The sequence below is a fragment of the Carya illinoinensis genome, chromosome 10, assembly GCF_018687715.1.
Source record: "Carya illinoinensis cultivar Pawnee chromosome 10, C.illinoinensisPawnee_v1, whole genome shotgun sequence".
NCBI classification, from domain to species: Eukaryota; Viridiplantae; Streptophyta; class Magnoliopsida; order Fagales; family Juglandaceae; genus Carya; species Carya illinoinensis.
In genome coordinates, this window is record NC_056761.1 from 27,834,411 (window position 1) to 27,906,499 (window position 72,089).

The 72,089-nt window shown below is 38.9% G+C and overlaps 2 protein-coding genes across 9 annotated transcripts in view; both read right to left on the bottom strand.

The window, feature by feature from the left end:
• Positions 1-3,617: 3,617 nt before the first annotated feature.
• On the bottom strand, positions 3,618-30,782 carry LOC122279793 (protein EMBRYO SAC DEVELOPMENT ARREST 30). Of its 7 annotated transcripts, XM_043090629.1 has the most exons (11): positions 30,573-30,761; positions 30,032-30,284; positions 29,771-29,855; positions 26,613-26,683; positions 26,449-26,537; positions 26,094-26,331; positions 7,606-7,718; positions 7,197-7,287; positions 6,784-6,912; positions 5,522-6,075; positions 3,618-4,551 (listed from the first exon to the last, which is right to left on the bottom strand). In XM_043090629.1, the coding sequence occupies exons 2-11, from the start codon at positions 30,197-30,199 to the stop codon at positions 4,104-4,106; spliced, it is 1,986 nt and encodes a 661-aa protein (XP_042946563.1). In that variant the 5' UTR covers positions 30,200-30,284; positions 30,573-30,761; the 3' UTR covers positions 3,618-4,103. The 7 variants fall into 7 exon arrangements, with proteins under 7 accessions (XP_042946563.1, XP_042946558.1, XP_042946560.1 ...); XM_043090624.1 differs by lacking the exons at positions 3,618-4,551; positions 5,522-6,075; positions 6,784-6,912; positions 7,197-7,287; positions 7,606-7,718 and adding an exon at positions 17,387-20,319 and having other exon boundaries at positions 30,573-30,782; XM_043090626.1 differs by lacking the exons at positions 3,618-4,551; positions 5,522-6,075; positions 6,784-6,912; ... (1 more) ...; positions 7,606-7,718; positions 30,573-30,761 and adding exons at positions 17,387-20,319; positions 30,378-30,511 and having other exon boundaries at positions 26,639-26,683.
• Positions 30,783-68,608: 37,826 nt separating this feature from the next.
• The window catches only part of LOC122279331 (probable glycosyltransferase At5g03795), a 15,002-nt gene continuing 11,521 nt past the window's right edge, over positions 68,609-72,089 (bottom strand). For both annotated transcript variants that reach the window (XM_043089909.1, XM_043089910.1), the window contains exon 5: positions 68,609-69,360. In XM_043089909.1, coding sequence (XP_042945843.1) covers positions 68,880-69,360 — 481 coding nt within the window. In that variant the 3' untranslated portion in view covers positions 68,609-68,879. The remainder of the gene's footprint in view (positions 69,361-72,089) is intronic.

Consider the following 72,089-nt stretch of genomic DNA (forward strand, 5'->3'; position numbering starts at 1 on the left):
TGCCTCCTCCATGTGCCACCTTGGCACCACCATAAGGCCACCACTCTAGGACCACAACCAAACCTTTCCTTGCTCAGATCCACACCCATAGCCATCTCTACTAGCATAAATAGCCACTTTATGCGGTTTAACCGCCACGTACGACTCTTTCGAAGCCTTTGACCATGAAGGGCAATGATCGACGCACGGGTTATCCGTCGATGGTATAACCTTCTATCCCTTGTTATTTATATTAAATGTTAGTTGATGGGTTGTGGACTGTGTTGTTAGTATTGTGGAGTTCGCTGCGTAGTTGTGAAGTGAAGTGTGGCGGTGTAGTAAAGTGTTGGGCATAATTTTATAGTTGTGATGCAGCGTAGTGTTGCAAAGGGAGTACATGTGGCGTGTGCTCCATGTCATGTTGCAACACACCATGTGGTGTGCGTCGTGGTAGTATGTGATGTAGCGAAGGGAGTACACTTGGTGCGTACTCCGTGTTGTGTAGCGAGACACCGTATGGCGTGTCACGAAAAAAATGATGGTTGCGTGGTAGAGGAGCATAGAGCGTGTTTATCTAGTGTCGGGGAACTGTGTAATAGTGCCCCGAAATAACTGTGATGTGGCCTGTAGTTCAAGATGATAGGTGTCGCCTTGTAGTTGACTTATGGCTTAGAGTATGTGTGAAGTGATGGGGTAGTATAAAGTAGCATAGCGGAAGCATGATTGGGGTCATGATGTAACTTGGAATTTGTCTTGAGCTACGTGACATGACGGAGATGTAGTGGTGGATGGAGCCCTGTCGTGTCAAGTGTTGGAATGAACTTGTAAAGGTCGGGAAGTAGGATGGTCCTACTGACCGGGTTTGAATAGAAGTTGGTATCGAAGTATGGAGCTTGTTTATAAGAGCAGGTGTTCATCGAACAATAAGTTGATCTTAGGTGATAAAGGGTAAGGTACATGTGCATCTAGTGAGACATGTGTACCAGACGGATTTACCATATATAATAGGTAATCTGTCCTAAGCATGGTTGCAAGATATTTAAGTCTCAGAGTTGGCTTAAAGTCATGTGGCATGTATGGTTGGGAATGAGGATTTAGTATGGATTAGGATACATGACGGTAGTAATGGGTTAGTTGTCTAAGATCAGGATGCGTGACTAAGTTGGTCTGAGTCATGCATCAGAATGTGGTTAATAGAAGAGTAAGACGAAAGTCTTAGTGTCTTAACTCTAAGGTGAATCATGGAAGTTCACTTTAAAGGATTGAAATGAATGAAAGGACCAAATGCTTTAATATATGAAAATACGTAACGGCCACGTGAATGAATAGATAATGGTACCGACGAACTAGATTGGGTAGATTGCAATGCAGGGTAAGTAGTACTGGTAGTGCACCCAATGCTGCACCCTAACAGAATGGGTTCCTAACCCGTGGCCACGAGCAGAATTATGTCCAAGAGACTGCTAAGCCTCACACATAGAATGTAATAGTGTGCAACGGCCAATGAAAGCGATAAGAAATAATGTATGCATGATAAGACTCTTTAAGAAATGAAGGCAGCAAGGTGTGGGAAAATGTTTTACGAGAAGAAAACCCTTTTAAAGAAAAACCTCACCTCGCAACATTTTAAAAATGAAATGAATGTCTATGTATGATATGTATAACTGAAAACCTATGTTATTGTATTTTAACTGTATGAAATAATGCTTACGAGGTCTCGGCTCATTTTAGCTTTTATGTGTGCCCTTCCAGGGACAAGATGTGCATGACGCCTCAGGATGGACACAGTCCAAGGAAGAGCACGGAAGCCTAGGCATGATATTTTACGTGAATGAATGGATAATGGTACCGACGGACTAGACTGGGTAGATTGCAATGCAGGGTAAGTAGTACTGATAGTGCACCCAATGCTGCACCCTAACAGAATGGGTTCCTAACCCGTGGCCACGAGCGGAATTAGGTCCAAGAGACTGCTAAGCCTCACACACAGAACGTAACAGTGTGCAACGGCCAATGAAAGCGATAAGAAATAATGTATGCATGATAAGACTCTTTAAGAAATGAAGGCAGCAAGGTGTGGGAAACTGTTTTACGAGAAGAAAACCCTTTTAAAGAAAAACCTCACCTCGCAACTTTTTAAAAATGAAATGAATGTCTATGTATGATATGTATAACTGAAAACCTATGTTATTGTATTTTAATTGTATGAAATAATGCTTACGAGTCTCGGCTCATTTTAGTTTTTATGTGTGCCCTTCCAGGGACAAGATGTGCATGACGCCTCAGGATGGACACAGTCCAAAGAAGAGCACGGAAACCTAGGCATGATATTTTACGTGAATGAATGGATAATGGTACCGACGGACTAGACTGGGTAGATTGCAATGCAAGGTAAGTAGTACTGGTAGTACACCCAATGCTGCACCCTAACAGAATGGGTTCCTAACCCGTGGCCACGAGCGGAATTAGGTCCAAGAGACTGCTAAGCCTCACACACAGAATGTAACAATGTGCAACGACCAATGAAAGCGATAAGAAATAATGTATGCATGATAAGACTCTTTAAGAAATGAAAACAGTAAGGCGTGGGAAATTGTTTTACGAGAAGAAAACTCTTTTAGAGAAAAACCTCACCTCGCAACATTTTAAAAATGAAATGAATGTCTATTTATGATATGTATAATTGAAAACCTATGTTATTGTATTTTAATTGTATGAAATAATGCTTACGAGTCTCGGCTCATTTTAGCTTTTATGTGTGCCCTTCCAGGGACAAGATGTGCATGACGCCTCAGGATGGACACAGTCCAAAGAAGAGCACGGAAGCCTAGGCATGATATTTTTTATGAGAGACTTTAATTATAAAATTTAATATTTTTTGTTGTAACCTTTTAAATTAAGAAACATGTTTTATTTATAAATATGGAGTCTTTTATATCCTAGCATGGAAGAAAAAGAAATTTGAAAAAAAAAAACTGTAATTCTCATCTCTTTTCATAAAATCATTTTCTAAAGAACCCACTACAACGATGGGTGTTACAATCCCAAAACCCTTTTTTTACAAAGAGTTTGTGCAAAATTTGTGTATTTCAAACTTGTGTATAGCAGTATTCTTATCAAATATATCGTTGCAACATGCTCATATTAAAGCTTGTAATAGTCATTGATCTTGGATTGATCAGGGCATTGTTGTTATATGACGGACCCAGCCCAAGCATACTTAGAAAAATTAATTAGGATGGCTTTCATCAAATCATAGTGATTTATGTGCCCCCAACCAATAAATATTCATTATACGATTAAGCTATCGTTGCATTCTTATATTTTTATGGTTTTGGGTTCATATTACCTTGCTTCTAATGGTAGGGTTGTAATCGGGTTGAGTTCAAGCAAGTTATGACTAGTCAAACTCAACCTCATTATGACTATAATGTATTTGCACACTTTATAACTGTATGTAACATTACTCTTTTACCAAAACCAAATCAAACTTGTGTTTTTTGAACAAGTTCCAATTGAGTAAAACTTTTACTAGTTCAAACTCAAACTTTAGATTCGACCACGACTTTTGCTGAATGCTAATCGAGTACTAGGTTTCACTAATTATATTATAATATATATATATTTATGACATTGTATCAATTAAAAACTTTTTTTAATATCTCAACAAAGACTGGGAATAAAAATTTCAGCATGTACTTTTCTTTGTTTGTATGCTCTGTAAGTATAACAAAATTACAGAAATGATCCCAAAACTCTGAAAATTCGGTGTGCAGTTTTCCTCGTAGGTTCTGTACTTAAAAAATTACATGACTGACTCTCGAGCCTTTTAAGTTGACCAATGGCGAAAGATCAACAGGTAATATTGTTATCAGCTTCCCTTGACCGCATCAATCTTTCCCCCAGTCATACATTTGGAAAGTTTTGAAGCATGAACGGGAGGATCCACCAACCTTAAACAAAGAATGAATTTGAATGCCGATTTCCTCTGGAAGGGTTAGTAGAAGCCGCTGAATGATAAAAACAGTTTTTTTTTTAACCAATACCGCCGTGACGTTACTCCAGTAAGAAATTGTTGAATATCAAATACCGCTGCCAATAGTAAGTAATCTGCACATCCTATTCTAGTCATTTGGGTCCATTTCCTCATCCTGGTCCCAGACCAGAGTAACATTAGATTTACCACCACTGTTAAAAGATTCTGGCAATTCAACTATGTCAATTTCATACTCCGATTCATTGTCAAAGTTGCCCCCTTCTTTCCCAGCTGACTCTGAAGCAACAGCTTTGTCACCATGTTCCATCCATTTGGGGCAATCATCTTCCCCTCCATACAGAATCCTGCCGTCGTTGCCTTTTACATCAGTTGGAATGTCAGGAGAAGATATTCTACAAGTGCATTCAGGGAGTGGATGTGAGAGGAATGAAGCTGGTTTTGATAAGAGGGACTGCCTTGTGAGTCCTTCCTCAGCCAAGCTTTTGTTAAGATGTTCCCTCACTAAGAGTGTCCAATTGTACTTGGTATGGTACATATTGTCACGAGTAATGTTGAAAAGTTCAGCGAGAACTTTCCTGTTTAAAAAACCAGATAATGTCAGAAAATAAAAAGAACGATACAAAAACAAAAACCATTCCAAGTAAAAGTTTCATGAAGATTTTTTATAAGAATAGTAGCAACCAAAAATTGGTCAAAGAGCAACAAAACTGTTTAATATCCATAGAAAGTTAAGGTTTCAACTGGTAAACGTTTTTCTTAAAGAAGATACCTAGTACTTCAGCCCAGAAAGGAATAAAAATTAAAAAGAAAATACAGCAGACAGAATCAAACACTAGGTGAAATAGCAAAATTACATTTACAAGCCGGTGTGGAGGGCATTCTCCACATTGCTGACATGACAATATTTGATTTGCAAGAGGATTTAAAATCTTAAACTTCTCTACAAATCAAATCTTGCCAATTCAGCAGACACCCTCCATAACAGCTTGCAAGTAGAACTCCATTAAATAAATATAATCATTACAATAGTGATGCCAATATCCGATGAGTGGTGATGCTAAAAAAGACCTTCAGTCCATGTCTATGCACTCAAGCATCTGTAGATCTAGATGCAATGCAAAATACTACAAATGAAAGCACTGCTTTAGCAATAACATTATTCTCGCGCAATAAAAAGTATAGATTGAAGGCTTCCATGTATGCAAACAGATAAAATTCAACCAAATTATATTTGTTACATGATTCCACTGAAACACCCCTTATAACTTAAACAAATAGATTTCGTTCAATTAGCTTTTGATTCTTTTGTGGGGTTTGGGCGGATGCACTAACAAAGGCATTTTAAAAATTCAAAATTGTGAAAAGGAAAGTTATTCTCACGCAATAAATGTTAATGTTGTTTCAGCACACATTTTCAAATGCAATTTAGAAAACAATCTATTCACTGATTTAATTCCCGTGGATCATCTTATCAACCCATAACCACTTTTTGTTTTGGGCCAACCTCTTAACCACTTAATGATATGAGTTTCACGCACATCTTACCTGTCTGGTCTGTATGTTCTAGAAGAACCAGTCTCATACAATCGCTGTCCCATGACCAAATTTGAGAAATCTGGCCATCCACTGCCATCGTTGTTAAAACCAGGAAAGAATGCGTCGGCTTCCACAGAGACGATATAATCAAGAGCATCCCATAGTAACCTGTGCGCTTGCATCCTCAGATCCATGGGCGAAGGGTCTGGTTCTTTTTCAATCTCTGTAATCCAACCATACCAGCCTTCCTTTTCATGTTGATAGATAGGTCTATCAGGAGGTGGAGGCAGAGGCCGAGGCCGAGGACCAGCCTTTTTCCATTCTTCTTTAAGTTCTTCCTCGCTTTTGGCAGGAGGCATTTGGAAAAGATCTAAAGGAAGTGGGGTTTCAGGTCCAACCAAGTCATACAACTCTTTCTTGCTGCAAAGGGAAGTGCGATCTACTAAGTTGGTAAACATGGCACGAAGAGGGATCAGAACACGTTGACCACCAAAAGTTTCAGAACCAGCCAGGTATATTATTGTCTTAGGAGGATAGCCCATTGCTCGAAGGAGAATTCCAACCTGCAGAGGTTTTGCATAAGCAAAATGATGCACTGCAAAATAACCATACTAAAAATTATGTGGTGCATGTTTTTTTATAACATTGGGGCATCTGTTTCACCAATACTCAATTATTTTCAAAAAAGTGAAAATCAATGAAAGTTGCAATGCAGAAGAGAGATCCTTTGTTAGTTCAAAATAGGCAGGAAGTTAGGACTTGCTTAAAATTCCCCTAAACTTGCAAGCACTAACATGGACATTGCAATATACTCTCGTCAAGTCTCTAATGACTAAGAGTGATTGAGACCCGTGTAAATTACACTTCATGCTATTTAAACAATAAAAAGTGCTCCCCAGGAATGCCGAATGGTATTTCAGTGTAGAAAAAAAACACAAATTAATGGTAACTCCATTAAACTATTTGTTGTTATTTTTTACACATGATTAAGCCATCTTGCAAGCCTTTTTAAGTTGCAAAATACCACCTGCAATTCAGATACCTGAGTCATCAGCCTTGACCACCAATTGTGCTTTTTGACCTGTCCTATTTACAATCATTTTACTGATAGCATAAAGAATTGTGTTTAGATGTAGTATAACAGTTGGCTTAACTATATTATACTAAACACGACATAATTAGCCAAATATAGTGTGCTTATAATCTGGAACACCAGACAGAAGTCAGGACTACATGTAGTATAGCATTTATGATAATATAACCAAGTATACCTCTTCAGGCATGAGGGGACATGAACCATTTTCTCTACGCAAGTGAGAATTCATGCTTAGCTCCTCATTAACAATTCCTCGCTTGATCATCTGTGCCCTCCGATACTGTATAAGTTCAGTATGAACATCCTACAAAAGTAACGAGTAACAAGATAAAGAAAGCTAGAGATTGAATGAAACCTTTCTCAGTCATGATTGAGGTAGAAACATATGGGAAATGTGAAAATATCTTTTTTACTTTTAAGTCTAAAAACTGAATTAGTTATCAAATATAGAAGCACAAGAACATTCAAACAATAATTGATACTATTTAGAGTAACGAACAGTAAAATGGACACTTTGATTCTTGAGAATGATACATTGGAGAAAACTTAAACATCCAATACAGAAGAGACCAGGCTCCAACAGCTGACCTGAAAGAGTTCTGCACAACCATGATATGCCAAAGTGTCTCTCAATAAGCCAGGATGAAAAGCTAAAAAAGGTTGGCCCCATCCTCGTAACCTGAGGAAAAGCACAAACCAAATGCTCATGAAGGGCAGGCAAATAATTTCTAATATTTAGGAGTCATAGGCGGACAATTTCTGACTTTGGTGTTACATATGCATAATTACAATGACGCATTTTTCCTCTAGAAAAACCCATTTATTTATTTTCTTTGGTTAGAAAACTTTCGTTGAAATCCCTCTATTTGCAAGCTAAGGCAATTTCGACACTTGGACCATTATCATGGTATTCCCCATGAGAACAAAGACAACTACAAATTTAATGCATCAGGAATTATAGTTCTCTACACATCAATATTTGTTCCAAGATTCATACCTCTCCAGCATTCGGCGCCCAAGAATCTGAATATCTGTACGGAATTGCAGTGCATGGAAGGCAACTCTGCATCTAAGCCTCTGAAACTCAGCCATGCTAGGTGGAAGGATGGACTGAAAGAAGATGAAAATTGCTTGAAATAGATCCTTACGGTTTAATAGAGAATAAATTTAAATAACTGACAGCATAGCAATGTAACTCAATAAGTATGCAGTTAGCAACCAATTCTTCTGTTTTTTCTTTTTATCAGTAAACAAGAATTTTATCAATGATAATAATCCACTTAACTATTGACTTCTCTTGCACATTACTTTTATGCATTAACAAATATGTTTCTTTTTCAGCCAATGCTGTATATGAGAGAAAGTAGACTGTATACAGGCTCGTTCTCACAATGCATACCATGCTAAGAGAAGAGGGAGAGAGATGAGAAAACTCAAAATTACAATAATCAATTCCATCCCAAACAATTAAAAACTTTTATCAACCGCCGAGTTGAGGATATAAAGAGCTAAAAGAACTTTTCTACAAAATACTGTTGTAAAAGCAAGAGGAAGAGAACCTCCAAAAATGGTTGTTCGGTTCACACCTTTTTTGCTTTAATGATTTAAGTAAAATTTTATTCGAATCCATCAAAAGGTGCAAGCCATGTACACCGGAAGTGCAAAACCCAGGTCTTAAAATCCTTAAGATTGAGGTGGATTTGACATTAGGCCCATGGGAACCATGATTTATGTAGAAACTCGAAAATATTTTTACCTGATAATTTTATTTGGGTTCCCATTTATTTTGAAATGATATTTTGTGAGTTCATAGACATTTAAAACAACCTTTTTTAAAATTATAAATTTTTCCTCTTCTTAAAAAATAAATAAATAAATTTATCCATCATTGAAACTTAGCTAAAACAATGGTTTTACTTCAGCAAAATCTCAATAGTCCGCTTTAGTCTCAAAATTCGTTTTTAACAATGGCAACCCTCCTTTCCTATTATAAAAATGCCTCACGCTAGAGCCTTCTCTTTATCTCCCTTAGTTAACCATCATCGAGCCCCCCCTTGTTTCAACTGTAAGCTCTTTCTCTCCCTCTCACGGTTATCTATCTAACACCGTTACCCAAAACACAAGCCTCCTCAGATGGCCGAGGACCACCGTAAACCCAGGTTCCCACGACTCTCTGCATTGCCAAAACAGAAACCCAATTCACGTTGTCTCTCTGTGTTCTCTACAGTAAGCCACTGCTTTCTTCCTTGCGTTCTCACTCAGATTCATTCTGGAAGCCATTGAAGCCCAGCTCTGCCTCACCGGAAGCAAGCTCACCGTTTATCGTCTTTACACCACCCTAAACCAAGCTTATCTCACACAACCAGGTGAATTTCTCCTCTCTGTTCTCTCCTGTACTCCATTCTCTCTTTACATGACTTCTCTCTGTCTTACATTCTCCAGTCATTACTGTGTCGCCGGAAAGCATAGGAGATCATCACAGCGCCACTGCCAACACATGCTGAAGCTGTCAATGTCGCCCAGCAATTCCAGCACCTACATAACATCTGACCAGGCATCTTCCACCATTGGACACGGTACTCAGCCACTGCACCTTCAGCCACCCTTCTCTCCTACCTCTCTCTCTTTTCCTGCCTTTCTTGGCTTCACAACAGATTAGGTTTCCAAATTTTAGTACATGTTATGAGCATGACGGATTGATGTAAAAAGCTATTGGAAAATGTTGGTTTGATTAACATGGGTAAGATGCAATGAATCATGGGTTTCCTAAGGTTTGATAGTTATCAAATGGAAAATTTGATCACTATGGGTGAAATATGTGTTATGGCCAGCTTATATGATATGTTTAAGTTGAATTTATAATTATGGGTTTCTAGAAGATGAAGTATCATGGGTTGATGATTATAACAGGAAAGAATATAAGTATGAGTTACGGGCATTGTGATTCTAAGGAAGATATGTTTTGGACAGTATGGTAAATTAGAAATTGACGGAATATTACAAGTGATGATATAGATGATTATCGACATAGTAATTGTTGCTCACAGTTACAAGGTAAGTGTATGATCACACCCTTCATCACAATATTTTCTAAGTTATGTGAGTATATATGATCATGTCTTTCAAAATGCAATCATGAATATGTTTTATAAATGAAAAAATCATTACTCAAACTGCATTTTAAAGTATTATTATAAGTGAAGCCTATTCATTGATAACCCCCTTTATTTACCCTATATTATGAAAATGTGAATGTAAATAAATTCGACCGCATGAATGATATGAATGTTAATATCATTATTCTTACTATTATTATTGTATAAATGAAAAGAAAGAAAATGAAAAGGAACTGAATGATTAATTGATGATAGATAAATCGTGACGGATTATGGTACCAAAGGTTAAGGGGCAAATGGCAACACCATGAGTGGCTTATTAGTGATGCACCTGATGATAAACATCTCTTCCAATGGTTTAACAGCATCATACTCGAGGCCCACAAGTGGGATCACGATAATTGAGATCGCCAACCCTTGCACATGGGGCATAATTGTGTGTGATGACTGATGAGGAATATGACAGTTATGAAGGATAATGTGATAAATGTAAAGTTGTGTTAATGAATGAATGATGAGATTATTATACAATGTAAATGCCTATTTCCTTGATAGCCCCATTGATGTGCCTTCCAATAATAAACCATGTGAATGCAAATAAATTTTAAGAATATTTCTGCCATGCCTTAATATTATAAATGCATAAACTGCTGAAAGATAAGAAAGGACGAGATAATGATCAAAGCAAAAGATAAATAATTGTGTCATGAATGACAAATGATGGTTTATGGATACGGTTGACAGATGACGGGGCGGATGGCATGTACCACCCCAATGGAAGGCTCAAACCACTTGGCCTATACTCCAAAAGGACTAGTCAAAGATACAATTGGAGCTTCATTGGAACCTTATAAAAAGCAAAAACTTCTCATTTCCAAACAATGTGCGATCTCATTCACCACCTACCCTTATCCTTATCATGTGAAGTATCACAATCTCTTCCTCTTAAATTCCCAACATCCTTGTCAAGCTAATCCATCATAGATGGCATGGCTCAAGTCCCACATTTATAGTTAGGATAGGATACGATACCATTTGTAACACCCCAATGAAAAAAATGTGGAATCTCATACACTACCTACTCTTATCCTTATCATATGGTGTATATTACATGGCAACGCCATGATGGTGGTTCGCTAGATGTGCACCTAGTGATGTCCATTTCCCTTTTTTAAGGGATTTCACTCCAGACTTCGAGTGAAATCATGATCATCACCAACCCATGCGCATAGGGGCTAATATATGAATCTAATGGTATGTATGTAATGTATATTACAATAGATGTCCAAATTATGCATGATGATTGCAAGAAAATGCTTATTAAGTCTGCTTATATTTATTGTACAATGTCTTATGTACTGAGTATTCAACTTATTGTTTTGTGTTTATGTTTCAACTATCCAACGTAAAGCGCCATATGATGATGAGTTCGCAGGTCAGTAATAGCCAATGATGAACATCCCAAGACCAGATTTTATTAATGATATATGATTTTACTTTACTGAAACTCTTCTGTGAAACACAAAAACTTTGATTTTTTATAAGTGCACACCTTCATGACCTTTTGAATAAATGATGTATTCTTTTTAATTTCTTTAATGCTACGGATCTTTTATACTTGGCACCTAAGCAATTTTAAAAGTTGGTAGCATTCTGTACCTCATAAGGAAGTGGGTATTACAGGCAGAATACAAAAAATACACCTAAGCAGTAAACAGAAAAAGGATAAAATCTTGAAAACTAGGCACAGAAACAGAAGTATGTGATACCATCCAAAGATAGAAAGGATTTTAAGGGGATGCTTGGGGAATGAGTGAGATGAGAATTTTGTGAATAGTGGTAAGATGGTTTGTGAATAGTGGTGAGATAGTTTGAGTTAAGTATTTATTGGGTTTTGGGAAAGGAGAAAGAAAAAAGTTGAATAAAAAATATTATAAAGTTAAAATATTGTTAGAATATAATTTTTTTAATATTATTTTTGTTTTGGAATTTGAAAAAGTTGAATTGTTTTTTGTTTGGAAATTTGGGAAAGTTGTAATGATTAGTTTGAAAAAGTTGTAATAATTAGTTTGAAAGTGTTTGTGTTTGAATGATGTTTGGAAAGGAAATGAGATGGGATAAAATGGAAATTGTTTCCAAACATCCCCTAAGAACAAGAGCTTTAAGCTCAATCACTGTTTCCTCACTGTCTTTGAAGCTGATCATTTCTCTCTCCAGAAAGACCACATTCAGCAAACGGAGTCAATTTCCACAAAACTTCACAAGGATAGCTACCAAACTACCCTTCCCAATAAACATGGACAGGAATACGGAGTCAAGTACCCAATTTTCACCAAAAGACTGAATTTATAATTCCACAAAGCCCTAGCTAACTCACATTGAAGTAATATATGGTCAACTGATTCTCCACTAATTCGCACATACAATACCAATCAACCACCAACACTTGCCTCTTTCTCAAGTTATCCATGGTAATAATCTTTCAGAGCAGGCATCCAAACACATAGAGCCACTCTCCACAGTGCCTTAGTCCTCCAAATACTTTTCCAATAAAACAAAGCATTAGTATGGGAATATATAGCTTCATAGAAAGATCAACTTCAGCAACTCCAAAATTGGAAAAACCCCACCAATCTTGCCTCAACAATCCCTCCACTAACTTGTGAGTAGATGGCCATTTAAAAAAATGAAAATATTGACATCCCAATCTCATGCGAACCAGATGAAAGAGGCATTTGTATTGTTGAGAATCATTAAAGAGTTGTAAATTATCTGCCAAAGAAGCTTCCTAAAATAGGCTATGAAGAATAACTCTAAAAACATTCCTTAAGAAACATTCCTTAAGTGGCTGATCTCCACACCATATTTCATGCCAAAAATGAATTGTAGTATCGCCTTCTATTTCGAAACTAAAGCAAGAAACTTCCTTCCACACCCTCCTTCTCTACTTACAAAGGCCAGATCCAAACGAACCATTCACCTCATTAGAAGACCGCCCACCCATGAACTACCATAATCCACAAACCTTCTCTCTCATTGCAGAGTGTCAAACATTTCACCAACAAAACTCAAATGAACAAAAGTAACTTTAGGACCCCAACAAGGAGCAATTCAGGCTTGGCCAAATTAATCTTCATACTTGACACTGCCTCTAGACATAAAAGACAGCATTGCAATGAATTGAATAACCCGATCTAATGTTTTTTTTTTATAAGTAATAACCCAATCTAATGTTATAATGGATTGAATAAAGATAATTTTATTGGGCCTAAATTATATTTAATAAGCCATATTGGGTAAGCCCAAGAGCTATTATTCATGGGTAAGCCCATGAGCATGATCCAACACATTTACAAGACCCATGACCCGACTACCTTCTATATATATAGACCCATCTATCAATTGAGCCCTATACTACACATAAATCATACCATCGTCTTCCCCAAACTAGGGTAGCCACTAGTCACTATTGAAGTTCCTTCCACAGCACCCTCAAACCACCCTACATCGCCAACCATCATGCAAAACCGAGAGGAAGCCACATGCTAGCCCTCCACACGTGGCAGACCAGAAGACCATACACGGCAATAATATCCTGCGTCCACTACACCATCTCTTTCTTCCTTCACCGCAGGCTCCTCAAGTCCACACCAAGCTTCTCCACTCACGGACCGACTGCCTCCGTCTCTTGTTCTAGCCCCTATGTTACAATGTGGAAACCAGTCCAACGGAAATCGAGAGTAGCCCTCTCATGCAACAGCCTCATGCCCACGTCCAGCACACAGCAAAGCTCCCACTACCACCACCAACCCACAGCAGCAACCACTAGCACCCAGCAGAGGACCATCGTTGCACAGAGCAAGCAAGCGGGCATGTCTCTGTTTTACACTCACGACACTCAGAGAATAGAGCATCCTCATGGCACAAAAAGCTACACCCTGTGAGACCCCGCATAGAAGCCACCTAGCTCAACCCAAAAAGTCTTGTAAAAGACCAAAAACTGCAGCATACGTTGAAGACAACAACCACTAGTTTATGCACCTTGGACCAAAGCATGCCACTGGCTCACACTAAAACCACCATGGTTAGCCTCCACTGTCTAGACCTGCCACCATGATCCTAAGCTAGAATCTGCACCACCAATTTGTGCCCTCCTCTCTTTCCCTCCACACCTCATGTACATAAACCACCCCGTGCACGGGATCGTAAAGACCAATCTAAAGTTACAACACCCTTTCCACATCTCGGTAAGGTTCTCTTTCTCTACATGACACACACACACACACACAGTCTCTCTCACTCTCTTGGTTAGTCTCCCTCTCTCTCTCTTCCTCACCTGACATAAGCTCTCTCTCTTCAGGTTAGTTGCCCATCTATATCTCTCTACGTTGTCCTCACTCTCTCCCTCTCTTATATAGGATAGATCTAAGGGTGAAATATTGCTAGATTAAGGTACTGTTTGGCCACAAGAAATTCTCATCTCAAACATAAAATTTTCATCTCATCATTACAATTTTCTCAAATCCCTATACAAAATATAATAAACAATTCAACTTTTTCTTAACTTTTTCAAATCTCAATACAATAATAATATTAAAATATAATATTTTAATATTTAATCTTAAAATTCAAAAGTCTAATATGAAAAATCTCAGTGGCCAAGCAGAACCTAAAAGGTTCTAGTCTAAGTGTCTTACAACTAAATACAAAAATACCCATGCCTTATTAGTGTTGATCGTAGGTTTTAATATTTATGATGATTTCCTATAATAGAATCAAGAGAAAACAGGTGTTTGGATGCAAATGTATTTTTAGGGTTATGAGGATATTAGGCTTTAGGGAAATATAGGTTATTTTAGCATTTCAGACTTTAATTACAAAGTAGATGTTTAATTAGAAATTGCCGTTGCAGGCCTATTTAATAGGTAACCGGTTTCACCCCGAAAATATTGGATTAATTTTTTTTGATAAGTAAACGGTAGTATTAACGATAAAAGACAGAGTCCAAGTACACAAGAAGGTATACAGGTGGAGCATCTATCTAGTTTGATACATTAGAAACAAGAAAATCATGAAAACTTAGGCCATTAAAGTCTATTGCTATGGCCCAAAGGCATAAAGTACGGAAAAATAAAGACCGAAGCTCCTCTAAAGACCGCTCCTTATCTTCAAACGTTCGATCATTACATTCACGCCATAAGCAACACATGATGCAAATGGGAACCATCTTCCATACTGCTTTGATTTGAGGGACCCCACCCGGAATTGCCCAACTAGCCAGAAGCTCAACTACTGAAGCCGGCATTACCCAGTTTAACTCTAAGAGACTGAACACTTCGCTCCACAATGCTCTAGCTATCTCACAATGTAGCAAGAGATGATCCACTGATTCACCCTCTTTTTTGCACAAACAGCACCAATCTGAGATAATTATTCGACGCTTACGCAGATTATCTCTTGTCAATATCTTCCCTAGAGCCGCTGTCCATGTGAAGAAGAGTGCTTTGGGGGGTGCCTTATTTCTCCACAGGCTTCTCCAAGGGAATTGGGAATCCGGTCGACATGTAAGAGATTTATAAAAAGAGCGGACCGAGAAAATACCTTTACCTGCAGGTATCCACCACAACTTATCTGCACACGAAACCTGTAGTCTTGCTAAATATACACAGCTGAAAAAAGCCTCAAAACAGTTTATTTCCCAATCTTGGGCAGCTCTACTAAAAGTGACATCCCATTGGACTTGGTCCCCTGAAAGAACCATAAGGTCTGCCACTGAAGCATCTTGGTCATAGGCAACTAGAAAGACAGATGGAAATGCATCTTTTAAGGCCTCCTCCCCACACCATATGTCCCTCCAAAATTTTACACGAGTACCCTCCCCCGCCACAAGTTTAGTGTGTCAAACAAATACCCCCCACCCTCTTCTTATGTGCTTCCAAACCCCTACGCCGTATGTCCCATTCCCCTCTCTAGTACACCATACGCCCCACAAGCTACCATGTTTGTAGTCCACGACCAGTTTCCAAAGTGCTTCCAGTTCCACATTATATCTCCAAAGCCACTTCCCCAGAAGGGCCCGATTAAATGTTCTCAAATTCTTAATCCCCAACCCACCTGACTGAATTGGCTTGCATACCTTTGCCCAGCTGACCAGATGAAATTTTTGTTTCTCCCCCAACCCACTCCATAAGAAGTCTCGATATAGTTTTTTGATCCGGGCCGCCACACTTGCTAGAATTGGAAAAAGAGACAAGAAATAGGTTGGTAAGTTAGAAAGGGTACTTTTTATTAGTGTCACCCGGCCTCCTTTAGACAGGTACAATCTCTTCCATCTTGCCAGTCTTCGTTCAATCTTTTCGATTACTGTATCCCAAGTAGATATGGCCCTTGATGCGGCTCCCAAAGGTAATCCCAAATAAGTCATAGGGAGAGACGCCACCTTACACCCAAGTATACTGGCCAGCTGTCGAGTGTTGCTTACATTCCCAACTGGTACTAACTCTGTCTTCTCAAAATTCACTTTCAATCCTGACGTTGCTTCGAAGGATAAGAGTAGCCCCTTTAGTGTCTTCAACTGGTCTTGCTCTGCCTCGCAGAAAATTAGGGTGTCATCTGCAAAAAGTAAATGTGATATCGAGATAAAACCCCTACGTGAATCTCCAACTGAAAATCCAGCCATAAAACCATTTCTCACCACCGCCTCTGTCATCCTACTCAAAGCTTCCATGACAATAACAAAGAGTAGTGGGGAGAAGAGATCGCCATGTCGTAGTCCACGAGAGCTACTAAAGAAACCTTCTGGGCTACCATTAATCAACACAGAGAATCTTGCCGTCGAAATGCACCACCTAATCCATAAACACCATTTTTCCCCAAAACCACATCTCTTCAGCAAATAAAGGAGGAAGTCCCAGTTAACATGATCGTATGCCTTTTCCATATCTAGTTTACACATTATACCTACTTTACCAAACTTTAATCTACTATCCAGGCACTCATTGGCAATTAGAACAGAGTCTAGAATTTGTCGACCCTTTACAAAAGCATTTTGAGGATTCAAAATTATCTTACCCAAAACCGCCGCTAATCTGTTGGCAAGCACTTTGGAGATGATTTTGTACACCCCACTAATGAGGCTGATAGGTCTGAAATCCTTCACTTCTGTTGCTCCAGGCTTCTTCGGAATCAAAGCAATAAAGGTGGCATTCATGCTTTTCTTGAATTTTCCAGACACAAACAGTTCTTGAAACACTTCATGATGTCCTCTTTTACAACCTCCCAGCATGTCTAAAAGAAACCCATAGAAAATCCATCTGGACCTGGTGCTTTATCTTTCCCCATTTTTCTGACTACTTCATATATTTCCTCTTCCTCAAAAGCTCTTTCTAACCAGGCCACTATCTGAGAGTCAATAGAGTCGAATCCCAATCCCTCTACTTTTGGTCTCCACCCCTCTTGTTCTGTAAATAAGTGTTCGTAGAAGTTTACCACATGTTCCCAGATCACTGGAGCCTCCATGCAATCTATACCATTAATATTCATCATTTCTGTAAACGAAAATGGAGAGAAAAGTGGGGAGAAAAATATTAATCACTTTCTTTTATCCACAGTGTACACACAAGCATATATATATACCCTAAAACCAAGAGACACATATACCCCTATACAAACACATTATAGACAATATATTCTAACACTCCCCCTCAAACTGGGGCATATACATCATATAAACCCAGTTTGAAACAAATAGGTTTTAAACGACTCCAACACAAAGATTTAGTAAACACATCTGCGAGTTGATCTGCGGACTTCACAAAAGGCGTAGCAATGTCACCACTTAGTATCTTATCTCGAATGAAGTGACAATCAATCTCTATATGTTTAGTCCTCTCATGAAATACCGGGTTAGAGGCAATATGCAGTGCAGCTTGATTATCACAAAATAGCTGGAGAGGGATAGGAGCTGGAAACCCAATCTCTTGAAGAAAGTGTTGTAACCATGTCAGCTCACTAGTAGTATGTGCCATTGCCCTGTATTCCGCTTCCGCACTAGAACGAGCTACTACTGTTTGTTTCTTACTCTTCCATGTAACCAAGTTACCTCCTACAAAGGTACAATATCCAGTAGTAGATCTTCTATCTGAAGGAGATCCTGCCCAATCAGCATCTGAAAATGCTTCAACTCTAAGATGTCCATTTGGTCGATATAATATTCCAAGACCAGGTGCTCGCTTGAGATAACGAAGAATATGAACCACAGCATCCCAATGTGAGATCCTAGGCGTTTGTAAAAACTGACTCAGTACACTCACTGCATAAGAGATGTCTGGTCTAGTGATGGTAAGATAGTTCAATTTCCCAACAAGTCTTTGATACATACCTGGATCTCTAAACAGCTCCCCTTCTTCTTTCAAGAATTTACGATTGGGATCCATAGGGGTGTCAATAGGTCGTGCACCCAACATGCCGGTTTCTTCTAACAGATCGAGTACATATTTCCTCTGAGATAGGTTGATGCCCTCTTTAGATCTACTGACTTCAATTCCAAGGAAATACCTAAGTTTGCCCAAGTCTTTCGTCTGAAACTGATCATGTAAAAATTGCTTTAGTCTAATAATTCCAGCAGAGTCACTCCCAGTGATTACAATATCATCCACGTATACAACCAACAAAATGTGACCTGCATCACTATGCAAGTGAAATACCGAGTGGTCTGTTTGGCATCTGTGAAGACCAAAGTTCAATACAGCATCAGAGAACCTTCCAAACCATGCTCGAGGAGATTGTTTCAAGCCGTATAATGCCTTTTTCAACCTGCATACAGTACCTCGATACTCCCCCTGAGCAACAAACCCAGGTGGTTGCTCCATATAAACTTCCTCATGCAAGTCGCCATGGAGGAATGCATTTTTTACATCCAACTGAAATAAGGGCCAGTCTAAATTAGCAGCAAGAGAGATTAGCACTCGGACAGAAGAGATTTTGGCAACTGGAGAGAATGTCTCTTCGTAGTCAATGCCATAGGTTTGAGTATAGCCCTTTGCAACCAGGCGGGCTTTCAGACGTTCCACAGAACCATTAGGATGAAATTTGATAGTGTATACCCATTTACAGCCAACAGGTTGTTTACTAGGTGGTAGTGGAACAAGATCCCATGTGCGATTATGATGAAGAGCATCCATTTCACTTTCCATAGCTGTCCTCCATCCCGGATCAGATAATGCATCCTGAAGTGTCTTAGGAATAGAGAGTTTTGAAACTTGAGATGTAAAACATGAGAATGAAGGAGATAAGGCATGATATGAGACAAATTGACTAATAGGATGTTGAGTAACACAAGAACGACTACCTTTGCGAAGAGCAATAGGTAGAGAGTCTGAAGTACTGGGTAACTCAAGATCTGAAGATGGAGGCACGACTGGTTGGGGCAACTCAAGATCTGAAGATGGAGGCACGATTGGTTGAGACAACTCAAGATCTGAAGATGGAGGCACGACTGGTTGAGGCATGGGAGCCGGCGGCCGCGAGCGACGTGAGTAAACCTGCGGTTGTGAGGGAGATTGTGAGGGAGATAATGTAAGGGTAGGTAATGGTAGAGGGTCACACTCAACACTTGAAGATGTATTTGAAAAAAAAGGTATGGACTCAAAGAAGGTAACATCAGCACTTGTGAAATAGCGTCTAAGAGTAGGACTATAGCAGCGATATCCTTTTTGAGTCCGAGAATAACCAACAAAGAGACACTTGGTAGAACGGGGGTCAAGTTTATCAAAGCCTGGACCAAGGTTATGAACAAAGCAAACACATCCAAAGATTTTTGGTGGAAGAGAAAAAGGTGAAGATGACGGAAACAAGACGGAGAAGGGAGATGAACCATTAAGAATAGATGAAGGCATACGATTAATAAGATGACAAGCAGTAAGAACACCATCACTCCAAAACCGTTTAGGAACATGCATATGTAGCAATAGTGCTCGGGTTACATCTAACAAATGCCGATTTTTGCGTTCTGCCACCCCATTCTGTTGGGGTGTATATGAACATGATGTTTGATGAACAATTCCTTTGTCACTTAGGTAAGTAGCAAAGGCACCAGATAGATATTCCCTACCATTATCAGAACGCAAAATCTGAACTTTTTTATTAAACTGAGTTTTAATTTGTTTCCAAAACATTTGAAATATGGAAAGAAGTTCAGATCTGGCCTTTATCAAAAACAACCATGTCACACGAGAGTAGTCATCAACAAATGTAACAAAATATTGAAACTTGTTTGATTCAATGTTGATTGGTCCCCATATATCAGAGTGAACCAATTCAAAAGGACTCGATGCACGTTTATCAATACGAGGAACAAAAGACACACGATGGTGTTTACTAAGTTGACACGCTTCACAAGAAAAGGGGGACACACTCCCCAAGTTCTTAATTTGACACTTCAAAAGAGAAAGTGAGGGATGACCCAGGCGACAGTGCCATTCAAAAGCAGATGATGAGGGGGTTGTAAGAGCTCGAGTGGGTGACTGTTGAACATCAAGATAATACAGACCACCAGCTTCATGCCCCGTACCAATCTTGTTCCCCGTCTTGAGATCCTGAAAAACACATGAAGAGGGATAAAAGGTCACTGAACATTGTAAACTTTGAGTAATCCTACTAATAGACAGCAAACTAAAAGGAAAACTCGGAGCATGTAGGACAGATGACAAGGATATGGAATCAGTGAGTTTAGTGGATCCAATGCCTGTAACTTTAGCAAGAGAACCATTAGCAAGAGTGACACTTTTTACAGATGGTACAGTATTTAATTTAGACAGGACAGAAGACAAACCGGTCAAATGTTCGTTAGCTCCTGAATCAATGATCCATGGACCCTGAGTGGGTGAAACAAGACATGCAGATGCTATACCTGAGTGGGTAAGAGTAGCTGTGGAAGATGAAGCCCCTGTGTGACCCAAAAACCGCTCATACTCCTCCTTTGATATACTGATCATATCTGAAGATCTGTTGGAGCTCGTTGGCTGTGAATCATCTTGAACAGTGGCTTGATTAGCAGACCCAGATGGTCTACCATGCAGATTCCGATTAGCAGACCCAGATGGTCTACCATGTAGATCCCAACAATAATCCACTGAGTGATTAGTGCGACCACAATGGGTGCACTTACGAAATTCACGACCTCGAGTGCGATTATCTCTTCCCCCACGTGCACCCCCACGTGCACCTCTTCCACTCTGACCTCCACGTCCAGCAGGAGCAACATAGGAAGCAGTTAAAGCAGATCTCTCGTTACTCTGATCAGAAGATAATGTAGCTCGTTGAAGTCGAGAGAATACATCAGGAAATGACGGAAGCTGTGGACTTGCCAAAATCTGAGACCGCACTGACTCATATTCCGGTTTTAAGCCAACCAGGAAGCGAACAATATTAAAATCTTCTCGTTGTTTCAGCATACTTGGAACATCAGAAGTGACGGGTTGATACACTTTGAGTTCTTCACATATGCCCATCACTTGAGAATAATATTCTTCCAGGCCCAAAGCATTCTGTTCCAACACGAAGAATTGTTTACACAACTCATAAATACGAGTTATGTTTCCAGCACCTGAATACATCTGTTTAAGATGCCCCCACACCTCTTGAGCAGTGTCAAAATGTATTAAACTCGAGCAGATACTAGGTTCAATACTAGTCAACATCAGAGATAATATTTGAGCATCTTCCTGCTCCCATTGAGCAAATGTAGGACTAGTCGAAGCAGGAATAGGATCAATCAGATGAGTACGGCGAAGACCCTTGCCTTTCAAAAACATTTCAACGGATCTCGACCACAGCATGTAATTCTTTCCATTTAACTTCACTGAAGTCATAGGCATATTGATATTTGGTGCAAGTGACATCGACTCAAATTTATTTGCCATGGGAAATATACCAATATATCACAACAGTCCACTTAGAAACAAAGATTTCACATAAAAATCATGAAACGTGGACCAAAACTGGAAAAAACAATCTGGAAACGTAGAAATCCAGATTAAAAACCCAAATCCCGAGCCTGTATTGAGTGAAATAAGTCTGAACCGGTCAAAAAAGCGTTGTACCGGTTCGGAACCGGACTGTATCGGTCTGAAAGTCGTCGGAATCGGACTGTATCGGCCGAAATCGGCTCTGTTTCGGCCGGTATCGGCCTGTTTCGGCTCTGTATCGGCCGAAATCGGCCTGTTTCGGATCGGATCCGGTTCGAGGCCGGTATGCACTGTCTCGGATCGGGTCGGACTCGGATCGGGTCCGGGTTGGCCTCGGGTCGGGTCTGGCTTGTTTGGGCTGCGCCGGATAAGCCTATCCTAACCGAGGATAGGTTTAATCTATCCGTGTTACCAAACACGTTTTATTCCAACCTGGAATAAAACTCTATACAGGTTCAGGAGTATTCCTACTCCAGAACTAGAATACGAGTTTACCTGCAACCAAACGAAGCTGGATCGACGGACGGCAACCTCTTCCGGCGGCTGGAGACGACGGCAACCAAGCTTGGAGACAACAGAATCGGCCGGCGAGCTCACCCCTAGTGTCCAGTACCCGAGATGATGCCGGAACCTGGCCGGAAAACACTTCAACCACCACACGGCGCCGGCAACCACAAAAACCACACGGAAAGCACACGGAAACACTCCGGCGAGCACAAACACCACACGAGCTACACTTGAAAAATATTCTCAACCCACACAGAGCTCGGATTCGTGAGAATCGGCTCTGATACCATGTAAACGAAAATGGAGAGAAAAGTGGGGAGAAAAATATTAATCACTTTCTTTTATCCACAGTGTACACACAAGCATATATATATACCCTAAAACCAAGAGACACATATACCCCTATACAAACACATTATAGACAATATATTCTAACAATTTCAATAGAATTGTTTCTCCTATGAGAATTAGCCACTCTATGGAAGAATTTTGTGCTTCGATCCCCTTCTTTCAACCACAATGCTCGTGACTTCTATCGCCAAGAGATTTCTTCTAAGGAGACCATTTTCTCCAACTCTGATGCCAATTCAGCTCTTTTGGCATTTTTGACTATGGTAAGGGGTCTATTTTCATTAGCCCTCTCAATATTCTGTAACTCCTCCAACAAAGTTTTCTTTCTTCCCCCTACATCACCAAAAGTATGTAAATTCCAAAGCTTTAAATCATTATTTAAAGCCTTAAGTTTACCTGCAAGAATGTATGATGGGGTACCATGTAACTGGTATGAAGACCACCAAAGTTTTACCCTGTCCACAAAGCCGTCGCTCTTGAGACATATTTTCGAATTTAAAGTATCATAGCCCTCCCTGAATACCGCCACCATCGAGTAGAATGGAAAAATGGTCCGAGCATAAATGCCGCAACCTCTTTTGGCACAAACCTGGGAAATGAGATTCCCATTTCGGCGAAATTAGGAATCTTTGGACCAGGTAAAGGGCCCACCTATCAGCGGAAGATCTAGCATATTCAAGTCAAAGATACATTCAGAAAAATCAGTCATTGCTGGTCGTATGACCGTCTCCTGATCTTTCACTAGGGAATCTTGTGACATTAAAGTCGCCGCCAAAGCACCATGGAAGATCCCAGCAGCTATAAATACCAGCAAGTTCTTCCCATAACAATCTCCTGGTGCTGTCAACATTCGGTCCATAAACACCTGCAAAAGCCCACACAAAATTATCCTCCACCATCTTGAAGGAGATAGCAACAGTAAAATCTCCTACAAAATCTTCCACTTTTTCCATCACCCTTTGATCCCACATCACAATTATACCACCCGATGCCCCATTTGATGCTAAAGAAACCCAATCTACATAGCGGCATCCCCATACACTTCTCACTAATTCTCTGGTCACCAATTTGAGTTTAGTTTCTTGTAAACAAACAATATCCGCCCTCCAACCCCGAAGCAAATTTTTTATGCACGAACGCTTATTAAAGTCATTCAACCCACGAACATTCCACGACACAATTTTTGGCTTCATAAAGGAATCGCTAGCCCTTTCCCTTTGGACCTGTCACGGCTCGAGCTACCCTCATTCAATGACCATTTAAGTCTCTTGAGCTCCCTTTGTTTCTTAGTTCCAGCTTTCTTGGACTGAAAATGACTCGCCTCAATAAAAGTGAAAAGAGCCAGAAATTGTTCCTCATAACCCACACATTCCATGCCCACCTCCTGTTGAATCTCCTTGATCTTTTGGAAGACCCAATCGGAGACCTCAAATTTGCTCGGTGCTAAATAGCTTAACGGAACTGGATCTCCCACACAAGGGGATCCATCCCCCCGTAGCTGCACTCCACCCTCCCATTCTACCATTGTGCCCACAGCTTTTTGCCCATCAAAAGGAGTAGAAGGGACTTGTGAATTAGGAGCCAAAACCCCATCAGTATTGTCCTCTACATTCCGATCAAACTCCAACAAAATATTCGCTACAGTTCTCTTAGCCCCCTCCTCCGAGATCAACTCAAGGTGCATAAATGTAAGTAGCATGATCATACCCTTACACATATGTATGGTAAACGACATGTCTTTTATAAAACAATTATACATATACGTCTTCCATTGGATCCCCCCCCCCCCCCGGCCCCGCTTTCCTAACATTCCCACATCATGAAGGAAATGATTTTTTACTGCAACGATAGATTTATAAATGCCATGATTTTATGCATTAGTTTCAAGTTAGTTGCATGACATATGCATCAAGATATTTAATGAAAAGCCATAATTTTAAGTGGAGATATGCATCAAAATATTTTATGAAAAGCCATGATTTTATGTGAAGAGTTATGCATCAAAATATTTATGAAAGGTCAAGATTATGTGACAAAACATGTATCGCGACATTTTATGAAAGATTATGATTTCATTTGAAATCTATGATTTAATAAGGCAAGATATGACAAGAAAGTATGTATGTATAATTATGATGAAGTATGACTATTAAGATACGTAATGGCCTATGTTATGATATGAAGACTGTACCATAAGGTTAAGGGGCATATTGCATTTCTAGGATGTACAAACTGGTAGCACACCCAATGTTGTCTTCCTTGTCTATGGATTTCCAACCCGTGGCCACAAGCGGAATCGAAATGTTTTAAGATCACAAACCCTAACTCACGGGGGCTAACAGTGGCTACCTGCCTATGACAAGTTAAGGCACTTTATACATAGTTCAAGTCCATGTTATTTACGGATATAACTATTAGTATGCATGTCTTTCAAGAAACCCTATGTTTGCATTATGTTTATTATATGATGTGTTGTTTATTGATTATTCGACTGATTTTAAGTTTACTAAGTTATTTTGTTAAGCACATGAGACTTGACTGATTTTAATAGGTGCTTCCACGTATTCTTTTTATCTTTTCAATATTTTAATAAAGAATGACTCTATTTATTATATAGAATCTTTTGTAACTAGTGCTTTGTTTCAGAACAAAATTTTTAAAGTCAAGGTTAGTAGCACACCAGTCCCTTAGATTTCTAAAACTAGCATTTTCTTGACCGCAGAACAAAACTTTTAATGTCTAGGTTAGTAGCACACCGGTCCCTTAGATTTCTAAAACTAACATTTTCTTGACCCTAGGGGAGCCGGGTGTTACACAATGTGTCATTTGCAAACTTTTTTTTTGATAAGTGCGTGTCATCCGTAAACTACAAATGAGAAATAACAACCTCCTCATCAATGCTTGATCCTCAGAGAGAAAACCCTATATAAAGCCTCCAAACAATATAGCAGAGATTATTCTACTCAAAGGCTCCATAGTAATGACAAAAAGTAACGAGGACAAGGGATGCCCTATCTCGAGCAATGAGAATTGTTGGAAAAAACCATAGGACAGCTGTACCCAAATCTGCATCTTCTTAATAAATATAACAAGAAATCCCAATGGGGCTCCATTAAGGTTCCAATGGGGCTCCAATTGTATCATTGACTACTCCTTTTGGAGTATAGGCCAAGTTGTTTGAGCCTTCTATTAGGTCGTTACATGTTTCCTAATAATCATTTACATATAAAAACAAATTATAGAGTGGAGTCTCAGGAAGGATTGTTGAGAGGAAGATCTTTGGCCCCTCTTCATTCTATATAGGGTTCAAAACCTTTCTTCAACATAGGTGACAACAAAGTTTATTCCAATTTCCTTTTCTTCCTCTTTCTGTTAATGTTGCCAATTCCCAGAATACTATAATGTATGGTGGAGCCTTTATATTTCCATGCTTGACCTCAATGATAGAAATTTTCTAGATTTGATAACGGAAAATCTATGCCCAAATAAGCAAACATCTATTGCAAACAGTTTCAAAATTTTTATGTATTAAACATTTAAATTACCTGCAGGCATCCACCATCAGCAAGAACCAATCCAACAACCTTGGCTTTCTTTAACTTTGGTAGAATTTCTTCCATATAATATTTTGGAGAGGCTGAACTTTTGGGCCTAAAGGTAGGAAATTCGTTCCTCCTTGCCTTTAGGTTTTGAGGTAGGCTCTTCACAATCATGATATCATTTTTTAGCGTTGATATAAACTGTTCCTCATTATAGAGATAGGAAAAGCTCTTGAACTTAGAACTGGAAAAAAAAAAAAAAAAAAAGTAAAGAAAAAAAAAAGAAAAGAAAAGTAAGAGTTTCATGATTAGCATAGAAACTGATCTTGAAAGAACTGGTCAAGAAAGCTAAACAGAATACCTAATGCCCTTTGAACGAGTACTTTCTTGAATCTCTGGAATGACAAGGGTAGCATTTAGAAGCCTGGATATGGTGACCAGATCACATATCTAGAAATAAAAAAATTGTTATAACTTCTTATAGAAAATTTAGGTGAGCAGAATTCATGCATTAATGAGTCATACCGAAGATCTTATATTTGCAAACCCACCAAAAACTTTTGCATAAATGAAACCATTGCTCCGTTCCTTTGGAACTGCAAAGAAAAAAAAGACATAGTGCATGAAATCCCAGATTAACAAAAAAAGGTGATCAAATAACGAGGAATCATGACATCCCTAGAAAGCACGAAATTAGCAATTTCTATAGCCAAAAAGAAGCAAACCCACCAGAACTTCTCATTTGAACCTTTTCCATTTATACAACTGAGTAAGAAATATGAAAAACAAAATGAATAAAAATAAATATACTATTACACCCATATTTTACTCATTTAAGAGCTCTGAAAGTTAGTATTTCAAAATCAAATTAATAGGCGGTAAAGCTGAATAGGAAAGGGGCCGAGCAGACTGATGAGTGCCTTTTTAAGAAGTCCTCCTCCCAAGGGGGCCCAAGCTGTCAGTAAGATACCACTCAAGGAGAACTATTTTTGTTATCTTGTCTCTACCAATCAAAGCCTTATGTTGCCCATGAAGCACTAGGACGTCATGTACTTTTTTTTTTCACTTCTTTGCTGCTGTCATCCCTCGTCTCTTGTTCCTTACCATCCATCAATGAATGTAGTTAGATCCAATGCAGCTCCCACCTAATATGAGACCCTACCCTTCAGCATTTTTGCAGGAAGTGGCCACTCTCATTCCTAATGAATAACATTATGTTTGGGAACCAAACATTTCCCAAAAGTTTCTCGAACATTTCCCAAGAATTTCCCAAAAGTTTACATCAAAACAGTCTCAATCATCAAACATCATACTTTGATTCCATAACAAAAAAGAAATACCAAAACAACTGTAGCAAAGTTAAATAAAAAACTCTCCCAAAAATTTTCTTCCCTTCGTATTTTCAATTAACCTTTTCAGACCCCAATAACACCATCTCTCAAAAACTTTCACAATCTAAACACATTTTTATGGGTCCCACAACTTTTACAAAACCCCATAATCCATCTTTAGAAGTTCTGTCAAAAGTGTCAAAAACTTTCAAGAAAATCTTACATCAAACATCCCCTAAAAGCCAAGTTGCTACTAGGCAAAAATTTCCTGAACTAAAACATAATGTTCATCTATTTAAAAGCAATTCCTTTTTCAACAACATCAGTCAATCCTTTTAGGTGGCAGTGTTGGGAACAATAACAGATCAGAAGAATAATAATTGTACAAAAGAGATGAATACAGTTAGGTTGAGTAATTTAGAGCCAGAACTTGTTAATAGAAAACAAACAACAAACGATCATCCGAACTCTGCTCAATAAATTCCATTTAGGCAAAACATGCTCAACCGTTCCTGTCTACACCATCCAAAATAACAATACGGCCTCGTTTCCCTCCACTGTCGTACTCTGCCACTATCAAATAGGGACTGAAAGAATGGGAACACCGTTGGGCCTGGTAGACGCTGTATCCAACACTGATTGTCTCAAAACACTCTTTACTAGCACCTGACTGCACACTTTCTTCCACCATGAGCGCCAGCCAATCCACCATGACACTGCCTAGTTGTAAGTATTTCATCACCTTCCAACTCCTCACAGTGATTCTTATCACACCAGCTCCCTCCAATACAAACTCAAAAATCTTTGTGTCCACCACTAGCCTTCTTGACAAACACATCCTCAATACACAGAGGATAAGGTAAAACCCAAGATGACAAGAAGATATTTCCATCAAGAAGTGCCGGAAATTGGGTGAGCAACAAAAGGAAAAGAGTCAATTCTGATGAGAAGCGTCAGAAGTATCCACAGTCAAAACTGTTGCAAATTGTACTTTAGCATGCAAAAATAAAAATGGTCTTCACAGCTAAAAGAAATATCCACAGTCCAATATAGAGGTTCTAGAAAGTTCTGCCAAATCAAGAAAAAAAATTATGATGTTATATGGTCTCTTGCAGAGCAAAGAAAGAAATACTTAATAATCTTATACAAAAGATCGGAACTAGAAAATCAAAAAACCACGTTAATTGATCAAAACTAATATGTTTCGTTTGGGGAAATAAATTCTGCTAAAACTCTTCATTCCTTCGATGGTAATATCCATTAACAATGACTACAAAATATATTTAAGCATTTCTGTTCATTTAAAATCCATTTGAGATGTGGGGATCCTACAACTAACATCCATTTCAAGTCCTATCAAATAAAGTGTAGAAGAGGAAACAAGAATTTTCCTTTTATTTTTTTGGAAAATTCAAAATCATACATTCATTCTTCTTATTTTCATTTGGGTTTTCGATACTATATGTTCATAGTTCTAGATACCCACAACTTAAACAATAAAATCCAAACATCTTTCAGACCATTCATGGCCTTTAGAGTACCTGCCTTCGTTTTACTTTTTTTTTTCCTTCACCAAAAGTCAACTGCTTTGACATTGCATACTGCTTGTGCTTGAGATGGGTTGCAAATTTCACAACAGCCCAAAGTCCCAATATGAGGCAATCAACTTTGTCTTAACCATCAAACTTAAAAGCTCTACCGTGATTTGAAGGAAGGGGGACAGAACTCCATGATCCAAAGAACACACAGAAGTTGTACATCATTTTATGAAACAATGAAACAAGAAATAAGTGGACCATTTGGAAGACAAGCTTGGAATGGCACTTCAAATACATGAGATAAGATACTTTTAGTGGCAACTAAGATACCAACTTCATGATCCTACTACCACCATTAAAAACGAGACAGCTTATTTATTTATTCTTTTTTATGTTGGGAAACCTCTCCAAGGCAGGGCCCTTTGGACCCACCCCTACAAAGTAAAATCTGGTCTCATGCACCGCACCCTCAAAAGTTTCCCTACACAGAACTTATTAAATCGCTAGCTTTTCACAAGGGGGTGTGGCCCCAAAAAGATTGTTTGGACCCATGAGATGTTAGACCTTGGACCTTGAAGAGAGAAAGACCCTAAGACCAAGGCCTTCACCACTTAAAAAAGGTTATAGCGAAAATTATGTGTCCTAATGAAACTTAAGGTAGCCATTTTACAGACCTCAGTGGCATTTTTTGAAATAGAGAAATCTGCCATACCTTCTCAATGGTATGTTATGAATAATCAAATAATAAAGAGAAAATTCAAAAATAAAAAAGATAAACATTGCTCATAATAGGGTGCTTGAGCATAACTATTACCAGGATAGCTGCTTCTGGGATTTGCATAAGGCTGTAAAGACTCTAACGACTTCACAACACCCCATATCTTCTTATTCCTGCTGAACTGTAACATGGCAACCGAAACAATCGTAATTGGTTTATATATATATATATAATAACCAAAACAATCATAATGGAAACAACACATCAAATCCCTTTAAAAATACCCAAAAACGAATGCACATGCATATCAATGTGGACCAGTAAGACACTACCATAAAGCAAGTCATAACAGCATACCGGTGATCCTATCACATTAGCAAAATCGGCACGCAATCCAGCCATTGCACTGTACTGCACTAAATCAGCAGTCGAAAACTTTGTGACAGAAAGGTGGGTCAGCAGAGATAACAAAGATAAGATGAGGAGGGAAAGTGTAACCCATTTCATCTTAGATTTGATAAACATCTTGCCTCATCAAGCATGGGAACGCATTCCAGAAACCATAAATCCAATTCCAATTCCCAATTGGAAATTAAATTCAAAACCACCTCTGCATTTAGAAGAAGCGTCAGAGATGGGTATCAAAGTCAAAGCGCGATTAGAACAACAAATTAAATTTAACGAACAAGTAAAATCACGCAACTCCTCTTAACTAAGCCATGTTTCGTTGCCCAGATTACGTTAGGAAAACCACAAAAGATTCCGAGTCAGGGTATGAACGAACAGAAGTAGCAGGTTCAAGAAAGAGATTGGGATTCTTTGGAATTGGAGAGAGAGAGAGAGAGAGAGAGAGAGAGAGAGAGAGAGAGAGATGAATTTGAAAAGAGTTGGGAGAAACCTGCAATCCGATTCTTGGGTCGCCTGGCGCGTCTCTATGTTTGTGCTGTCTTCGGTACATCAGAACTGAATCAAGCCCCAACTACGGCAACAAATGAACTTGTAGTGTCCAGTCCAGGGCTGCCAATTTTATGCTACCGTCCAAGCACGAAATAGGATTGAGATCCGGCAATCTTCTTAAAAAATACAAAAAACAAAAAATCCTGCATAAACGGGTTTGGATCGATTCAAATTTCACCCGATTAAAAATCTGCATTATAAAATATGGATCAATTAGCGAGTTTACAAGTCCACCCAAATCATTTGATTGGTCAAATAAATATTATGGAAATACAGCATGTTTAAAGAGATTTTATAAAAATAAATTAAAAAATTAATTTAGTATAATACGTTAGATTTATTTTACAACAAAATATATTTATAAACTAACATGTCACATCACAGCACATCAATTTGTATATTTATTTGAGAAATGATAATTGATGTGCAAGCGTCTCATAATTATTTTAAAAAAATAAATAAATACAGGACTTATATTAAAAAGTTAATCTTTTAATAGTAGATCATATTCTTTTTCAAAACGACTGCACGATACTTGTACATTCCACGACCATATGTAACATTACTAAATATTTTTTTGTAAAATCTATTTATGACTAATGTTGGGGGATTTTTCTCAACAGTATCAGCCCAACCCAAATGGATGCAGCATCTAGCCTAAAGCCAGGCTGAGGCCCATTTGACTCATGACAGTCTATCTGCGGAATTTCCAGCCTTGGAAGAATGCTGGTCAAGCCAATGAGCCGGGTGGGCCATGGCCTGGAGAGCACCAGTCCCCCTTTACCATGGAAGGAGCAGCACGTCACAATGATGGAACGCCACGACCTAGCACCCCCTCCTAGAGACTACGTTACATTAAATGGTTTCTGGCATGAGGCACCTTGGGCCAAAAGGGCAAGGCATGAGTCTCTAACCCCAGGGACAGGTATAAAAGTCGCCCCCCGAACACCAAGCAAAAGTAACTAAAAACAACCACCTGGTTTTAGAGTTTCACCTTTTTCTCCTACTGACTTAAGTATCGAATGCTCCATCAAGTTGTCACTCGGCCGCTGAACCTTGGAGTGACTTTGCGTATATAGGTAACAAGGAAAGCTTGAACCCCCGAGGAGCCTGGCCCAAAGGCATATGAAGCAAGACGTTAACGTGATATCTGCTCCTTCTTTCTTCTTCTTTATGTATGAGCATCAATCTACGTGTCAAACTTGGATCTATGTGTTGAGCCTCGTTCTACATGTCGAACTTCGTTCTACGTGCTGAGCCTTATCCTAAGTGTTGTACCTTGATGGCGTGTTCTGAAAGTTATCCAGCGGATTTTAAAGTAAGATAGATATTTTAAAATTTACGGATATTTTAAATATTATAGAAATATTTTCAGTATTATTAGATAAGCTTATTTTTAAATTAACACAATTATAATATTGTCATGAGCTCTGAACATATTATAATTGTGGATAATTACTTAGATTAAATATTTTAGTTGTTTTAAAATATTAAGATGTTTAACTTTTCGTTGAAAACTCTAATTTAATTTAAATGATTTTATTCTCTTTAAGTAATTAACGATACTTCATTTTAAATAATGATGAAGAAATATTATTTTATAAATTTTAGTTTATAAAATAATATTATATCTTAGTTCCTCTCAGTGTTTTCTTTAAGTATTTTATTTATTTTAATAAAACACTTATGCGTTTTCAAATTATTATTTAAACTCATCGTTAGATCGTTTTGAGAATTCCGAAGTGAATGACTAGGATTAAATACCCAACCCCCTACCCTTTTCCTTTCACTTTTTCCTTTCTTCTTTTTCTCTCTTCTCTTTTCTCTCTCTTTCTTCCATGCACATTCAGCCCAATTACTCCTTCTTCACCGTTTGGTTCAAGCTTCCAGCTAGCGCCACCTCCAGCCGCCATGCCCCACCTCCACCTCCGGCATGATCCTCCCCCACCGGTGAGCACTACTGCACCGGTGGTTAGCTATACCGGCCACCTCCTCTCTCTCCTTCTTCCTCCAAGCAAATAAGTTTTACACTCATTTTCTCCTCCTTGAGCCACCATACACGGCCAAAATGGCCACCAAGCACCACCAATGGATTCACCACATCATGGGCTTCCTCCCCATGTCCTCATTTCTCCCTAACTCTCTCTTTCTCCAATGGATCTTCACTCACACACATACGGTTGCACCACCGTACATAGCTACCCACGGTGTTTCACCACCACCACCTTGTTCCTCTCATCACCATGACCTTCCCCAACAAATTTCATGGCCAACAGAGTTGTACACAGCTCTCACTCTCCCTCACTCTCCAAGGCCGTATTTCACTTCTAATGGCCGATCTGCCACCTTATGGCCACCACCGAGCCACCACAGCTCCACCACATCTTTATCTACTGATGGGCCCCAAGGTGGACCAAGTCTTAAGGATCAATTACAAGATTAAGAGCCACGAAGATTAAGCGAGCAATGCAAGAATTGGTGCAATCCAATTGGGATGAAACTAGCAAGAGCCCAACACACATGATGGGCTTGAAAGAATGAGAACCAGTTTTGATCCACTTAATCCAAGCTATGGAAGACACGACTTGAGCCGATTGTTATTAAAGACCATGGACTTATTTATTTCATTGAAATGACTTATTTTATTAGTCAAAGGAATTATTCTAGAATAATTGGGCTTGGGAGATGTCTAGCCCATATGTCTTATTTCTAATGAACTAGGGTTTTTGGGAAGGCCTTGTATTTTGGCCAAGGGCATATTTGGAAAGTTATTAATTTATGTGAACTAGGGTTTTAGAAGTTACTGTAGCGTGGCACTGTTCACGCTACAGTACCGCGGCACTATTCCTTTAGGGTTTTGGGAATTGTTTATTTAAGGCACTTGTAGCCTCATTTGAGAGGTAAGACATTTTTTATTGAATTTTCATTGTGAGTGAGTTTTCTCCTCGTGTTCTTAATTGAACTCTTGAACTTATCAGAGGTAAATCACAACCTTTGTGGCGTTCCTCCTTATAATTTGGGTTCTTGAGACGGGATTTCATTGGGTCTAGATTTTAATATAATCTAGGTTCTTGGAACGAGATTTCAATGGGTCCAAATTCTCCATCCATAGACTTGAGTTTGGCGTTCTTGGGTTTGTTTTCCAATATTGTTGTTGGGTCTCAAAGCGAGTCGATTGGGGTTCACATCATTTGGTATCAGAGCAAGGTTTCCAATCAGGTCTGATTCTATCTTTTTATTTATTGTATTGTTAATTCTAGGGCTTCAATGTTCTAGAATTGCCCAAAAAAAAAAAAAAAAAAAAAAAGCACAAAAATTCGTTTTCTCCTAGGGCTGCCAAAATTTGCACCATCTAGGGTTTCATTGATTTCCTTCTATTTCCTTGCCAATTTGTATGTGTTTGAATTCAATTGCTTGATTATCACAATTGAATATTCCTGTTTGTGGTTGAATTTTTGAGAAAAGAAAAGAAAAAGAAAAGAAAGGAATAGAAAAGAAAAGAAAAGAAAGGAAAGGAAAAGAAAAGAAAAGAAAGGAAAAGAAAAAAAAATTCGAAAAAAAAAAAATTCAAAAAAAAAAAGGGAGAGAGAAGGAAAGTAGAGGTAGCATATTCAGTGGTTGCTATATAGTTACAATAAAAGAGAAAGAAAGAAATTTGTTGATTGGGTCTTGTCCTTAAAGGGGCTGAATTACCTCTTGTTACCTCTTTCTAGTTGGTATCTTGTGTTACAGTCACTCTTCCATTCGTATAATTTCCTTGATTCCCTTGTCATTTTATTCATTCCGTATTTCTCTTGTTCTTGTTTCTTGGATCTAATTATTAGTTGGGATAAAACAAGGTTGTATTGCCTTGATTTAGTTCAATTAGTTTTGAAAGAACTTGAGTGGGAAAACTCTTGAGGTAAAAGGCAAGAGAGTGTGAGATCATTATCGGGAAAAAGCCAATTAAGAGTGAAACACGAGTGGAGCGCCATTATTTGAGTGTAAACACGTGAGGGAGAGCGTGTGAGGTCTTTTTCCACTAACATTCTTTTTTGTGCAGCACATACAATGTCTCATTAAAGTGACTCATAACCAAAGGGGATGTCAGACAATTCATTCTTTTTGTTGCAGTCCATGCAACAAAAGTTTGAAAGGTTAAATTTGAAGTTGGGGGAAGTGATGGATAAGATGGAACAACAAGGTGCATTGATTACAAATTTGCAAAGTGGGAGAGATAGGAGGAGATGTGAGCCTAGTATTAAGAATAGGTACAATAAGAATGAAGAGTATGGCGAGTCTCTTGTTAGGCGTGCTCCCAATACAGAATTTAAGATGGATGGTATAGAGCAGCAAAGAGAGAACATTTTTCGTACTAGATGCCACATCAACAACAAGGTATGTAGTATGATTATTGATGGAGGGAGTTGTACTAATGTTGCTAGCACTACTTTAGTTGAGAAATTGAATCTACCTACTTTGAAACACCCTAGACCATACAAGTTGCAGTGGTTGAATGATTGTGGGGAGGTTAGGATAAATAAGCAAGTGCTAGTTTCTTTTTCAATTGGGAGGTACAAGGATGATGTACTTTGTGATGTTGTGCCTATGCATGCTGGCCATATTTTGTTGGGGAGGCCGTGGCAGTGTGATAGGAGAGTGATCTATGATGGGTTTAGAAACATGTACAGTTTTGAAAAGGATGGAAAAAGAATCAAACTTGCTCCTTTAACTCCAACACAGGTCCATGAGGACCAACTGAAGTTGAAAGGTGAGGTTGATCAAAAAAGAAATAGTGAGGCCAAAACCTCAAGAGAAGGAGAGAGTGAAAAGAACAAAGAGAGTGAAGAAAAAATAGAGAGTGAAAAGAATAAAGAGACTGAAGCAAAGAGAGAGAGTGAAAAGAAAAAAGAGAGTGAAAAGGAAAAAGAGAGTGAAGAAAAAATAGAGAGTGAAAAGAATAAAGAGACTGAAGCAAAGAGAGAGAGTGAAAAGAAAAAAGAGAGTGAAAAGGAAAAAGAGAGTGAAAGAAAAAAAGAGAGTGAAAAGAAAAATGAGAGTGAAAAGAAAAGCTGGAGTGAAGAAAGTGAGAGAAAAGCGAAGAGAGAAGTGTGTTTTTATGCTAAGGCAAATTTTACTACTAACGGATTTAATGAATCTTTGCCTAGTATTGTTATCTCTTTGTTGCAGGGATATAAGGTCGTAATTCCTAGCGGAGTGTTTAGTGGATTGTCATCTATTAGAGAGATAGAGCATTACATTGATTTTATACCAAGTGCGACAATCCCTACTCGACCTTTCTTTGAAGAACATGAGTCCTTGACGCACTTGAAAGGACACTGTAAGTTGAATAGAATGCATGACAAGTGGGTGCAACTCATTGAGACATTTCCTTATGTAACTAAGTACACACAAGGTAAAGAAAATTTTGTGGTTGATGCTTATGTAAGAAGGTACGTCCTTGTCATCATTATAGATGCAAAGTTATTGAGACTTAAATATGATAAGAACTTGTTTGTTAATGATGATGGCATGACTAGTGTGTATGGAGTACGTAAGAAAGCATCGTTTTCTCATTTCTATAGACTAGATTGGTACTTGTTTAGAGAGAAAAGATTTTGTGTGCCTACTAGTCTTATGCGTGAGTTGCTTGTGCATGGATGTGGTCTGTTGGGAAATTTTGATATAAAGAGGATTTTAGACGTGTTGGATGACCATTGGTGGGAGTACTACTTACCATTCATTGAATTTGCATATAATTGGAATGGTCATTTTGGTACAAAGAAAACCTTAGATGTGTTTCATGAACGTTTGTGGGAGTATCATTTGCCAGTCATTGAATTGTTGGATGAACATTTCTTTTGGCCTAAGATGAAAAGAGACGTCAATTGCACTTGTGGCATGTGCATTACATGTAGGAAGGCCAAGTCTAAGGTTTTGCCACATTGGTTGTATACACCCTTACCCGTTCCTAGTAAACCATTGGTAGTAGGCATATCTATGGACTTTGTTTTGGGGCTGCGTACAACTAAAAGTGGTAACGATTCTATTTTTGTGGTTGTGCATAGATTTAGTAAAATGTCACATTTCATTCCATGTCATAAAATTGATGATATCACAAACATAGCTAACTTATTTTTCAGGGGGATAGTGCGACTTCATGGTGTACCTAGGAGGATTGTTTCTAATACCCAGCTCTTATGCACTATTCTTCATAAGAATTTAAGAACTTGGGAGGATTGTTTGCCATTTAAAGAGTTTGCATATAATAGGACGTTGCATACTACTACTTCATATTCTCCTTTTAAAGTTGTTTATGATTTTAATTCACTTACTCATTTAACTCTAATACTTTTGTTTGTGGATGACAGAAGTAGCTTGGATGGACATTTCCAAATTCTTGATAAAATTAATGATATTTCATACCTAGTGGATCTTCCAGGTATGTATCACGTGTTTGCTATTTTCATTGTTACTGATCTTTTTCCCTTTGATCCAGGTGGAGATTCGAGGTCGAATCCTTTTGAGGAGAGGGGGAATGATGGGCCCCAAGGTGGACCAAGTCTTAAGGATCAATTACAAGATTAAGAGCCACGAAGATTAAGCGAGCAATGCAAGAATTGGTGCAATCCAATTGGGATGAAACTAGCAAGAGCCCAACACACATGATGGGCTTGAAAGAATGAGAACCAGTTTTGATCCACTTAATCCAAGCTATGGAAGACACGACTTGAGCCGATTGTTATTAAAGACCATGGACTTATTTATTTCATTGAAATGACTTATTTTATTAGTCAAAGGAATTATTCTAGAATAATTGGGCTTGGGAGATGTCTAGCCCATATGTCTTATTTCTAATGAACTAGGGTTTTTGGGAAGGCCTTGTATTTTGGCCAAGGGCATATTTGGAAAGTTATTAATTTATGTGAACTAGGGTTTTAGAAGTTACTGTAGCGTGGCACTGTTCACGCTACAGTACCGCGGCACTATTCCTTTAGGGTTTTGGGAATTGTTTATTTAAGGCACTTGTAGCCTCATTTGAGAGGTAAGACATTTTTTATTGAATTTTCATTGTGAGTGAGTTTTCTCCTCGTGTTCTTAATTGAACTCTTGAACTTATCAGAGGTAAATCACAACATTTGTGGCGTTCCTCCTTATAATTTGGGTTCTTGAGACGGGATTTCATTGGGTCTAGATTTTAATATAATCTAGGTTCTTGGAACGAGATTTCAACGGGTCCAAATTCTCCATCCATAGACTTGAGTTTGGCGTTCTTGGGTTTGTTTTCCAATATTGTTGTTGGGTCTCAAAGCGAGTCGATTGGGGTTCACATCATCTACCTTTCCCTAACTTTCCATGAAGTTCTATGGCCTTTTACCGCCTCAAGCAAACTGTCACAATTTCGGATTCATTGTTCATGACGTGATGCCACCGTGCTCCGCCACCTTTGAGCACCACGAGGTCACCTTGAACTTTTCCAAGGCCACACCTAGCTATTCTCAAGCCCAAACCATCACCTTACGTGGTGGACAGCCATCGTACGCAGTGTTACGGCCACGTACGACTCCTTCGATGCTTGATCGTGACGAGCAGCAAGCGACTCACGGGCTATCCCGTTGATGGTATAATCCTTTATCTCTAGTTATTTACATTTAAAGTAGTTGATTGGTTGGACTGTAGATTGCATAGTTAGTATTTGTGGAGTTCGCTGTGTAATTGTGAAGTGTAGTATTGAAGTGTTGGGCTTGATTGTGTAGTATTGCATACTGTACTGTGAACTGGGTGTGAGATAGATGTCATAGTTGTAATAAGGCGTGAGGTGTGAAGAGAGTACGCGTGGAACGTACTCTGTGTAGTGCAGCGACACACCATGTGACGTGCACTGTATTGACGTGTGGCGTAGAATGTAGGGGGTGCGCGTGGAGTGTACTCCATGTTGTATGGCGATGCACCGTGTGGTGTGCATCGTGTTAATAAGCATTGTAGCGAATGGAGTATGCGTGGCACGTACTCCATGTCTCATAACGATGCACCGTGAGGCGTGTATCGTAGCGATGTGTGTTGTAGTGTGGATTGAAGAGAGTTTACGTGAGTGTACTCTGTGCTACATCGTGATACACCGAATGACGTGTCACGAAGGGTTGGATGGCATAGCAAAGAAGTGTGGAGTGTATGGTGTAGCGTTGGGAAACTGTATAACAGTGTCTCAAAGCAATGGTGATGTGGTTATAGTCTAAGGTGACGGGTGTAGCTTTGAGGTTGGCTTGTGGCTGAAGGTAAGTGTGAAGCAGTGGAAAAGTATTAGAGCATGCAGCGGAAGCATGATGGGCATCCTGCTGTTATTCAGGAATTTGTCTCGAGCTGCATAATGTGACAGAGGCGCATTTGTAGATGTAGTCCTCTTGTTAAGTGACGGGAACTGTGTATTAGTGTCCCGAAGCAGTGGTGATATGGCCTATAGTCCGAGGTAACGGGTGTTACCTTGTGGTTGACTATGGCTAAAAGTATATGGAAGTGGTGGAAAAGTATCAGAGCATACAATGGAAGCATGATAGGCTTTGTGACGTGACTCGGGATTAGTCTCAAACTATGTGATGTAAACGATGTGCATTTGTGGATGCAATCCTCTCCTATCAAGTATTGGGATGAACTTGTACAGGGCCAGAAAGTAGGAAGAGTCCTATCAATCGGGTCTAAGCAAGTTGGTATTGGAGTATGGAGCTTGTTTATACAAGAGGGCGTTCATTGAAACTATAAGTTACTCTTAGATGATAAAATGGGATGAGAAAAAGGTGTCTCTGACGAGACATGTGTACCAGACAGGTTTACCATATGTAATGGGTAATCTGTCCTGATCATGGTTACATGGTGTTTTAGCCTCAGAGTTGGCTTGAATTCATATAGCTTGACTAGTTAGGAATGAGGATTTAGTATGGTTAGGATACGTGAAGATAGTGACGAGTATACAGTCTAAGGTTGGGATGCATGACTCTGTTGGTTGGAATCATGTGTCGGATTGTAAAACTAGAAGAATGAGACAGAGATCTTAGTGTCTTAACCCTAAGGTGAATCACGAAGTTTCACTTTAAGGAATAAGACTTCGAAGGTTTTAGTACAGTAAATCGCACGCGAGAGCCCAAGGATGGACGGAGAGTGTTCCAAGTGATGCATAGTTCTATTTTTGGAATAGTTACTTATGTACTAGATAGATGATGACGTAAGGTTATGTGTATGCATGTAGGTTGCCATCTGACATGCACATGAATGGACTGCATGGAATGAGCATGGCATGAAGTCCGGATAAATATTATGCTCATACTCTTCTAGAGTTTTCTTTATAGAAATTAAAAAGAAGACAAAAGCTTTTCTTTAAAAGGAAAATGAAGCTTTTTCTCCACGAGACACGCTTTATAAAAGAAAAAGAGTGAAACTTAAGTTTTCAAGTATAAGTACATAGCACCTTCTTTGGCAACTCCTTTTTATGCACCCAAAGTATGTACATGTATGCATGTGAATAGATGCTATAAGTAGTACGTATTGTATGTATGTTCATGAAAGGAAATGAAACGAAGTTTTAAAAGACATAAGAACTATTAAGGACTGTAAGAACTGAAACTAAAATGAAAAGAAAGAAAAGAAAAGAAAGAAAACAAATTTTTAAAATAACTTTCTCTCCTAAAAATGACTCTTTCTAAACAACTTTTCTTAAATTATAAGAAAGAAAACTATTTTCTCTCTCTTAAAAGAGGAGAAAACTTCTTTTAAAACGACTTTTATGAAATAAAGGAGAGAAAACCATTTTTCTTAATGAAAACTTTTATGAACTGAAAGAAATGAAGAACTGTAAGAACTGTAAGAAACATAACAACTATAAGGACTGAAATGAAAGAATGGACTGAAAAGAAAAGGAAATGATTGAACAGGAATGAATGGATTGAATGGATGATGTATGAAAATACGTAACGGTCACATGAAATGGAATGGAAATGGTACCAATGAATGGACTGGACGAGGCAATTGCAATGCCGGGTAAGTAATACTAGTAGTACAACCAGTGCTGCACCCTGACGGAATGGATTGCCAACCCGTGGCCACGGGTGGAATCAAGTCTAAAAGACTGCTAACCCTAGCACACGGGTTGTAAGAGTGTGCAATGGCCAATGAAAGTGATAAGAATGAATGGATGCATGCTAAGAATGAATGCATGTATGTATGGATGAACGGAATGCATGAATATACGTAAAAAGGATAAATGCATGAAAAGACTCTTTAGAAAATGAAGGCAGCGATGTGTGAGGAACTGTTTTAAAGAAGAAAGCACATTTTAAAGAAAAACCCCACCTCGCAATGTTTTCAAACAAAAGAAAGACATATGCATGCTAAGTACAATATGTATGTATGGAATGATAATTGCATGACTGAAAAGCTATGTTATTATATTTTGACTGTATGAAGTAATACCTACGAGTCATCGACTCATTTTAATTTTTATGTATGCCCTCACAGGCACAAGATGAGTATGATAAGTCAGGACGAGCACAGTCCAAGGGGAAGAGCACGAAGGCCTAGGCAAGATCTTTTATACGAGAAATTTTAATTATGAAAGTTTAATGTTTTGTGCTGTAATCTTTTAATTAAGAAAATGAATTTTATTTATGACATGGAGTCTTTTGTATCTTAGCATGAAGGAAAAGAAATTTTAAAAGAATTGTAATTCTTGTCGATTTTTATCAAAATTGTTATGAAAATTACCCACCATAAGGACATGCGTTATAGTTAACTACTAAAATATTTTTCAATTTTTATTTATTTCAATTTGAATAATTTGGATCACGAGTCACTTGGATCATATCAATTGATCAAAATTTTTAATTTTTAAATTGTTTCTTTAAAATGTTTTCTTATTCTTTATCTTGTTATCTTAAAATAGAAATGAACAAATATTTGTCAACAATTTTTTTGTTATATTTTCTTCATGTTATTTTTTTAAAATGGATCAAACTGGTTAATCCACCCTAGTCTGAATAAATAAACAGTTCAAACAAACCATGATTAACTACTCCACACTGTTTTATTGTAAGAAAACAAATTGACAATGAATAAAATTAGCAAAAACATATGCACTTCACACAATCGAGAAATATTAAAATGTCCACTTCCTATTTTGAGAATATTTTATTACTATTCATTATTTTATCCTTATTTTTTATTTATTTTTATTACTATTAAATATTTTATTATTTTTTTTCATTACTATACACATAATATTTGAGATCATTTTATTACCCAAATGCAACAACCTAAGGCCATGTTTGGATCCTTAGATGAGATAATTTCATCTTATCTCAAAATTTTTCATAATTTCCTTCCCAAACATCATTCAAACACAAAACACTTTTCAATTTCAAATTTTCAAATTTTTCATCTAATCATTATAACTTTCTTAAATTTTCAAATAAAACACAAAAAAAGAAAAAAGAAAAAAAAACAACTTTTTCAAATTTTAAAACAAAATCATATTAAAAAATTATATTCAAACAATATTTTAACTTCATATTATTTTTAGTCAACTTTTTTGCTCATTTCTCAAAATACAATAAAACATTTTAACTCAAAGCATTTCACTACCATTAACAAATCATTTTCCTGTTATTCATAGATCATTTTACTACTATTCATAAGGTTATATCTCATCTCATTTATCTAAGTATGTCCTAAAAAAGAGAAATATTTTAGTCACAAAGGAGTTATACAAAAATAATCTCACAAATTGACGTATCTTGATGTGATTAATCAGATTGTAAAGTTACTTTTTACTATAAAGTAAATATAATGGATTACATGAAACCACATCAGTTTGTAATATACTTTCGTAGACTCTCTTTGTGGTTGTATCAGTTCTCAAAAAAATAATACCCACACACAACCAATCCATTTTGGCAGAAGACCACCTAAAAAACTAAGAAAACACTAAATCTACTGATATATTCTCCCGATGATTCTAACCGACTCACTATTTTTTTATTTAATAATTAAGTAAGTGTTTTTAAATGATGTTGTAATTTTTTTAAATGTTTAAAGAGATTACAAAAATACATAAAAAAAAAAAAGTAAAATAGCCTTGGCAATGTCAGGAGCCACTCTCGGCAGCTCTAGCACCGCCCAAAAAACTACGATGTAAACCCTTTTCCAATAAGTTGCAACGGGTGAAAAGATCTAACATTGATAACCATAGAGTTTGTAGTCAACATATTTTCTTTGGTGACAATACAAACTCCCTTATCCTGGGGACATAGAATTATATGCACTATAGCGAGGGGAACTATAGGCATATGAGATAGTGGTATAGAGCTAGCACAAGAGAAGTCTCATTTGATTTTGCAATACCCTTGTTGAAGACGTGTTTCACGCCACCCACCATAGCTCTACCTCACTGGGCTAAGATAGGTGAAAATTTAAATATTCACCCCGCTAGCTTCTTCAGGGTTTTCATAAGATACACCCTCAGGTAAGAAATACAACCCTTGGACTTATGGTGTCATGACATGTGCTCATAACCATTCTCACTTTTGTTCTTTTTCATTTCCAAGAATGTTAACCGCCAGTACAAAAGTAATCTCTTAGCTCCCCGAGACCCTTTCAAAACCTCATCATTACTTTCTTCACTCTTTGCCTTTCCTCCTTTCTTGGTTTGCCGCCATTGAGAAGTCCTTAACTATCTCCTCTTTCAAAATTTTTTTTTACCCCTATTTTTTGTTGCAATTCTCTACGTTTCTTTGCCAAATGGCTCACCACAGTGCTTCTCCTAATCGGTCCATGGTGGAGACTCCTCCTAGGGTTTCCTCCCCTTTTGAAGTTGAGTCTTCTGATGGCCAAACTAGCCCCTTCTTTGAGGAATAGCATTCGACTATCTCTACTAAGAAACTGACCAAGTTGTGAACAAACTGCCGCGTTCCTAGGTCAATGGAGCTCGTGATCCCTCCTGCATGTGCTGGTGTTGTTGACAAAGAAGGCTTTTCTAGGCATGAGGCCCTTATTGCTAGTGCCGTAACAAGTGATTATGACCCCATTCTGCCGCCTTGTAAGCAATGTTCTCTATCTCCTTCAAATTTCTCATGACCAACTCTCTCCACATGGTTGGTGTGTATTGTTGTGCTCTTGTATAGTGTTTCGCACGGCGTTGGAGCCCTTGGGGAAGAGATACCCCTACTTGATAGCTCACGAGTTCTTTTTCTTCTATGTCTTGAATCGACTGCCAGGTAATATCTATAGTTTTCATGTTTGAACAAATGGTCAACAGTTGGTGGCCTTTAAACCCCGTCATTCCAATGCTAAATCTTGGAACAAGAAATTTTTCTTTCTTATTGGGAGCGGTTTGGAGTTTTCTGCTTCTGAGAAAAACATCCTCGATTTCCCTGTTCAAGCCAATTAGTGAAAAATCCCTAATGATAAACATATTTTAATTGACCTTACTGGTCATGAACAAGAACGCGTTGACGCAGTTCTGAATTGGGCAAAAGAACATGTTAAGTAAAACCAAGGAATGTGCCCTATGGATCGACAAGTTGTTGTCGCCATCCAATATTGACAAATTTCTTATTGTGCCTGTTCGCTTCCATGTAAAGGGACGAAAACTAAAGGCCATGAAGAAGACTCCTTCTAAGAAGAGGCTTGTTTTGCTACCTTCTTCTGAAACCACTATCAAACGTTCTTGTCAAGAGAAGGGCAAGACACCCTCCAGTAGCCCGACTAAAGTTGTGAAAGGAGCGGTTGTTAACATGGATCTAAATAAAAGCATTGGTTATGGTGCTATGCCAACCCTTGCGAGGGAAGTACCAACCAACTCCCTCATCGCCACTTGACTCTCCCCATCTACAGGACCTTGATGAGCTCATGAGCCAAGCCCTCGTTGATTTGGTCACAGCCTTGGATCATGAATCCCCCGTTGGTGGGTTGGGGGCTACTAACGCCCTCGAATTTCCATCCCTTCTTGATTCTACGCCTTCTGATGGCGAATCCAATTTTGATATCTTCATTGTCTTTTTCTTTGGGTGTGGTTGGGACCACAACTCCTGAGGTGATGCCCATTAGCATCGACCAAGCTGTAAGCTCTAATACCTACCGTCCACTGTTTCCAAGGATGTGACCCCTATCAACGAATAATGAGTAGGTTTCCATTCCCTCCAATCCCTTCTCATTCGGTGGTGACCTGAAGACTTCAACCCCTAGGGAAGGGGGGGTGGGTCATCGAGTGATGACCAAGTGTTGAGGGATGATGAAGGGGGAAAGAGAAAAAAAGACTGATTGTAGTGAGGGTGAAGAAGACCTCATTGCCATTTTGGCTCATGTTACTTCTACTTTAGAGATAGAGGTTTCTCTTATGGCAGTCATGCCTGAGGTAGAGACCATGGCTCCACTTGTAGTGCCTGAGCTGCATCCCCTAGGAAGGACGCATATCGAGGGTAACTCCGCTGAAGTGGAGGAAGTGGGAGGCCCTTTGTTCGTAAGTACTCCTTACAGACAAAGATGAGGCTGTGACAGAGATGTCATGCCATCTAAGGGACTTCCTTACACTAGTATAACTTTACTCCTCAAGCTGTTTTCTTTCCCTATCTTCAGCATGTTATGCTCCTAAATTTTGGGTTGTACTTTGCAGGGCATGGACAGTTTGGCAACTTGGATCGTTAATGGTCATTGCGATCTGGAGTTCGAAGTGAAGGAGAGGTGCAAGTTTGCCTTCTATGCCATACAGGAGATTTCACATCTAGTAGTTGAGAAAACCAAGATTACTTGCCAGCTTGAGAATATGAAAGCTGAGAAGACTGAGCTAGACTGCTACCTTGGTCAGGCCGATGGGTATATTCAATCCCTAAAATGTGAGCTTGATCTCCTTCATGATGAGGCGTCTGAGCTCCAGGGTGAGCTATTTCACATCGGGTCCCTAATGTCAAGTAAGGCTTTGCCCTACAATTGGCAGAATTTGAGTGCAACTTGGCTCACGCTCAGTTGAGAGTTGCAAAAAAGGAACTAGAGTCCTCTCAAGAATAGTTGGCAACAGCTGAGCAACATTGCTCAAGCACTGGAAGCCTCGGAAGAGGGTTGTAAGCAACTCTCCCTTGATCTCTCACGAGCCAAAGTGTCACATGAAGCTACCCAGAAGGAGCTCAAGCTTCAATTATCTAACACTAAGGGATCTTACGAGGAGCTTTGCAAAAGGTTCAATACTTATAAATAGAACCATAAGGCTTTCAACACTAAGCAAGACAGGCAAAACCAAACCCTGCTCAACCTAGATAAGAAGGTAAGGGAGTATAAGGCATGGCTTCATGAATTGGAGGCTGATTTGACTGCCTCAAGGGGTGAGGTAGTCTACTTGTAACCTTAGCTGGCCTTCGCTATTGGTGTCAACGACCGAGTGGGTATGGGTATGGGTATGGTGTTGGGGTGGCTCATCTAAAAGCCTATTTTCTGGCACACCCTCACACTAATCTAGAGTGCCTAAAGATGGATAACCTCAAGCCCTCTGCCACAGCTATTTAGTTTGCTGATTCCATGGTCGTAGGAGTATGCCTGATGCTTTCATGAACCTGCCATCGCCCTCGTCGTCTCTTGAACCTCCATCGGCTCCTCTTTCCTAGGCTTTTGGGTTTCACTTTTTATCTTGGACATGTAAATCTTTCATAGATACATTTATGTGTAAGGTTCTGGAAAACAAAATTTTTTCACTTTAATGTTTTGCTGGCACCTTTGACTTTTGCTGAATACTTTGTCTTTAGAAGGGTGCCGCTTGTTTGTATGCGGGCATGTGGTCTTTCGACCTTCGTGCTCATTTTGATGCACTGCAAATCTTTGACTCTTCACTTGTGGCAAAGTATAGGGGACATGGGGTCTTTGGACCTCCACGCCCATTTTGGCTAAGTATGGGGGTCATGGGGTCTTTGGACCTCCACGCACCTTTCGTCGCTCTACTGGTCTTTGACTCGTCACTGGTGGCTAAGTATGGGGGTCATAGTGTCTTTGGACCTCCACACCCGTCTGTTGCATCGCGAGTCTTTGACTTGTCATTGGTGGCTAAGTATAGGGGTTGTGGGGTCTTTGGACCTCCATGCTCGTTCCTTGCACCACAAGTCTTTGACTTGTCACTATTGTGGGGTCTTTGGACCTCCACGTCCATTCGTTGCACCTCAAGTCTTTAGCTCATCACTGGTGGCTAAGTATGGGGGTGTTGAGGGTCTTTGAATCTCCACGCCTCTTTCGTTGCACCACGAGTCCCTGACTGGTCGCTGGTGGCTAATTGTGGAAGGATCTTTGGACCTCCACACCCCTCTCATTGAACTACAAGTCTTTGACTCGTCACTGGTGGCTAAGTACAGGGGTTGTGGGGTCTTTAGACCTCCACACCCCTTTGTTGCATCGCGAGTCTTTTACTCTTGATTGGTGGCTAAGTACAAGGTTCGTGAGGTCTTTGGACCTTCACGCCCCTTTTGTTGCACCGTGAGTTTTTGACTCATCACTAGTGGACCATGAGGACACGTAAATAGGACAACCAACTACTTTTATTGATTTGTCTCTATTGGTTACATAAAAAGAATGGAAACAATAGCATAATAAAATTTGAATGTAAAAGTAAGAACTTAGAGAAAAAAATTCTTCAGATGCTCAGCATTCCAAATATGTTGTAGTTAAAAAATTCTTCAGATGCTCGGCATTCCAAATATGTTGTAGTTCCTTCCCATCAGTGTCTTTGAGGTGGTATGACCCTGGCTTGTGGTTGGTTGTCACTATGTACGGCTCTTCCCAATGTGGCCCAAGCTTTCCCTCATCCTAAGTCTTCACTCCCGTTTCTTTGAGAACTAGGTCGCCTACTTTAAAAGACCTAGGCATGACCCGTTTGTTGAAGTAGTGCTCTAATTTTCTCTTATGGAGGATGTTTTGGACCTCAGCTTCTGCCCTCTTCTCCTTTATAAAGTCAAGGTGTTCTTCCAGTAGTTCATTGTTCTCCCTTTGATTAAAATGGCATCCTCAGTGTGTGGGCATGCTTAATTCCATTGGCGTGATTGCTTCACTGCCAAAGGCCAGTGTGAATGGCGTTTCCCCCGTTGGGGTCTTTATTGTTGTCCTGTATGCCCATAATACCCCCGAAAGTTTTGCTTTTCATTCTCCTTTCGTCTGTGTTAGTTGTTTTGAAGCAATGGCTTATTAGTTGACTCTACCTAGCCGTTAGCTTATAGATGACCGGGTGATGAGTGCCTAGTTTGAATTCCCAGCTCCTTGCACGATCCTCTGTAGTGCTCTGAATCAAACTATCTTCCTTTATCCAATATTATACTATGAGGGATCCCAACCCTGCAGATGATATTTTTTCATAGAAATTTGGTAATGGCCTTTGTTGATATGGTTGCTAGTGGCTCCACCTCCGCCCACTTTGTGAAATAATACACGATGACTATAATATGTTTCACACCCCCTTTCCTTAGGGGAAAAGGGTTGACCAAGTCTATCACTCATTGTGCAAATGGCCATGGGGCTGTGATAGAGAATAGCTTTTCTTGGGGGGCAATGTGGGACTAGGGCATAGACTTGGCACTTGACACATTTTTTCTCAAATTGTTTGGCATCTTTGAGGGTGTTGGGCTAGTAGTAGCCTGCACATAGTGCTTTTCGCACTAAGGATTTCCCACCTGAATGATTCCCTTAAACGTCTTCATGTATTTATGCTAATATATATTGTGCCTCTTCTGGTGAGATGCACTTTAGTAAAGGGGTAGTGAACCCCCATCTATAAAGGATACCATCCACTCTAACAAACTATGCCGCATTCCTTTTGACCTTCCTTGCCACATTCTTTCCATTAGGAAGCTTGCCTAAGTCTAGGTAGTCGGAGATTTCCTTCGCCCATTCTGGCGTTGTCGATCCCAGGTAAAAGATAGGAGTTCCAATCGTTGGAATTTCTATCACTCTTCTGTGCACCTCCCATGGGAGGCTAACTTCTTCTTTTGAGGAAGCAGGTTTTGACACGCCATGGTGTTGCTCTCTCTGGGTATTTTCTCTAGGTTGAAGTAGGTAAGTTGGTCGCATATCTCCTATAATCTATTCAAGTAAAGTTTATGTTTTTCCCCTTTTGTGGTGTAGGCTTTTGTGACTTCGTTCACCACTATTTGAGAATCTACTTTTGCCTCGATTTCTTCTATGCCCAAGGCATTAACTACAGAAAGCCCTACAATTAAGGTTTCATATTTCACTTCATTGTTGGTGGTTTTGAATGTGAGTGTTGCCATATAATAGTGTTCCTTGCCTCTTTCTTCGATAATATAAATATCTATCCCTGCTCTTGCTTAACAAGTTGACCCATCGACGAAAACTTGCCATGGTCTCAGATGAGGGATAGCTTGAACCTCCTCCGGGAACCCTGTGAATTCGGCAACAAAATCGACCAAGACTTGCCCTTTGACCTCCCTCCTTGTCACATACTCAATGTCGAATTCGCTGAGCTCGATAGACCTCATGACCATCCTGCCTGCAGAATCTAGTTCATGTAGTATTCTCCCAACTAAGTGCTCAATCATCACTTTAGCGAGTTGAGCATAAAAATATGGGTGTAACCCTTCTTGTGGCTATGACTAAAGTGAATGCCAACATTTCCATTTTTGGATACCTGACTTCAGTGCCTTTGAGTGCACGACTTGCATAGTATACTAATGCTTGAGTGGCATCCTCATCTTTTATGAGTACTGCTAAGACAGCGTGTGGAGATACTGTTGAGTACACATACAGGACTTCCCCAATGCTAGGCTATTTCGGTAATGATGGGCTGGAAAGGTATTGTTTTAATTCTTGGAAAGCCTTGTTGCATTCTTCATTCCATGCATGGACCTTTCTTAAGACTCTAAAGAAATGGAGGCATTTGTCTGTGGACTTTAAAATGAATCTGTTTAAGGCCGCTTTCCTTCCCGCTAGTTGTTGGGCATTGTTGATGTTATGTTGTGGCTTCATGTTTAGTGTGGCATCGATCTTCTCTGGATTTGCCTCGATCCCCCTTTTTGAGACTATAAATCCTAAGAACTTCCCCAAGTCTACTCCGAAGGCACACTTTTTTTAATCTAATTTTATTTTATACTTACAAAGAACTCCAAAAGATTCTCATAAGTTAGCTATGTGCTGTGAAGGTTCCTTGCTTTTCACCAGTAGGTCGTCGACATATACCTCCATCATTTTTCCAATCTGCTGCTTAAACATTTGATTGACCAGTCTTTGGTAGGTAGCTCCTACATTCTTCAAACTAAATGGCATCACATGATAACAATGGAAGCCTCTATCAGTAATGAAGGTTGTCTTCTCTTCATCTGATTTGTTCATAAGGATTTGGTTATATCCCAAATAGGCATCCATGAAACTCAACACGTGGTGCCCTGTTGCAGCGTCTACAATACCATCTATTGTTGGTAGTGGAAAACTGTCCTTTGGAAAAGGTTGGTTTAAATTTGTGAAGTCGATGCACATTCTCCATTTGCAGCTTGCTTTCTTCACCAGCACGACATTAGATAGCCATTTTGGGTAATAGGTTTCCCTTATGAACCCTATTGTTAAAAAGCGGTCAATTTCCTCGACTATAACTGTACACTTCTCTGTGCTGAAGGCCCTTCTCTTTTGTCATACCTTCTTTACCATTGGGTCAACACACAACCTGTGCACTGCCACTTCATTATCAATGCCTGGCATCTCTTCATGGCTCTAAGCGAACACATCACTATGATCAATTAATAATTATTTCAGCGCTTCTCAATATTCAGGTGCGAGTCTTGTTCCTACACAAGTCGTGGTGTTTGGGTGGTCCAAGTTAAGCGTTATTAGCTCCAAAGGTTTATTCGCCTTTGCTTACACTAGATTGGTTTCATCCCTAGCTTTGATGTCCTGATTACCGAAGACTAGGGTAAGTAGTGGGGGCTTAGTGCTTGGGTTTCCAACAACTAGGATTGAAGGTGCCACTGCCTTGAGCTCTTGTATGTAACATTCTCTTACTAGGATCTGCTTGGGAACTTCATCTTTAGGTGGTAAGTGGAGGTGAAGACCTTTAGATTATTCAGGGTTGGACGTCCCAATATTGCATTGTATGATGAGTGAGCTTTTATAACCAAGAAATTTATCATTGTTGTGGCCATGTTATCTCCTTGACCCATCGTGACCGGTAGTGCAATGGCTCCTATTGGTTGGACAGCCTCGCCAGAGAATCCCTTCAAAGGGGTGGGTGATGGTCGTAGCCTATCGGGGCTGATACCCATCTTGGTAAAGGCTTTCCAAAACAGAATATCGGCGTAGCTTCTATTATCAACTAAAATTCATCTATTTGTGTAGTTGGCGACCAGCAGCGTCACTACTAGAGCATCTTCATGGGGGTATAGTACACTTTCACAATCTTCATCTCCAAAGGAGATAATGGAAGGGGTTCCAAGTTTGGGATACTTGGAAGGTTTGCCTATCGAGTAGAGTTCATGATACCTAGCTTGATGGGCGTCAGCCTTCCTACTTGATGTTGTTGTGCCTCCACCAACAAATCCTCCTACTATAGTTCGAATCTCCCCCAAAGGGGCATGCCCTTGATTTCACGTCGAATGAAGAGTGTCCTGCCTCATTTCTCTATCTTGGCATTGCCTTTTTGGGCTCTTGCTCCTTCCGGGTTCACGCCCATGCATTTTTTCTCTTCTTGTCTTTACACGATCTACCAACATCCATTCGAGCTCCCCAGTCCCTGCCAATTTGGCCACTCTTTTTTTAATTGTTGAACAGTATTCTATTTAGTGCATATCGGACTGATGGTATTTGCAATAGTGTTGACCTCTAGAGGTTGGGTGCACATCTTTCCTTTCAGTTCTCAGCTTCTCTTGTATGTTTAGATTATTGTGGATCAGGCAGGGCCCCTAATCCTGTTGGGTGGGGTGTCTCTCATGCCCCTCACTACCGTGGTTTGAACTTGTCTTCCTATCTCTATTTGAACTTTTGGAGCCATGCTTTATTTCTTATTTCCTTCGTTCCAGTAGCACTTGTTATGTGTCTTCTAAATTGACACAGTTGTCAGCTCTATCCATAAACTCCCTTAGGGTAGAGGATCTTTCTGGCTAGCTCGGTCCTGAACGGGCTTCTAGGCCATATGCTCCCTAACAAGGCCGCGAGGGTGATCTTCTAATTCTAGTCATCAGTGGTCAACCTCTCTTTGTTAAATCTGGTCAGATAAGTTTTCAAGCTCTCCCATTCTTTTTGTTTAATGGTCAAAAGATAGGTTGCATGCCATAAATTGAGTCAAAAATTGCTTGGCTAACTCCTCAAAGGTATTGATGACCCCCAGGCACAGGGTTCAAACCAACCCCACACAATCCATTTCAACGTCAAAGGGAAAGGGCGACAAGCTACTTCCCCTAGAAAGCCATGGAGGGTCATATGCGCTTTGAAGTTTTCTAGGTGGTCTATAGGATCCCTAGATCAATCATACATGTCAATCTGGAAGACCTTGAATTTAGGCGGAAACAACACCACCATCACCTCATCACTATAAGGACTATCCGTCCGGTTCAGCAATTACTCTACAAAGGAGGATCCTCTTATCTTCTTCACCATCTCTTCATACTTGTCAACGAGAATTCTAAGTTCATCATGTAGCTTCTTTTTTTTTTGGATCCTCAGCATTGGTCCCTCCCGTGCTGTAACTTTCTTGCCTTTCGTTTGTTCATTGTTAACTCTTCATTCTTCTTCTATAGCAGTTCCACCAAAGCCGTTGCTTTCTTCAATTTATCCTCTATATCTACCAATCTCGCTTCCATCTCTACTATGCTTATCTCTTGATCTCTATTTGCCTGTGATTGTGTGGTAGTTGGCATGTGAAAATCACGTAGAAGTTTGCGAATCCCACAGGCAACGCCATTGTTGAGGACTTGTTTCACGTCACCCACCACACGGATGATCTACTATAAACGAAGGGGCAGTACTGGTTGCCCTAGTGAGACTCCGATGCCAAAGTCCGAAATATAGTATGAGAATAAGTGTATGCAGAAAATGAAGTAAATCAAGTAGATGTTATCTGGCTAATACCCTATGTATGGGTAAGACTTCATAGGGCCTATCACAGGCTATTAGGCTTATAGGCATATTGAACTTATAGGTACCAAATATCCCTTCCAACAATTTTTCTCTTCAAGGTTTGTTTGGAAATAAATATCATTTTAAAATTTTCATCTTGTCTTATCTCATCTTATTTTATCTCATTTCTAAACATAATTCAAATACAAAATTTTCAAATTAATCATTACAACATTACTAAACTTTCAAATAAAAAAATAAAAAACTATTTAACTTTTTTCATATCTCCAAACAAAATAATATTATAAAACTATATTATAATAATATTTTGACTTTATAATATTTTTTATTCAACTTTTTTTCTCTTTTCCAAAAATCTAAAAAATACTCAACTCAAACTATCTCACTACTATTCACAAAATTCTCATATCATTTCATTCCCCAAACGAGCCAGTTTTCATCCTTGATCAATAGCAAGAAATTGGATGGTTGTAGTTGTGAAGTTGCAATTAAGCATGGAGGATCGAGATCGATTCAATTGCTTAAAAAATTGACTTCATTGCAAATTTGATATTTCAGTCTTTACCGATTTGCAAAAGTATTTATATTTTGAAATTTCAAAATTTTATAATGAGAAAACCTTCTTAACAGCCAGTTTACTAATAGAACCTCGCACACTCAGGACAAATCCGATCCATCATTGCTAGCTCACGGTTTAATTTTACTCCAGTGAAAAACACTTCATTTTGACATTGAGGATATTTCTCCCTCCCTCCTCAATCTGCTTTCACCCTCCCTCCCCAAGTTCGAGGACCTCAGCAGCACCAATGTGGTTGTAGAGTATTTCGCCAATAGGATATTGAGTTTCGTTATGCAGAAGAAGTGGATCCCATAAAGAGAGAGAGAGAGAGAGAGAGAGAGAGAGAGAGAGAGAGAGAGATGATGGGAATGGGATTATGGGAGAATGGGCAGATGATAGAAGAAAAAAAAATTTGAGAGAGTTTGTTGTAGAGGCTACTGTTAGGCATGTAATTGATTCAGTCCAATCCAGTTTTGGACAAAATTTAGGACCGAATCGGTATACACCGGATTTTTATTTTTTAAAATCAATTACTCACCGGTTATCTTCCTAAACCGGTAATCCGGTTTTACAGATTTTCGGTCTAATCTTTCGGTTTTAATGTACTATAATATAGTATATTATAGTATATAATACTATATATATATTATAATTACTTTATAGACTATAGTGATATATTATAGTATATTATAATATATAGTGATATAATATTAATATAACTATTAATACAATAAACCAAATCATATGAGATTTCAAAATTTAATATTATATTAATTAGTAATTTATTATATAATACAAAATTATTTTATATAAAATTATATATAATAGAAAAAATTAATATATATAAACCAGGTTAGGTTTTAGAAAAAGAAAAATCAGTACCAAGCCGAACCAAACTCGAGACTGGACCAAACCGGTCAGACCGATCCCATCAGTTTGATCTGATCCAGTCTAATTCGGTTTACTGGTTCAACATTTTTTCTTTTTTTTTTTACAAACATGAAACATGTCAATGAATCAAAAATTGACATTTGTCATCTATGTTACATATGTTCAAAATTTACTAAAAAATCAAATATTACTCGCTATATATTTATCATAGACCAAGCATATAACTTTGACTGGTCCTCTCTTTGCTGAGGTGAGGTGAAGTCTTTGCACTACAAAGGGACGTCTCTTGGACTAGGTCTGAAGAGAGCTTTAATAATGAAGGAAGAACTACACAAGTTATGGAAAGGATTTACGTTAACAGAGCAGGAATTGGGCTTGGTGAGGGTGGAAAAGGATGCGACAAAGCTCCTTGTTGCTAAAGGAAAAAGATGTCTCCTCATGATGATCAATGCAAATAGGGTGGTAAACAAAGAGGCCCTCAGAACAACAATGTCAAAGGTCTGGAGACTTGAGGGATGGATCCAGTTCAAGGAAGCATGGGAAAATAGGATGCTGGTGGAATTCCAATATGAACGTGATAAAACAAAGGTCTGAATGGGAGGCCATGGTCCTTCGATAGAAGCTTGGTGTGTCTTCAGGAGATTGATGGGCATGTTCCACTTAATGAAGTAGTCTTTACCAAGGAACCCTTCTGGGTGCAGGCTCATGATATGCCAGTGGCATGCATGACAAAGGAAGTGGGAGTGGAGTTGTTTTAAGGTATGGAAAAGATATATGAAGTGGAAACAGATGAAGGGGGATGTGGATTCGAGTGTTCCCTGAGAGCAAAAGTCGAGGTGGACATCACCAAACCACTAATCCAAGGACGGTTCTTAACAGTTGATAAAGTCAAGCGATGGATTCCCTTCAAATATGAATGCCTCCCTTCTTTTTGCTTTGCTTGCGGCTCGATCAAACACAATTCAAACATTGCTCTGGTACAAGCTGATACAACAAACAAGAAAAGTGTAACCAGTATGACCCTTGGCTCAGGGCTATCCCTGCAAAGTCTAGTGTCTCTGATGCTAAACGTTACAGCAGGGAGATGAACTAGAAAGCCCATCATGACCACCAGGGAGGCAGCTCAGGGACAAAGACAAAAGAGGAAACTCAGAAACCAGGTTTCAAAAGTGTGGTCGAGTTGAGCAAGGAAAAAAACCTATCACATGATTTGATAAACCAAAGCAAGACAGTGGTGCAGGAGGAGACCTCTTCAAACCAGGCTTTAGATGGGAAACAGGAGACTAGCAGGGAACCAGTGAAAAAACAGGCGGGGGGAATGCTAAAAAAGGAAGGTCTGCATGATATAGAGATGAAACAGGAAATCTTGTTTGACACTAAAAAGGAAAGTGGTCCCAAGCAAGCAGGCTGCTCCCTTGCTAGTCAAATCAGATCTCTCAACAACTTCATGGACCAGCAGTTAAAGGCACTGGATGAGACCAGACAAAATAAAAAGTGGAAAAGGCGAGCTCGAGACAGGTCTGTACCCCTTGATTCTCAACTTTTTACAAATACTTCAAAAAATGTGGGAACCAAGAGGAAAGTAGAACTTGGCCCTTTATCAGTCTCATGGGGAAATGCTAGTAAACAACTCAGAACTAGTGAACCATGTGGGGATTTGAAAACTAAAAAGTTGGTGGTGGCTGCCAGGCAGCACCACCAACACCAATGAGGTGCCTAAGCTGGAACTGGCTGGGCTTAGGAACCCTCGGACTATTAACATAATCTTTTGATTAAGGACAAGTCCCCCAATATGGTGTTTCTTATGGAAACAAAATGCTCAAAAAACATAATTGAAGAAGTTAGTAAAATACTGAAATTTGAATCTTGTTTGGTAGTTGAAAGTATAGGAAGTAGTGGAGGACTAGCCTTGATGTGGAACAACAAAGTTGATGTGGCCATCTTTAATTACTCTAGATGCATATAAGTGCTCATATCAACCCTGGTCCAGACTATCCCACGTGGCTCTTCACAGGGTTCTATGGCCACCCTGAGACAACCAAAAGAAATAGGAGCTAGGAGCTGTTAAAGAATCTCAACCCTAGGACCTCAATGGCATGGCTGTGTTGTGGAGACTTTAATGAAATATTTGATCAGAGTGAAAAGGCAGGGGTGGTCTCAGACCTTATAGACAAATGGACACCTTTAGAGAGGCTATAATGGAATGCTCTTTGAATCCTATCAAGACTCAAGGCCCTAAATTTACATGGGCTAATAACAGAAGGGATGAGAATTTTACTAAAGAGAAGCTTGACAAAGCCTTGGCAAATTTCAATTGGTTACAAAATTTTAATGAGTCATGCTGTCTTGTGCTTCCTGCCATGAAATCTGACCATTCTCCACTTCTTGTCCAAGTGAGTGGCAAAGCTTGTACATTGCCTAGCAAACCTTTCTTATTCAGATTCGAAGTTGCTTGGAACCTGAAGGAGGGTGTTCTGAACTCCATTAGAGAAGGGTGGGGTAAAGTGACAATGGGGGGTGATGTTGCCTCTACTACGAGAAGGAGGCTCTATAATTGTGGCCTAGCTCTAAAGAAGTGGAACATGACCAACAATAAAAAGGCTCCTGCTGATCTAAAAAAGAAGATGAAAAAGCTGGGGGAGCTGCAAGACTCTAACCAAGGGGACCAAATAGATGCAATGTTCCTAATACAGAAAGAAATCGAACAAGCACTAGGTGAAGAGGAATTAAAGTGGAAACAAAGAGCCAAACAACACTGGCTACAAAATGGGGACAAAAATACAAAATTCTACCACCTACATGCCACTCAAAGAAGAAAGACAAATAAGATTTATCAGGTACTGGATCACAACAACTTACTGATCACTCAGAAGCAACAAATTGGTGACATTTTTACAAATTTCTTCTCTGATTTGTTTACCGCATCAATTCCATCTAATCTTGAATTGTGTCTTGAAGATGTCCCCCCAAAACTTACCCTTATGATGAATGAAAAGCTGCTGGAAATTTTTTTTGAAGATGAGGTAAGAGCTACTGTGTTTCAGATGAAGGGTATGGGATCTCCAGGCCCTGATGGCTTCCCAGCATTGTTTTATCAATCCCACTGGGAAATCCTTGGCAAGGAAGTGTGCAGTTTTGTGCTTAACATACTGAACTATGGTAAATCCTTGGAGGGGGTAAATGAGACCTACATTACTCTCATCCCTAAGATCAAAGAGCCTTCTAGAGTCCAAGACTTTAGACCAATCGGTTTATGTAATGTAATTTATAAAATTGTTGCTAAAATGCTCAACAGACTAAAGCTTGTTCTACCAGATATTATATCTTCAAACCAAAGTGCTTTTGTACCAGGTAGAGCTATTACTAACAATATCTTGGTGGCATACGAAACCCTCCACTCAATGACAACTAGAATGAAGGGGAAGATAGGCTTCATGGGCACAAAGCTAGACATGAGCAAGGCATATGATCGGGTGGAGTGGGCTTTTCTGGTCGCTGTGATGAAAAAGATGGGGTTTGATCAAGCTTGGGTCTCTCTCATCCTAAACTGTATCTCCTCTGTCTCATACTCCATTCTCCTAAATGGTGGACCTCAAGCCCCTTTCAAACCAACAAGAGGGCTAAGGCAAGGGGATCCTTTATCCCCTTACCTTTTTATCATTTGTGATGAGGCTCTATCTTGCATGCTATAGAAGGCTGAGGCAATGGGAAGTCTATCTAGTGTTCCCATTGGGAAAGGTCCACAAAGAGTAAGTCACTTGTTCTTTGCTGATGACAGTATGATTTTTTGCAAATCAAATTCACTGGAGTGGAGTAGGCTGATGAGAATCCTGAGAATCTATGAGAGGGCCTCGAGTCAGGTGCTTAATAAGGAGAAATCCTCTATTTTCTTTAGTAACAATACTCCTTTAGAGACTCAGCAAATCATCTTGACTATTGCTGGAGTCAAGTCAACAGGTTCTTTTGACAAGTACTTGGGGCTTCCTGCAATGGTGGGTAGATCCAAAACTACTACTTTTCATGGTCTTATTGATAGGACATGGGCAGAAATAACAAATTGGAAGACAAAGTGCCTCTAAACAGCTGGCAAAGAGGTACTAATTAAATTAGTACTACAGGCCATACCTACTTACACAATGGGGATCTTTTTGCTTCCTTAATCCATAACAAGGAGATTGGATCAATTGTTGAGGAAATTCTGGTGGGGTTCAAATGAGGACCATGCCAAAATTCAATGGGTAAAGTGGTGCAAACTGAACAAGAGTAAAGACCAAGGTGGGCTAGGATTTTGAAATTTCAGTAGTTTTAACCTCGTCCTCCTGGCCAAGCAAGGTTGGAATATCCTCACCAACCCTAGCTCTCTTTCTGCTCAAGTGCTTAGACAGAAATATTTCCCCTCTGGAAACTTGCTGGATGCTAAACTAAGCTATAGACCATCTTTGGCCTGGAGAAGCATGCTGGCTGGAGTAAAGCTACTGAGAGAGGGCCTGCAGTGGAGTATTGGCAATGGACACAGTGTTAGGATTTAGAAGGACAAATGGTTACCCAGGTCTACTTCTTTAGCAATAGGGAATAGGAGTAATGGGGACAACAAGGTGGAATGGGTCTCAGAACTTATAGAGCCTGAGTTGAAGATATGGAATGAAACCTTACTCAATCAATGGTTCTCTCAATAGGAGGTGGACCTCATCAAGACCATCCCTATCAGCTTAGGCAACAGAGAGGATAAACTTATCTGGTGTGGTACAAACAATGGTTTTTTCTCAATAAAAAGTGACTACCATTTACATAGGCAAATTCTGTCACTCCAAGAAGATGGGACTTCTTTTGACCATGATCATGGAAATCCATGTGGAATCTATAGGTTCCCAATATAGTCAGAAGCTTTCTTTGGAGGGCATGTAATGAGGCTCTCCCTACTTTTGACAATCTGCAAAGGAGGAAATTGAGAGAACACAGCTTATGCCCAATCTGTGGAATTGAAAGAGAAACCTCAGGTCATGCACTATGGGGATGCACTGCTGCTAAGGATGTGTGGGGTCGAACCAGTATCAAAATCATGAAGATGTCTATGCAATGAGACCCGTTTAGAGACATTTGGGAGCAACTAACTGTAAAGCTTCCAAAAGATGAACTTGAAATGGCTGGCATGCTTGCAAGACTAATATGGAACAAAAGAAATGAGAGTGTACATGGAAAAGACCTAAGACACCCTAACTCTATTCTAGTCAAGGCCAAAGAAGATCTAAGATTATTCCACCTAGTCAAAACAAAGGATGCGAGGTCCCCTGATGCTGTTGTGTGCTCAAACATAGTGCAGAAGTGGAGAAAAACTAAAACTTAATTGGGATGCTGCTCTAAACGTCTCATTGGGAGTGATAGGTATTGGTGCCATAATAAGGGACTGCCAAGGCAAGGTCTTAGGGTCAGTAAGGGTAAACAGAAAGCTAAAACTATCACCCTCAATAGCTGAGGCTTATGCCATGTTGGTGGCCAGCCAATTTTGCAAAGATAGTGGCTTCTCTGATCTAGTACTTGAAGGAGACTCAATGCAAGTGGTCCTTAAAATGAAAAATTCAGTCATGGACTGGAGCCAAGCTGGTCTAATTCTTGAAGAAGCTAAATCTGTCCTGAACTCTTTTACAAGTTGGAAGATTGAACACACAAAGAGTGATGCTAATATGGCTGCCCATTTGCTAGCCAAGGATGCCCTCAACGTGGTTGAAGATGTTTTTGATCTTGAGTTTATAGCTGATTGTATTAAGATTACTATCCTAAGTGACTCTATGTAATTAGTTTGCTTGAGAAATGAAATGATGTTTGTTTTCAAAAAAAAAAATTTACTAAAAAATATTAAAAAAACCTATTTAACTTAAATATAAAAAATAGTTTTAATTAAAAAAAATTTAAAAACTATATTTAGCTTAAAAGAAATTTAAGGAAATTTAAGTTAAAAATTTAAAAAAATTATCCAAAAAGTCTGTTAGCTTGCAAGACTAAAAAAATTAATTTAACTAATTTTTTTTTTAAATATTATGTTTAAGTAAATTCTTTTAGTGTTTAAAAAAATTATAGAAATCTCTTTATCTAAACAATATTTAAAAATACAATTTAACCAACAATTATTTTCAAAAAATATGTAGAACTTAAAAAAAAAAAAAAGTTTTAACTAAAAAAATTTGTAAAAATATGTTTAATTAAAAAAATTAAAAATTAATTTAACCATAAGAAAAATTATATGAATCTCGTTCACTGAAAAATTAAAGCCATCAATTTAAAATTTTACTTAAGAAAAGATAAAAAATTAGATTATTTTAAAAAAACTATCTAACTAAAACCTTATAAACAATTGTGGGGGAGGAGTGAGAGAGAGTCCATCCCCCCAACTTCCCTCTTTTCCACAATTTATTTTTACTCTCATATATAGATGCCGCAAGTTTGAAATCGAGGTGATGTTTTGCAAACTGGTTAAAAATTTAAAATCGAGCTATATATTGGACTCGCAATTAACTATAATGTGACACCCTGTTTTTATGTGTATTTTCATTGAAGGAATATTTTAATTTAATTAATATAATAGTTCTTTTATTTTAAATTATCGGATTTTAATTGGATTTTAATTGCTGTTGAATTTAAATTGCTGTTTAATTTATTCTAGCTTGTCTTTGGATTTAAAATTAAATAGTTTGTTTTTACTAGTTAATTATTATATTTTAGCTTTACGTTGTGTTTAAAATATTTTCTTAGTTTTATTGCTTTTAAACTTATTTTCGTTGGATCAGTTGTTGGACTCCAGAGGTGAGGATTGGACCTCATTTATTTTATTTTCTTTTTCTTTTTCCCTTTTTCCTTTACTTTTCTTCTTTTCTTTCTTTTCTTCTTTTTTTTCTTCCCGTTTTCCCCCTCTCCCCGTGCACATCTCCTCTCTTTTCTCATTCCCGTCGCCACCACTTTGACCGCCCAGTTCTCCGCCGTCCGGCCACCGTTTAGTACACCGCCACCACCATTCTCTTCCCCTTCCACCAGAGATCATCTCCACCAATTTTTAGAGCCATCGGACCAGCCGTTAGCCTTCGAGAGCCGTCGGAAGTCGCTGCACCTGCTCTGTTTTTGCCTCTGTCGCCGGTTGCTTTCGCAGCCCAGAACCGCCGCTCGCCGGCGGCGTGGCCTACACCACCCACCCAGTTTTCTTACCCTCTCACCGGTGAACATCCCCACCAAGTTTCACCTCCATCCGAGTCACCGTTAGCCACCACGAGCTCCTCCAAGCCATACAGTTTTTCACCGTTTCCGGCGTCGTCGCACCACCTCCAGCCACCATCTCTTCACAACTTCTTCCCCTACCTCTTGCCGACCTAAACCACCCATTTCCGGCCTCGATCCGTTGCCGGAGCAGCTCCCACGAGCTCAACTCCGTTCAGCCCCTTTTTGGCCTTCGACCGCCATTTCCACCACCACCCACGGCCAAAACTCATTTCCCTTAGCTTTATAAATATCTCAAGGTCATTCCCTATCAATCACGAGTCTTGGTTTGTCCCCGTTCAAAAGTGGGTATTTTACAACCCACGGCCATAGTGTAATACACTGTTACGTTGCTTTTCCTCCGCCGTTTGCAACGCCGCGAGCTTTCAAAAAATACCATATAGCGCTGTAAGTATTTTTCAAACCCTACTTTTAGATTTAAATATATTTTACTCTTACAATAAATTATTGTTGTTGGTTGCCTGATTCCGGACTGAGTCCGAGGAGTTCGGGGGTCGGATGGATTGAGGACGGAGTGCTTGGTTTTGTTTGATTGTGTTTGTTTGTTTATTTGAGCCATGAGGCGTGAGTTGCATATTGTGTTTATGTGCATATTGTTTTAATCGAGAAAATCCCGTTTTGTTGGCGTAAATAGTTTTTAGGTGCATGTGTCTCACGAGCCCAAGCCGGAATGAGTTATTATCTCGGTGGAGCTCCTCTGGTCACTCGGGAGTGGATAATACTGAGTGACATCCTTTGCGACAACCGGATCGCACGATACGGTAACGCTGTCGTGACGACTCCGTGGTCCCTAGAGTGGTGGGGACTAGAGGTTGGCCTGGCCAGGTACGCGCGGGGCGCGAGTCTGGACATCGCTCGTTTAGGTGTCACATGCGTAGTCATTACCTACGGTGTGGCACAGAGCCAGGGTGTGCGGGTGATGCCTAGGGGAGATCATGGTGCATGCATAACCGGATTGTTTTTATGGTTTTTGGATGTGGGCCATTTTCTGGGAAAATGGCGATGTTGGTTTTCGAGGCTTTTGATCCATTTTCTGGGAAAATGGTGGTTTGGGCCATTATCTGGGATAATGACGAGACTTGGTTTTAAGGATATGTTTTTGTGGGCCAAATGGGTTTTTGGCGTGTGTGGAAAAATATGATTTTATGGGTTTTGCGCATTGGCACCACTTCACGCATATTATCTGAGTTCTATATATTTTTATCTGGTGGTGTTTGGATTTTACTTACCTGCGGCACCATTTTTGGTTCCGTAGATTTTGGTGCAGAGATCGAGGATGAGGAGGAGGAGGCTGAGCCCGAGGACGCAGCTCCGCCAGGGTGCTGAAGTTTATGTTTTGTATTTAGTTTAAAATTATGTTTGTGTCCTGTAATATTTTAATATGTATGTTTTGAACAGCTTTGTATTAAATTAAGAAAAATTCTGGTACTTAGTTATATGACTTTGTTATCCGCTGCGTGTCCCTTCATGCACATTTGTTGCTTTTGCACACTTTTGGCACACGTCGTTAGGGTGGTGACCCGTGATGTCATCATCCGGACGTCTCGATTTTCCCGTGTCTATGCGTGGGGATTTGGGGGCGTCACACATAATCACCATTTCTAATCCGGTTTTATGTATATATTTTAGTAGGGAGGAGAAAAATAATGATTTTCCCATATGAAGTTCACGGGGAGGGTGACGTGCACACCAAGTAACAGCAACTTAACAATTTTTTAAGAAAAAAATTTATTCATCATCCTTGCATTATCCTATAACGTAGTATTAAATAATTGATTTATAAGTGAAACATAATAAATAATCTTCAATCTTTAATACTACATTACGAGATAATAAAATAATAATGAGAAAATAGATGAAGAGTAGCATTACTATTTTTTTAAACACGTGAATTAACATCTTTGAAGTTTAGTTTTTGTTTTCAATCTTGATTAGTTTCCATGTAACCCCCGACATGCTTTAGGTACCATTGTTTGATGTTTTCCATAATTTCATATGTGAATCTAAGTTGTATGTTATATAGAGGTGAAATATTTTTGGCCCGATCGAAAAAACCAACTAGACTGAATGGTTCAATCTAAACTAGACCGGATTGAAAATTGGTGTGGTCTGTTTCAGTCTGCAATTTGTGGGACTAAAGGGGTTCGGTCTGGTATCGGGATCTATATGTTTTGGACCGAACCAGACCAAAATCAATTGATTGCAATATATATTTTTAAAAATATTTTTTAATGATATAATATATTATTTTTATATAGTAATTATGTAATTCTCATCTAATATATTATTATTGCCCATATCAAATATTAAATAATATATGCTATCAATTAAAAGTGTATCATGAATCATCGCATCTGTTATCAAGTATCTACATTCAAGAAGGGTGATTCATCCATCTTGGATTATTATCAAAAGGTAAAATCCTTGGGTGATATTCTTGCTACTATTGGCAAACCTCTTGAAAATTATGAAATTATATCCTTTTTATTGGCAAGATTGGACTCTTCTTATGAATCTTTGATCACCTCTATTACCACTCATGTGGACCCATTGTCCATGGCTGATATCTTTAGTCATCTTTTTAATCATGAAGGTTGGAACAACTCAATTTAGCTAATGATCTTGTAGTTGCATCAGCTAATGTAGCTGCCAAAAATTATTCCAATCGAAATAAGACCAGCTCCAATGGAGGAAGATCCTCCTTCAACAATAATCTAAGGCCGTGGTAGAAGTAGAGGTCGTTCTTGGCCTCCCAATCAATCTTCTTCACCCTCTAGACCAATGTGTCAAGTGTGTGGCAAAACAGGTCACACTACTATTAATTGTTGGCATCGGTTCTATCAATCCTTCCAAGGACAACAACAACACCAACAACCCTCTGCATACACTGCCTTTCCCAACCAAACCAACAATGATGTTTGGTATGTTGATACATGGGCCACACATCACATTACCAATGATGCTCAGAATCTCACAATGTATGTCGAGCCATATCATGGTCATGATCATGTTCAAATGGGCAATGGAACAGGTTTGAAAATTCAGCAAATTGGTACCTCTAAACTCTCTCTACCTCAATCATCATTATTACTCAAGCAACTTCTACATGTGCTTGCAATAAAAAAGAATTTAATTTCCATTAGCAAATTCACTATTGATAATAATGTTTTTGTTGAATTTCATGGCAACTATTTTTGCATCAAGGACGAGGGCACGAGGAACACACTGCTCAGTGGCAAGACTAGGAATGGCTTGTATCCACTTCCGTTAACACTGTCTTCCACCTATGCTCCTCAAACATATTTTTCAGCTCGTGTTCCTCTTTAATAACGAAGGCTCCTCTTGATTTATTCTTGGATGTATGGGGGCCTTCTCCTTGTCTTTGGATTAATGGAAATCAGCACTATGTTATTTTTGTTGATCATTTCAGCAAATACTCTTGGTTATTTCCTATTGCCCAAAAATATAATGTTATACTTTTGTTTTGTTCCTTTCAATTGCATGTCGAACGTTTTTTTAATAAACAAATCAAAATGGTTCAAACTTATTGGAGAGGTGAGTTTCTCAGTTTAGACCATTACTTTAATTCTCTTGTCATACATCATTGTATTACTTGTCCCGACACTCACCAACAAAATGGTTCCGTAGAGCGTTGCCATTGCCATATTGTCAAAATTGGACTCGCTTTTCTCTCACAATTTTAATCTCCCTGCAAATACTTGGATTTTGCATTTCAAATGGTGTGTCACATAATGAACCACCTACCCACACCAGTCATATCTAATCTATCCCCTTTTGAAAATTTGTTTAACTCTCCTCCCAACTATTCTTATCTCTATGTCTTTGGCTATGAATGTTGGCCATATCTATGGCCATTTTATCATCACAAGATGCACTTTCATTCTCATCGCTGCATATTTCTTGGTTATAGCGACCATCATCGGCGATTCAAATGTCTTGAACCCTCCTTTGGTCGTATTTTCCTATCTTGCCATGTAATCTTTAATGAGTTCAATTTTCCATTCATGGACCTTTCTTCTTCAGCAGTTGCATCACATTCACCTCATGTCCCTGTTCCATCTTCCTTGCGTCTCTCTTCTCCTCTTGATGAGCCTTCTATTTCAGGCACTCCAGTTCTACCTTTTGCTATTTCCCTACCACAAACCAATGAATCCTCATCCACTCCATGCCAGGACCCTCCTAGTCCTTCTACTCCAGCTATGTGTCAACCTCAGACTCATCCTATGCAAACTTGGTTGCAAGACAACATCAGTATACCAAAGAAATACACTACTGTCATTGTTTGTTAACCTCTACTACATGCATTAGTTGCTGCCTCCAATGCTCCTATAGAGGTGCCCAATTGCTTTTCCAATGCAATTAAACCATCTTGAATGGCACTAGGCCATGGACTCAAAATTCACAGCACTCCTTCACAATGGTACTAGGGAGCTTGTTCTTACCACTCCGAAGATGAACATCATTGGATGTCATTGGGTCTATTGTATCAAACATCATCCCGATGGGTCTATTGATTGCTACAAAGAGAGACTCGTCACAAAGGGCTACCATCAACAACCTGGTATTGATTTTCTGGACACTTTTAGTCCCGTGGTTAAGCCCACAACCATTCGGCTTGTTCTTGCTCACCCCTTGTCCTCTGGTTGGATAATTCAATTGCTTGATGTACAAAATGCTTTCCTTCATTGTTTTCTCACAGAGGAGGTCTATATGCAATAACCTCAAGGCTTCATTGATAGTCAACACCAAACTCATATTTGTAAACTACGCAAGGCCTTATGTGGCCTCAAATAGGCCCCAAGAGCATGGTATTCTCGATTCAATGATCATCTCCTATCCATGGGTTTCTCTCACTCCAAGGCTAAAATTTCATTATTTATTCTTCAGATTGCTCACTATGTTATTTTTACCCTTGTCTTCGTTGATGACATAATTATAATAGGCTCAAGTTCTACTGTTGTGGCCTTTGTCATACACAAACTTGGTCTTGAATTTGCCATTAAAGATCTAGGGCATCTTAATTTATTTCTTCTTAGGAGTGGAGGCTCATTTTCTCAGTGATGGTCTCCTTCTCTCTCAACAAAGGTATGTCATTAATCTTCTGCATAAGACCAAGGTGGCTCAAGCCAAGCCCGTATCCTCCCAGACGTCCACAAGATGGCTCCCCTGATGATAGTGTTCCACCAATGGTTTTCAACTCTACATTGGCAACAACTTAATTTCCTGGAGTTCCAAGAAACAAATAACCGTGGCTCGCTCAAGCACAGAGACCGAATACCATGCTATTGCCTATGCAATTGTTGAATTAATTTGGGTTCAGTCATTTCTTTATGAACTTAACCTCCATTTAATAATTGCTCCCACTCTTTGGTGCGACAATATCGGAGCAACTTATCTCACTTCCAACCCTATCTTTCATGCTCTACCAAGCATGTTGAACTGGATTTTCATTTCATTCGTGAACGTGCCTCTCAGTGTATGCTTGTTTGCTTCATCTCCAACAAAGATCAACTAGCAATATATATATGAGAAATGATATCTTCTTACAAAGCCACTATTTGTCACTTGTTTGACTTTACTTTGTGACAAGCTTCACATGGTCCAAGCCCCCATTGTGCTCGAGGGGGCATGTAGAAGATGAAGATGAAGATATTTTATCATTGCTTTTTTACTACTATTTATAAAATATTTGATATCATCTCACTTCCCAAACACAACGTCAATCTTTAATGAATTTTACACTTCATTTATCAAAATATTCTACCTAAGCATGTATACATTATACATGATTAATAGTTATGCAAGCAGAATGTCTATGCAGCCGGCTTTGAAACATTCGAGAAAAAGAAATTTATCATGAAAGTAGCTACTTTGGCCAATATAGTTGGGTCATTGCATTTTACTTTCCCATACTATGGTTGCTTAGATGAGTGGAAGTTTCCTAAGAATATTTTGATGCATGTCGAACATGAGATTTCTACATTTGATGAGAGTATAATGATGGTACATGATACTTTATTTTCTAAATTATCAGCTAAATAGGGTTAAACTGCATAAAAAATGCATGAGAACTATTAAACGCATGTCCTACAATAGCCAGCGGGAAATCTTTGACACGAAATAATAGAGTTGGGGTATCCAAGTAATTTGATATGAACCCGGTTGACACCGATTAATAATCGTTTTATTTTCGGGTCAATACGTAGAATTCGTGGGTTAATCCGAGTGTCCCTTTTATTTGATACACTATTTTCATAATACACAATTTTATTTGATAGTCTTACAATACCCATAGTACAAACCTTTTTCAAAACATCTTAATAATTTATGAATAACACTTTCGTGATCTTTTACCCTAAATATTGATGAAATTATAATAATACCTCATGCATACATCCTAATAATCAAACGAGTTTAATAAAATTGTCATTGTTGAAAAGTGAAAACCTCTAAATTGTAAATATTCTTTTGATTTTTATACTCTTAGGCCAAAGATCCTCCAAAATCAAAACTGTTCTTATTTGAATAGTGAAAATGTTTCATCTCGTCTTATCATTACAATTTTTCTAAATTTTTATATAATATTTTAAATTTCTACACAATATAATAAACAATTCAACTTTTCAGATCATAATATTAAAAAATAATATTTTAATAATATTTTATTCAATTTTTAATTAAAACCATATCATCTCATTTCACTATCCAAACTGAACCTAAATTGTCATAAATCCTCTATCTCAATATGTGCTCCATTTCTTTTTAGATTTGTTTTTTGTAAGAATTTTATTGGCTTTCAAATTTATAATATATTCTTAATCTTGTGGATGTCGCCAAAGTAGTTATGTGTGTTAAGTGATAAAGCAAATGAGAAAATATTTCGTGAAAATGCAAATAATAATGATTTAAATGAAGTATATTCGTTAAGAAATTTGCTTCAATTCCTAGAGAATAATAACAAGAAGACTGCTTTAACCCGATTGACGCAAATACTAATTCAGGTTGGGTTATAACTCATTCATTCTTGGCCTAAACCCAGTTGAGCTTTATACAAACCAGATGATCCAAATTGCCATAATCATAATCAAATCTACCATTAGATACACAACCAAGGATGCCGAGACAGTGGAAGTTTAAATGCAAAAAAAGCACAGAAGTAGGAAATTAGAAGAGGATGGAGAGAAGCATTTTATCTATCACATTAACAAAATTCTTCCTTAATAATGTACAATCATTTTCCATAAATGCTAATGATCCACAGACATTACAATAAGATTCTTGTCGAGGTTGATCAATAAATTTACTGGATTTATTGATATGGCATGCGCAACTATGTTGACACAGTACAAATTAATGGGAATTTATACAAAAGGCTAATGCAATTGTGATACAACAGATCACTAGAGAATAACCTGTGTAGTCATTGATTGCTATTAACAAAACAACCTAAGAGACTTTTACAGAACTCCGTCGAAGCCACAACTCATACATAACCATGTAAAATGCATCATAATCAACAGCGGGAAAATGCCATTGGAAATGTTTGCGCACCTTCAACACATTACTTCGTAACATCAAATATTCTTCGGAGCTAATCCCTTTCAGGATTTCTTTAAGCAATGGGATATCTAAGGTTGCAACAATGATCGAGAAGTGTTTCCAGTTCAATATGTCTCCAAATGGGAGATCATAGTAATTGGCAATACTCACAGGAACACAACCATAGTATAGTGAATCTGCAATGCGAGCTGTATTTACTTCAAAGCCTTTAACATGGAGGCAGAACTTGCTCCCAAGCAACTCGTCAGCGTAAGGAGTTTTGAGACGGCCAAAGTGGGCAAAGATCTCAGTGTCATTTCTCCACACTTGGATAAGGTTTTGTCGAACTGGGGAGTTAATTTCTCCGGCAAAGAATGCAAGCTTCTTCCTGTAATTTCATTTGTGATGGAAGAAAGATGAGTTTCAGTTGATTTAGACAACACTGAAAATCATAGAATGCTGTCTTCTCCTTGATTGAAAATCATAATATGCTTTCTTTTCTCCTTGATAAATAAAAAAATTCTTGATGAATAAGTAGATGATTGATCCTATACTACTACCAGATATGTTTAACCTACTGAACTGGGATAATTCTTAACTGGTTCTAACTCCTCTAGGTATGTAAGGATCGATCAAAAACTAATTGCACAGAAATATAATAAAAGGCAGGCCGGGTCAGACTTTTTCCTATTAACTAGAATGATCACGTCTGCAAGGAGCCTCTGCTCCAGCTTCAGATCCACCAGTTTGCACCTGTTTTCAAGTAGATGATGCCAAGCCAAACAAATATAAATCTGAACCCAGCAGCTTGCCACATCACGTGCCATACAAATCCACACAAACGCTTCAGGATGAACCCCACTTCTCTACCCCTCTAGCAGTACCACTCAGTCTATACTGTTGCTCTTTCAAACTAGGCTCTTCCACCTAAAGTTATCATACTCTTCCTAAATAGGCAAAAACAAGGAAAACCATTCTCCATGGTTGACACAATTACTAGTGGAACTTTAATCCCAGACCTCAAGAGCCTTTCTTTTTTTATAAAAGCCTTTTCTCTATCGGAGCCCATACTCCAAAATGACTAGTCAAAGTTATAATTGGAGCCTTTTTTTTCCTACTATACTTGGCATTATAATCACCCCCCTTAAGCCTTAACGTCCTTGTCAAACCATTCAGTTATAGCTAGCTAGTTGTGATACCCCATATTGAGGAATATAGGTGGTGAATGAGATCCCACATTGCTTGAGATGGAGAAGTTTTTGCCCTTTATAATAATTCCAAGGGCTCCAATTGTATCATTGACTAGTTCTTTTAAAGTATGACCCCAGATGCTTCCCTGGGGTGCTAAAAATGGCATTAGAGCCAATCCGAAGTAGAAATGTAGGACTTGAGTCGTGCCACCTATAATGGAAGGGCCTGACAAGGACATTAAGAACTTAAGAGGGAATATTTTGATACCCCATATTAAGTGTGATCCCACATATCTTGGGGTGCTAAAAATGGCATTAGAGCCAATCCGAAGTAGAAATGTAGGACTTGAGTCGTGCCACCTATAATGGAAGGGCCTGACAAGGACATTAAGAACTTAAGAGGGAATATTTTGATACCCCATATTAAGTGTGATCCCACATTGCTTGGGAGAAAGAGATTATTGCTTTTGAATATTCCAAGGGACTACAACTGTACCATTGACCAATAATTTTGAAGTGCCTTGGAGCAAAAGAGTGCCCTAATTGACTGGATTTGATTTTGACTTGCATCATAAAATATTAGTATATCATCTGCAAATAATAAATGTGAAATGTTAAGAATGTCCAAACGAGTATCCCTCGTTGAAAAGCCCATCATAAATCCACCCCCAACCTTAGCAGACGACATTCTACTTAAATCTTCCATGACCATGAAAAGGAGATAGTAGGTCACCATATCTCAACCTATGGAAGCTATTAAAGAAGCTAAGTGGAGTGTTGTTCACCAAAACGGAGAACCCAATAGTGGAGACACAATGTGTTATCCAACAAACACCATTGTTCCCCAAATTCACCCCTCCTAAATAATTGCAGCAAAAAACCCCAATTTACATGGTCGTCGTCCTTTTCTATATCCAATTTGCAAATGATGCCTAGATCATCAGATCTCAAATGAATGTCCAAGCATTTGTTGGCAATGAGCACTGAGTCAAGAATGTCTACCTTTAAAAACTACATTGTTAGGTTTTGAAATAGTCTTCTCCAACATCTCACTCAAATAGTTAGCAAGGACTTTGATATAACCTCATACACCTCAGTCACAAGGCTGGTAGGGCAGTAATCCTTGATATCTAGTGCCCCTACATCCTTGGGAACAAGCACCATAAAAGTGCCACTAAGTCCTTTCTCAAACTTCCCAAATGCATGAAAGTCTTGGGCCATTTTCATAATATCTCACCCTAACACATCCCAACTGGATTGGAAAAAAAACCCTAGTGAAGCCATTAGGGCCTGAGGCACCACTTCTTAAACTTTTTTTTCTTCAAACAGTCTCTCCAACCATACCACTTTTTGGTGATTACCCGTCAAGCTTTGGCCTCCACTCCACATCTTTGACAAGCATATGTTCATAGAATCAGGTCACGTGGTCCCGAATCACATAATATTTTAAAACGATAAGACCATCAATGTTAAGACCCTTGATAGCATTGTTCCTTTAATGTGCGTTAGCCATACGGTGGAAGTAATTTGTGCACTTGTCCCCCTCCTTTAGCTATTGTGACCGGAATTTTTGTTACAATGATATCTCCTCCATCAAAGTGATCCTTTCAAGTTCCAACACAACTTGGCATTTCCATGAATTTCTTGGCATCAGAGAGAGCTCTACACTGCGCCACACTATCTAAGCCTTCTAGTTCCTTCATTAAGGACTTCTTTTGGCTATCCATGTTACCAAATACTTGTTCCTTCCATATCTTCAAGTTTCTATTTAAAGCCTTCAATTCATTTGCAAGGATAAAACTTGGGGTGCCATGGACGTGATAGGAGGACCACCACTGTCGAACTCTATCCACAAAGCCTTCTGCTTTCAGCAACATATTTTCAAATTTAAGATATCTTCAACCCCTTAAATGCCCCCCTGTAACAT

Excerpts from the sequence above, each read along its gene's own strand:
- LOC122279793 (XM_043090623.1), bottom strand. The coding sequence starts at position 21,645 with ATGGCAAATAAATTTGAGTCGATGTCACTTGCACCAAATATCAATATG. Across the intron at positions 18,002-18,104 it reads GGAGCTGTTTAGAGATCCAG|GATCTCACATTGGGATGCTG; the intron begins GTATGTATCAAA and ends ACAAACGCCTAG.